General features: G+C 35.8%; 4 protein-coding genes and 2 long non-coding RNA genes across 7 annotated transcripts; 4 read left to right on the plus strand and 2 right to left on the minus strand.

Moving 5' to 3' along the window:
• The first annotated feature begins 5,481 nt into the window (after positions 1–5,481).
• LOC141599330 (uncharacterized) lies at positions 5,482–7,207 on the plus strand. Its single transcript, XR_012523803.1, has 3 exons — positions 5,482–5,695; positions 6,206–6,297; positions 6,915–7,207. It is a non-coding gene; the product is annotated as an uncharacterized LOC141599330 (long non-coding RNA).
• Positions 7,208–7,430: 223 nt separating this feature from the next.
• On the plus strand, positions 7,431–8,885 carry LOC141599329 (uncharacterized). 2 transcript variants are annotated; one of them, XR_012523802.1, is made up of 5 exons: positions 7,431–7,603; positions 7,725–7,837; positions 8,136–8,197; positions 8,304–8,402; positions 8,606–8,885. It is a non-coding gene; the product is annotated as an uncharacterized LOC141599329 (long non-coding RNA). The 2 variants fall into 2 exon arrangements; XR_012523801.1 differs by having other exon boundaries at positions 7,431–7,837; positions 8,606–8,879.
• Positions 8,886–31,206: 22,321 nt separating this feature from the next.
• LOC141599324 (linoleate 13S-lipoxygenase 2-1, chloroplastic-like) lies at positions 31,207–36,850 on the plus strand. Its single transcript, XM_074419308.1, has 9 exons — positions 31,207–31,867; positions 32,637–32,905; positions 33,091–33,331; positions 33,872–34,189; positions 34,274–34,359; positions 34,670–34,780; positions 34,883–35,184; positions 35,467–35,733; positions 35,858–36,850. Exons 1-9 carry the CDS (start codon positions 31,465–31,467, stop codon positions 36,615–36,617), a joined length of 2,757 nt encoding a protein of 918 aa, XP_074275409.1. The 5' UTR covers positions 31,207–31,464; the 3' UTR covers positions 36,618–36,850.
• Positions 36,851–43,240: 6,390 nt separating this feature from the next.
• On the minus strand, positions 43,241–47,617 carry LOC141599331 (protein RER1A-like). The gene is made up of 4 exons (XM_074419314.1): positions 47,539–47,617; positions 46,797–47,198; positions 43,730–43,910; positions 43,241–43,583 (listed from the first exon to the last, which is right to left on the minus strand). Exons 2-4 carry the CDS (start codon positions 47,153–47,155, stop codon positions 43,530–43,532), a joined length of 594 nt encoding a protein of 197 aa, XP_074275415.1. The 5' UTR covers positions 47,156–47,198; positions 47,539–47,617; the 3' UTR covers positions 43,241–43,529.
• A 4,889-nt stretch (positions 47,618–52,506) lies between these two features.
• Positions 52,507–56,092, plus strand: LOC141599332 (uncharacterized). The gene is made up of 4 exons (XM_074419315.1): positions 52,507–52,727; positions 53,526–54,761; positions 54,872–54,897; positions 54,993–56,092. The coding sequence occupies exons 2-4, from the start codon at positions 53,615–53,617 to the stop codon at positions 55,686–55,688; spliced, it is 1,869 nt and encodes a 622-aa protein (XP_074275416.1). The 5' UTR covers positions 52,507–52,727; positions 53,526–53,614; the 3' UTR covers positions 55,689–56,092.
• A 1,008-nt stretch (positions 56,093–57,100) lies between these two features.
• Positions 57,101–59,338, minus strand: LOC141599333 (small ribosomal subunit protein eS25). Its single transcript, XM_074419316.1, has 4 exons — positions 59,151–59,338; positions 58,928–59,002; positions 58,676–58,810; positions 57,101–57,502 (listed from the first exon to the last, which is right to left on the minus strand). The coding sequence occupies exons 1-4, from the start codon at positions 59,151–59,153 to the stop codon at positions 57,368–57,370; spliced, it is 348 nt and encodes a 115-aa protein (XP_074275417.1). The 5' UTR covers positions 59,154–59,338; the 3' UTR covers positions 57,101–57,367.
• Between the last annotated feature and the right edge of the window lie 12,751 nt (positions 59,339–72,089).

The following is a 72,089-nucleotide window of genomic DNA, read 5'->3' on the forward strand; positions in this document are numbered from 1 at the left end:
ATACAAAAGTCAGGACTAATACCTTTGAGATCATCAATGTTATACCCAATTGCCTTTTTATGAGTTCTCAAAACAGTCAACAAAGCAGATAGTTGACCTTCAGTTAGACTAGCATTGATGATCACTGGGTTCATTTCACATTCATCAAGAAATTCATATTTGAGATGAGAGGGAAGAGGTTTTAATTCAGGTTTCTTTACCTCTGTTACCTTAGGTGTGACACCCAAATGTATACCTTCGATGTGGGCATTCCTCTCGGTTAGAAGCCTCTCAATCGATGAACACGGACTCCATGAACTCGTCTCGATCAGTGGATCCGTGACAAGGGCAATCTCCAGAGGATCCCTGTCCAAACACATAGGAAGACACTCATCAATAGTAAAATCAACAACATCTATACTATGACAAGTTTCTTCTATCATGGGGTTTTTCAATGCTTTTTCCAAGTTAAAAACAATCATATCATCCCCACACTAAGGTCAATCTCCTTGCCTAACATCTATAACCGCCCCGCAGATATGTAAGAACGGTCTGCCCAAGATGATAGGGATTTGGTTGTCTTCAGCCATGTCCATGACAACAAAATCAACGGGGATGAAAAACTTCCCAATTCGAACGGTAACGTCCTCTAACACCCCCAATAGGTGTTTAACAGTTCTATCGGCCATCTGCAGTGTCATATTAGTAACTGTCAACGGACCCATATTTAATTTCTTACAAATAGAATATGGCATGACGCTGACACTAGCTCCTAAATCACACAGAGCTTTACTAATAGAAAGATGACCAATTTGACAAGGGATAGAAAAACTTCCTGGATCCTTTAATTTCGGTGGTGAGTTAATTGGCAACATGGCACTGCACTTCTGAGTTTAAGCAATAGTTTCCACCGCGTCAAAGGATCTCTTCCTTGTCAAAATCTCCTTCATGAATTTTGCATAAGCCGGCACTTGAGTAATTAATTCAGTAAAAGGGACACTTACCTGTAGATTCTTCACGACCTCCATAAACTTACCGAACTGCTTATCCAGCTTGGATTTTTGTTGTCGATGAGGAAAAGGTAGTGAAATAGTTATGGGCTCGGCTTGCTTATCCTTAGAAACAACTTTTGAAACACCGTCAGCTGTCGATTTTGGATCCTCGATCGAGCCAGAGGTGACTCGATCGAGCTGGCTGGATCCTCGATCGAGTCGCCTCTGACTCGATCGAGGAACCTTTACAGGTTCAGCTTCTTCGTCTTTTTTACTTTTATCGTCAGCTCGTGTTTCAACTTCGTCAGGTTCTTTCTCATCATCACTAAGCTCCAAATTACCCAATCCTTTGGGATGCATATAAGGGACCTCATCAATAATAATGGGCACGTCTTTCTCAAGGCTTTGTAGGTCGGGATTCACATAATAAGTACCACTCCTCAGTTGAATAACATTAGCTTGCTCATGAGCTTGTTTACCTTGAGGAGGAAGACCTATGGCCTGTTTTGATGGGTTTTGGAGTGCCATATGAGCCACTTGATTATCTAGCATCTTGTTATGGGCAATCGGCTCAGAAATTTAAGCCGTCTGCTTCTGCTGCATCGACAAAGTTTGTTGCAAAAGATTGCGCAACTCTGCCATTATTTGGAGCTTGTTGAGGAATTTGTTGAGGAGTTTGCTGAGGAGGTTGTTGATATTGGTTGTTAAACTGCTGGCCTCCTTAATTTTGCCTTTGATATCCCCCTTGTTGTTGATTACCTCGATTGTTTGGAGGGATATAAGTATTATTTTGCGGTTGTGACTACTGCGGGTTTTGCACATTCTAACTAGACCATTGAAGGAACGGATGTTCCTTCGTTCTTTCATTGTAAAAGTTGGAGAAAGGTGTACCTTGTGCACCTTGTCTGTAAGCCTGAAAGGCATTAACCTGCTCCAATGTGCTCATACAATCAGTTGCACCGTGACCATCCAAACCGCATCTAGCACAAGACTCCTCTACTTGCTGACTCATAGCATGAACTCTCTCTTTACTACCCAATGATTGGGTAGTCTTTATCTCATCAATCTGGGCAGAAATAGTCTCCAGCTGTGCCGCCAGAGCACTATCAACTCCAGTACCTCGCGTGCTTCCCCTAGGATTTCCATACCTGGCGGTATGGGTAGCAATCTGATCAATCAACTTCCATGCGTCACCATCATTGGTGTTATCTTGAAACCTCCCATTAGCAGATGAATCCAAAAGGGCACGATGATCGTCAAATAACCCGTTATAAAACTGGTTGCAAAGGAACCACTTTGGGAAACCATGATGGGGAACTGATCGAACTAAACGCTTGAAGTGAGTCCAAGCTTCATTCAAATCTTCAGTAGCTCCTTGCTTGAAACTAGTAATTTGATTCCTCAAAGCATTAGTCTTCTGAGGTGGGAAGTACCTCTTGTAGAAAGCAAGAGCCAAGGAATTCGTCAGAACTCCTTCGGTGTCCATATCCATATCTCTCAACCACTCGCAGACTCCATCTTTCGGGGAGAAAGGAAAGAGCACCGCTTAACTCGATCTTGTGTCACTCCAGCTGTTAATGGAATAGAATAGCAGTAAGTGACAAATTTCTCCATATGCGTCGCAGGATCCTCAGCAGCTGTCCCTCCAAACATATTGCGTTCCACCAAATTGATATAAGATGGCCGAATCTCGAACGTTCCATTGGTAGTAGTGGGTAGCTTAAATCCTTGTGGGATGGAGTCTAAGGTCGACTCAGAGTGACTCGCTAAAGTAGGCATGATGGGGGCTTTGGGAATTTCAGTGATAACTGGAATTTCAGGAATAGGAATTTCGTCCTCTTCCTCTTCGTAGGACCGATCGGCTGTCTCAGTTGAGCTCGCCATTTCGACGTCAAGTATACTGAAGTCTTCTACTTGACCCACTTCTTGATTAAATTTCCGTCTGTAGCGAAAAGTCTTCTCAGGTTCAGGATCAAAAAGAATAATCTCGGACCTATTAGACCTGGGCATAAACGGAACTAACAAGAAAGTGTGAGAACGGTCTCAAGGAACTGGGTTCCCTGAGACAAAAAAAGACAAAATGAACACAAACAGACTAAACAATTATTGCCTCCCCGGCAACGGCGCCAAATTTGATAAGGCTAAAGTCGTATCACCAAATCAAAGTAAATCTATCTCAGGACTAACAAGAATAGCTAGTAGTAAGACAGGTATCGAATCCACAGGGAGGCGGTAAAAGCTAAGTCTAAGAGTATTTAAGCTGTCTAAAGTAACCAATTTCGGGGGGTTTGTTTTGTGTTGATTCTAACAAACTAATTGCAAGTAATTAAATGAAGGTTTTAACGATATTATTAAAAGTCTAGGATATACGGTTCACTAGGTCAATCAGTCGGGGATTATCAATCAATTGCTAAATCTATCAAGTTGTTTAAGGTCATAAGATCGGTCGACTCAATTATGCCCTTTAGATCGATTCTAACATGCGGTCGCTATGATTAGATACTCTCTATTTGATTATCACAGCCTATATCAATTCTAACCCGGTCGTCGATAGGATCAATTCGCTACACTAATTAATAACTCAGGCCTCAAGTTGATTAACTAGAAGAATTACAATAATCAAACAACAACTTTAATGATATCAGTATCAACTAATTGATTTACCCTTTTAATTAACCTAGATCCCCTTCATCCTAGATGATGGGATTAGCTACTCATAATTATAATAACAACAACAATGATGATTAAAGATGAACACATGATTAAAAGTATAAAACAAGAATTAATGAACATAAAACAATCAACGATTAATTGATGAGGAAAGATTAGTACCATACAAGGGAAAGATTAGGGTTCTAAGAGAGTTTTCCAGCAGTATCCAAGCAAAATATAACGTCGTCTAACAATAAAACACGAGTTTCTAATTTATAACAAAAGATAATCGTTTTAGGAAATTCCGGAAATTAGTCTGCCAGAGAGGATCCTCGATCGAGCCAGAGGTGACTCGATCGAGGACAGCTGCTCGATCGAGTCAGAGGTGACTCGATCGAGGAACCATCTTCACACACTATTTCTCCTCATCTTTCTCTTCTAGCCTTCGTGCTTCCTCGTTTCTCGTGCCATGCTTCGTGTATTCTTTCCGTGCCGTCTCCGCCATGCTAATCTTAGCTTGATCACACTCATATTGAGTCATTTTTGCATCAAAACACAAAATAGCGGCAGTATCGACAATTCATTGAAATAAAGCATATAAATGATAAAATAGGCACGAAACGGTATGTAAAGTGGTATAAAGGGGCTATAAAAGTATATATGAAAGTGGTACATCACCTCACTCTCAGCCTTTCTTTTCTCACTCACTCTCTCCCGAGCCATCTCCACCAACCTCTCAGCTCTCCCAGCCCTCTCATTAGCTTCCTTAACATCGGTAAGGACTCCCACGGGTAACTTATCCATAATCTTGGGTGTCAACCCTCTCTCAAACCTCAGCACCAGGTTCTCCTCACTCAAACCCATATCCTCAGCATACCTAGACTTCTCATTAAACTGCTTGTAGTACTCAAAGAATCGACATATCAGATGTCATCTTAAACCCATCAAACTCCTCCCTCAGCTTACTCCTCACATGCTCCGGTACAAACTCTTTCCTCATAGCCCTCCGAAACTCTTACCAAGGTATAGCAGGTAAGCCCTGGTTCGCATACATCTCCCTAGCACCCACCTTCACCGTATCCCACCACTTGCCATCTGCTTCCCTCAGGTAGAACGTAGCTTGTTCTACTCTCATCTCATCAGGACAGTGAACCAGCACTACTACAGAATTCATCAAGGACATCAGTGGATGGACATCGGATTTTTGAAAAAACAGATGTAATAAGTTTGCACATCGGATTTTTATAAAAGTCTGATGTAATTATATTATATGGACATCGGTTGTTATTTTCAACCCATGTCCATTATAATGGACATCGGATTAAATTACAACCCATGTCCATATAATCCTCAATTTGGGCGCAAAATGAAAACAATTCCCCCGCCCCAAATTATTTTCACTAGCATACTGAGTCAATCTATTATACTTACTCCATATCATTCTTTTTTTTAGACAAACTCAAACCCAAACCCTTAGCTTACTCATCCCTTTCTTCTCTATCTCATCGTTCATCCCTTAGCTTCTTCACTTCAAAACCCGATCAAAAACCCAAAATCCTAGCTGCTGCTGCTGCTTCATCGTTCATCCCTTCTTCTCTCATCACCGGCGACATCATCCACTAGTAGAAAAACAATTATTTGCGGTTCATCATTTGAGGCGTTTTTTCCAAATAGCAGCAAATAGAGTTCACTATTTTATATTTTTCTATATAAATACAAATTCATTTGAGGCGTTTTTTAGAAAAAACGCCGCAGATAAGACATATGAGGCGTTTTTCCTAGTAGATGCCGCAGATAAGAGCTTTTTTTAAAAAAAAAAAAAAAATAAATAAATAAATAAAGGAGATTAACAATACCCAGTTACCCACCAACTCCATCAATCCTCATTATTCACTTACCCTACCCTATACTCAGTATATCGCTCCTCGTATCCCAAAAACCACAGCAACTCGCCCACCACTCTCCGCTCCACCGCCACCATTGCCAAGACGAACATGCACTATCCGACTTCATCGCATCGAATCGCCCACCACTCTCGGCTCCACCTCCACTTGGTTCCTCCTTGATAATTGGTACAGCTCATCCCTAATTTATTTTGAATTAGTTAAAATTTATGGGTAATCTGACTATTTGGTGTTGTATGATGCTATTGTTGTTATTTAAATCGATAAATATAACATTATAATTGTTGTGTTTAATGTATTAGAACTAAATTGATTAGATTTTAAGATTAGGGTTGGTCCAAATTAGGGATTCTTTTTATTCAATTTCAGTGTGAGGTCTTGTGATTTTCAATTTTCAATTTTCAATTTCAATTCGCTACTGCTTATTCTTTAATTTTGGAATCAAACCTGTAGTTTTTGCTTCGAAGGCTGCTAAACGTGACATGGTTATTTTGTATGCTGCGATATTTGAACTTGTTTAAATGTAGATGAAAATAAATTTGCGGGATGCAGTGACTACTCAGTATCAAGAGCGTCGTTTTAGGGCTGTTGGACCTTGTTTCATTTGCTTAGTAGCTAGTGGTTCGCGTTGTAAGAATTGGATTATTTGGAATAACATTTGTATAATTTTAATGATAGGTTTGTGTTATTTTGGTAAGTGGCAGCCAAGTAGTCGAGATAAACTATGCGAAAGCCGACACTCAGCCCTAGATTTGATTCTTTTGAGAAAGGTATTCTTTTTCTGATGCTACTTATTTATTTTGATACGGTGTTATGTTGTTAACTTTACGAATTTTGTTGTCATACGTTGTATTATGTTGGTAGCTTTATCTTTGTGTGGGTAGTTGTTGATAAGAGATATTTGAAATAAATTACTTGGGCAATAATGGAGGTTGGGAAGCTAATGCTATAAGATATGTCAAATGTGGTATAAGAGCTGTAAGTATTCTTGGTTTGCAATGAGCTCGGTCTGGTTGTGATTGAAAAAGGGGTAAAAAAAAGAGGAGTTGGAGATTGGTGAGGAAGTGATAAAAATGTCATATTTCATGAGCTTTAGTTTTTTGTTTGTTTGTATACTTTACCCTTTGTTGCCTTCACTTTCTAGTTCCAGTTAGTAGCAAGTGGTATTTTGTTATATACATTCCATGAAAACATTAACTTTCATTGAAACACTAAGTTATCTCTTCTATCTTGTCCATCCATATAGTTATAAGTAATTGTGCATTCTGTTGACTTTATAAAATTCCAGTATATCCCTTTTCCTCTTAATGATAACGACTGGTATGTTGCGAAGTTCACTTGAACTGTTCTGACTAATGTCTTCATTTTGATTCTATTTTCTCTTTAGTTGATTGAGGCAGCCAGGTCTTACTAATTATGGTATTATATTCAGTGGCTGTTTTTCCTCCAATATCAAGGTAATGGTTAACATTTCACCAGCATTTTCGTCGTTAGTTTGATTAATTAAGTAAAGTTTTTCTTTACATGTGCGCATTTGAAACCACATTATTTAATGTTTGTATTTCAAATATTATCTTGAAACATTAAAGTTTCACGTTGTTTGCAAGATCTGGACAGCCTGTCGTTCCAGTGAGACGAGTTCCTGGTGAAGGAATTTGTTCGAGAACTATGCTGTCATAGTGCTTCCTATGTGAATTCAGTAGGGTACTATGACAGTATTTTCTAATATATCGTTGATTTATGATACAAACTTTCACGATGGTCTATAGATACATCATCATTAGTGTTAATTGATTGTAAATGAAAATCTGACACTACTATATTTTTTACTTTTTTCTTTTTGTGACGACTTATAATCTTTGACAGATTTTTTTTCTTATTATAAGATTCAGTGGAGTTTGGTTATTTTGCATCTAGCCTGCATCAGTCCCACCTTACCCTGGATGGTGAAGTTGTTCACGAGCTATGTTCCCGTTTTATTGCAAGTTATATTCCTTCAATTTCCAATACTTGGAACCTTATTCCCAAATGGAATATAGGAATCCTCTAACCTGGACTAGAGAATCCATGAACATGGTTGTCCTGTAACTTTCAAACTCTTCTATTTCTTTCAGTGGATCATTTATCGATTACTGTGCACTGTAGTATGGTGTGATGTCTGTCTATTTCTTGATTTTCTTCCATTATTCTATTGCAGAGTTGATTCTTTTGACTCAGGCACTGTACAACTTTAGTTTCGGATATAGACAGGCCGGAAAATTGAGAAGATGCTTATCTCCGGACATTGTTTGAGAGCATAGCATGGATAAGGTATATTCTATTACATCTCCTTCAGTTAGCGTGGAATATGGTGCGAAAGTTAAATGACTTGTAACGTCCTTGTTCTTTTTCTAGATTTAAGAAGTCCCAGCTTTTTATGACGCAATGTTTGTTTCCAAACACTGCCTTATTTAGTTGTGGAGCTGTAGTTTTGCTAAAAATCCCCTCCTATCTAGCCTTGCTCACTCGCAATAACTACAATTTCTTGTTATATGTCTAATAATCTTTGTGGCAAAGAGTCTATAGTGCATATTGAAATGGATGCTTTACGTCGGGTACCATTCTGCAGTATACGGCTACAATGGTGGGGAAAGAATGCGTTCTCAAGCACCGCAATGGCTGCAACATAATGTAAGTTGTTGCTTATTATGACGACAAATTCAATGTCTGATCATCAATCACTTTTAATTGACAAAGTCATGTTATTGGTTTAATTCTTGTCGAGTTGTTGTTTTAGTGTGCTCGTCAACAAGGTGTTGTAGAATGCGGGTACTACGTCATGAGGTACATGCTGGAAATCGTCACGCGTTCTAATCCAACAAAAGCTATCAATGAGGTCAGTTTCGACATTATAGCAAAACTCGGTATTTTTTCAAGTAATTATCCTACTTTGACGCCGCCTATACACGCATTGTGGGCGAACCTACGCCAATTCAATGAGCTAGTTGTTGCACCCTCTTCCCTTAATTATTAGCTTATATGAAGCTGCCCTTGTGAGGCCATGTCCGATCGCCCCATTGTCATTAATATGCATTACAGGTTTTTCAAGACACCACGCCATATTCACAAGAAGAATTAGATGAGGTTCGGGGCTTGTGGGCGAACTATTTTCTCAATATCTAGCCGTAGATAGCTAGCTAGCGTAGTAATGTATTAGGTAGTTGCATTTTGAAAAACTGATTACATGATCTGCAAGACCATATGTTATGTTGGCTGGGATTTGTTATGCCCTTTGTTGTTGTTCGTTAATTGTTGAATTCGGATGACGGAGACGGTTGCGTTGTATGTTGATTGTGATCGGTTTTTATTAATTGAAATCGATCATTTTGGTTGAATGGCAGTTGGCATGTTTTGTATTAATGTTTTGGCATTCAAATTGGTATAATGCAATATGAATTGGCCTGCTCTTTTCAAATTTAAAAAAAAAAAAACAATATAAAGGACAGCGGATTTATAAAAGTTCGATGTAATTCTAGCTTCAAAGGACATGGGCTTTCTATAACAATCTGATGTACATTACACATATGGACATCGGATTAATGTTAAAATCTGATGTTCATTACTCATATGGAGATCGGATATATTTAAAAATCCGATGTGCATATATTAATGGACATCGGTTTAAAGTCCCATGTCCATTACACCCCATATGGACGGGACTGAACTCTACATCGGCCTATAATCCGATGTCCATGTGTCTAGAAGTCCGATGTCCTTCATGATTTCTGTAGTAGTGCAGGTCTAGTATGTTCTCCATCTCACGATGCCAGTTGTCAAGAAGGTTTGGTTCCCCAGTTCCCGTGTACTCTTTTGGGTTGAACCTCGCTATGTAGAGACTGATCTTAGAGTTATCAACCTCCTTTTCCTTTCCCACTTTCTTTAAGGCCTCAGTAAGAGCATCTTGATGCTCCAACATCTTAACGACATCATCTATGTTCATGGTCTCAGCTCTCGCATAATAAGCGTTTCTTTTGGGCGGCATCTTGAAACTATATAAGAAAGGGTAGACATAAACATACATACTAAAACCTCAAAACACGAAAGCGTACTGCCCAGAACACACACGATCGAGTGCCTAAACCTACTCGATCGAGTAAGAGGCTACTCGAACGAGTGCCCACCATACTCGATCGAGTGCCTCGACATCAGACCCCAAACAGACCTTCTGATCTCTAACATACTCGATCGAGTAGCCAGGCTACTCGATCGAGTGACTCCCTACTCGATCGAGTGCCCGAGGTACTCGATCGAGTGCCCAAAAACACGATTCTGGTTGCAAAAACGTCAAATACCCACTCGATCGAGTCAGACCCACTCGATCGATTCATGCTAACTAGAATATGCTACCCGCATGCTATATCATATCGCAACATATTCTATGCAACTTTATAAACTCAACATTATACTATAGTTAAGCATGCGATTCTACCAAGCTTTTCATACTATCAACAAAGCAATTATATCATGTTCTCAAACGCCACATAGTAAACATCCAACATGCTTTATGTTTAAACAACAGTTCTATATACTTCATCAACCTTTAATTCACAAACTCAACCTCCTACTCCAAACATCCAACAATTACAACATACTTCATCACATCCATACACAAGCTAACAAACAATACATACGACCTTGACATACACCCCCATGTGACCGATTCAAAATTGTAGGGCGATTTCGCAACTTTAGGACGTCTCCCAAGCCTTTGCATTAGCTCCTACAACCTTTACCCCGGGTTCATTTTAATTGACTCCCTATATTCATTGGATTCATTGGTTACAGGTTTCAGGATCGTCGCTCTGATAACATTTTGTAACTCCCCCATACTCCAAGTGTCTTACTAGGACCACCCAGGTATAAGGATGTTACCATCTCGGTTACCCAAGGCAATGATAATCAAATAAACAATAATGAAACAACATTTAAATATAAATACTTTAGCGAAAGGTTAAAATCTCAAAACCAAAACCAAAAGTACGAATACATGTTTCAAACCAACTGTCTAATCAGCTAACTGAAATGTTTATTAAACTACTAGCTACAGCGGAAGACTTCTATCATCAGACCGTGGCACATCCCAGCTCTCCCAGTAACTCGACTCATACCTGCTCAATAAATGCTCACCATCCCCGAATGGATCACCACAGTTTTTAAAACATTAACCGGGGTCAGTACTAATCACACAATTTATATAATCAACAGTACAGTAAACAACACAGCTCAAAAATCACACACAATCAGCCACACCAATCAATCTCCGTCACCGACTATCCACTGGACCAGCCCTGCCAGTGGGGGACCGCAGCCGTACCCACCAAATCCCCGCTCATCATACCGAGCGATAACCCTGTCCCATTAATGTGCACATCCCCTTCCGTGGCGGGTTCCACGAAGGGCGAAACTAGGGCGTGAAGCCACTCCCGCAAGTGACTCCACTCAGCCGAGAACGCATCTCGAGAACCAGAGACAAGCAATCACAACCATCAACAACAACCGTCATAAAACCAATACGATAATAATCAGCAATTACACAACACCAACAAAGCATTATGAGACTAATACTGAGTAGGGAAACTCTACCTGGAAAGCACAACACAATCAGACGATCTCACAGCTGATATCAAAACGCTTCCTCTACGAATTCTCCTCCTAACATACAAACATATAATCACTACCAATCATACACAACAACAAAACCCCCAAATCCCAATACTAGGGTTTAACCAACTTTAATAAAATGCTATAAAAACGGTATATAGGTCTTACCCTCGACGCAAGGATCACAACGGTATAAAGAAAGGTAGAATCCGACCTTCCAAGCTCCGGGATTTGCCAACAATGCGATTAAAGCGAATGACGTAGTTTGATTTCTCTTCTCACAGTGATTAGGTTTTAAAAAGTGTTTAAAGAACAATGACGGAAGTAATGTATACTCTAATCGCATTATTAACAAAACCCGAGAAATCATCCCCCGTAAACCGGCTACTCGATCGAGTAGCCAAGGTACTCGATCGAGTGCCCCCTTACTCGATCGAGTATCCACGTTACTCGATCGAGTATCCAACAGGTCATAAACTATTTTAAACTGCAACTCACCCTTACTCGACAGAGTAAGGCCTACTCGATAGAGTACCCAGAGACTCATAAATACGTAGTATTACATGCACGATCTGTTTAATTCTCTCTATTTCATTTTATATTTTTTCTCTTCATGTATCTTTGTTGTTTTTTGTTCACACTTGTTGTAGACTTGTAGCACATGTTTTTTTTTTTTACTTTAATTTGTTTTGATCTGATCGCGAATTTTGCATATGAAGACTTTAGAAGTGTCACATGGGGTATTTTATATTATTCTTATAGCAGTAGGTCTCATGAGAGATCGTCTCCCACTAATTTAGTGGGAGACATAATAAGGGGGGGAGGAAATTCAGTGGGTCCCTCACCCCATCATGTGAACGGTCTCTCAATAACGCTATTGAGAGACCGTCTCTCCGGACTTTTTGTGTTCTTATAGTACAATATTTTAATTTTCTTACGCTATTATAATATATATTTATGTATGTTATATGAAAAATTATGTTAAAACATTAATTTTTAAGTTCTCCTTATATATCCAATTTATTAAAAATAGGGAGGTATATAACAAAAGAGGGGATAACATTTACAAACAATGTAAAATATAGAGTGATGTAATATAATATTTATTTGTCGTATCACAGATTTTGACAATAAAACCAAAAAAATTTAATTTATGTTTTTTTTTGGTGGAATGTAAGTAATATATTAAGCTCAAGAATCAACAAATACAATATACATCATCATCCTTCTATGACAAATCATTTAGCTTTTGGTTTTTTAATTTGGGAATTTTTTGATTTGTTTTTCCTTGCCATTTGCAATTCAAAACCCTAATTTCCTAGAGAGAAGTCAGAGCTTTCTCTCTTTATTCCCCGTGTGATCGGGATTTTAATTTATGTTTGATGTATAATCTACTTTGAAATTAAAACCCAAATTTCATTGTTTATTATAATATAATTTTTATTTAATGCTACAAATATAATCAATCTTTTCTTTTTCTTTTTCTTTTTTAAATAATAAATGGTGATGATGTGGATTATTAGGCTAGATATAATGATGTGTCAATTAGATAAGAGTCCGTTTTTGAAATAATGCTCAAAAATAAAAGAATTGTCGTTTTGGGTCGGTTTTGAAAACAATTATCGAAATGGTGTCCACGTAGGCTCGGTTTTGACGAGCCTGTATGAGGCTTAAACACGCCATACGTATTGGCGTGTTTACTTCAAAGAACACGCCATATGTAATGGCGTGTTTAGGCAGTCCAAAAAAACTAACCAAAGTCAGTAGCTGAAAAATATTAGCAAAGCAAACACGCCATTACGTATGGCGTGTCTTAAGAACAAAACACGCCATTACGTATGACGTGTTTAAGCAGTTTTATTTTCCAGCCCAAGTCCAGTGGCTGTATTTTTGGAAAGAAAGAGAACCCGCCATTACGTATGGCGTGTCTTATAGAAGAAACACGCCAATACGTATGGCGTGTTTGCTGAGATTCTTTTTTTTTTTAACAACTTTCTTTTTCCCGTCACTTTCTACCACAAAACACACACCATTCACCATCTCCGCCTCTCAAACTCCCCAAGTGCGATACAACAAACCTCACTCCCCTTCTTATTTCTTCACCTCATACTCATCTCCGGCGAATCTTCGGCGTATCTCCGGCATTATATTGGGTTTTTGCTATTCAAATTATACATTCTACCTAATTAGCAAGGTAATTTAATTCTTTTAACTTATTTAATTTCATCTTTTGAATGTAGATTTTGCTTATTTTGTCTTCATTGTTGGTAATTATGTTGTTTTGTGCCTAGATCTACAACTTATATGTGTTAATTTAAGGTTGTTTAAAAAAAGCCCCAAATTTTCGAAACCCTAATTAGGTAGGATGAACGATTTCTGATTTTTAATTGTTGTTTAGGTATGTATTTTAGGGAAATTAGGTTATTGGTAGTTGATTTATACTAAATTTGTTCAATTTTTTTTTATAGAATGGAAATTTGTGATTTTCCTCTTATTTGTTATTGGGATGGAGAAGTGTTGGAGCAAAATGGATGTGTAACCTATAGAGGAGGGAATCAATGTTTTATTCTAGCTAGTACAAAGATGACATATCTTGAATTAGTTGAAGAGATTTATAAGGGAATCGGTGTTCAAAGTTTGGGTACTCAATTGAAGGTAATGATGAAATTTCCGAGTGCCGGGTGTTTCAAATTGTTCCCCTTAATAATGAGGGAGCCTTTAAAGCGTTATGGGCAAGTATTCGTCATTCACATGCTCCTTCAATGGACATATTTGTAGAAGTTTCTACTAGTCAAATTGTCATTCCTACACCAAGTATTAGGCTAGATGATGTTGCTCAATTTGCCTTCCATGTCTTCAATGCCTTCCATGTCTTCAATGTCACCCGTCAATGAAGAAGGTACCCCGGAGCCTAAGAAAGGGTTTTGGAATCGCCTTCGAGGAAAAAGCAAGAAGAAGACTTGAGGACTTGATGTAATAGTTAGAAGATTAATGGTTTGTTTGACATTTTAGATGGTTAATTTGTTTGACATTTTAGTTGTAAAACTTAGAATTTAATCCCCTTGTGCGAAGCTTATGTGTTGTGTAAACTCGGTTTTTATTTATAATAGGCAATGGTTTGTGTTGTCCTTTGCATTGTTGAGCATTGTTGAGCATTGTTGAGTTTGGTTTTCTGTTTTGGCAAAGGAAAGATACGAGAACGAAGGGAATTTGTGCAGCAATGAAAAAAAAAAAAAAAAACTGGCTAAACACGCCATACGCTATGGCGTGTTTCAAGAGGAAGACACGCCATTACGTATGGCGTGTTTAGTTTTTGGCATTTTGATCAGTCACTGGAAAGGGGTTGGAAAATATAGCTGCTTAAACACGCCATACGTAATGGCGTGTTTTGTTCTTAAGACACGCCATACGTAATGGCGTGTTTCCTTTGCTAATATTTTTCAGCTACTGACTTTGGTTAGTTTTTTGGACTGCCTAAACACGCCATTACATATGGCGTGTTCTTTGAAGTAAACACGCCAATACGTATGGCGTGTTTAAGCCTCATACAGGCTCGTCAAAACCGAGCCTACGTGGACACCATTTCGATAATTGTTTTCAAAACCGACCCAAAACGACAATTCTTTTATTTTTGAGCATTATTTCAAAAACGGACTCATTAGATAAGTGTTTAATTTGTGTTTTAATTATTAGATATAGATAACATATACAGTAGTCAATAATTCAATATGTATGTACTATAACCGACCTACCACCTATGCATAACACTGTGATAATAGTATTATCACACTACATGTTTTTCAATGTCACACCACTTTGAATTTTACAGGAATGTACCTTGCACTACAATAGTAATCCTGCAGGGTACAATCATACCAGCCCTAAATCACCAATGCACCGGATTTCATCAAAACTTTGCAGTTAAGCGTATTTGAACGAGAGTAGTATTAGAATGTGTGATCTCCTGAGAAGGCCTCGTATTGCACCCCTTTGAAAAAACAAAAAAAAAATATAGGAATTCTGGAGAGTGTTACGTAATATTGAATTTAGTACAATAATTGTGCCTTGCTTGGCCACTTCTAAGAAAGACCTTAAATAAAACGAGTAAAATTTAAAACTTCCATCCGAAATGTACACCACATGCATGCATGATGCATATACTCTCTCCGTCTCGGTCAATTGTTGTCCTTTGATTTTGGCACAAAAACCAAGGAAATAGGAGGGGGCCAATTACTAAATGGCAAGCAAATTTTTCATCAAATTTATTGTTAAAATAGAAATGACAACAATTAACTGAGACACCCTAAAATAGAAAAGGACAACAAATAATCGGGACAGAGGAAGTACTAATTACTAACCTACAAAACTCACCAAGAGACGGAAAATGATCGTTGTTATATATGAGCTTATTTATATTCTTTATATATGGAGTAGAATGGCCTTACCCCAAAATCTAAATCTTGTGGGTCAAAAGCCTCATATCGTAATTCAACTAGGATTTGTATTTTGTATAATTGTATTCGTCTAAGAAATTAAAGCAGAAAAAGAATTGAATGCATTTTTAATAGGCTAAGAAATTAAAGCGGAAAAAGAATTGAATGCATTTTTCACAAAAACTCCGGACGGACGGTTTCTCAATAGCGTTATTGAGAGACCTCTCACATGACAGGGTAAGGGATCCACTTAATTTCTTTTTTTCCTATTATGTCTCCCACTAAATTAGTGAAAGACGGTCTCTCATTAAATCTACCGTGCATTTTTAATAGGCTAAGAAGTAACGGAAAATAAAAACAAGTTAGTACGGAGTAGAATGGCCGACTATCCCTACATAGGGGGTGAGGAAGGCCACCCCGTCTGAATCATACCGTATTATCAATTATCATAATAAACTCAAAATGCATATAACGTGGAATAGTAGGAATTGTTGGTCTCGTGCTCTCCTTTCAAACTTAGGTATCCGTTGTAATAAGTAAAATGATTTAAGCATTACTCTATTTAAATAAATGAGATAAAATTTTGTTAATCATAAATATTACTTCATACTTCCTATGTCCTGATCATTTGTTTACCTTTTCTATTTTTGGATGTCTCGGGCAATTATATACCTTTCTATCTTGCGAATGATTTTGATAAATAATTTGATCTTTCGAATTTGGTCCACTTATCATCAAATAATTGGTACTTCCTTCTTTCCTTGCTATTTGTGCCAAAACCAAAATAAATATGGCTGAAATAAAGAGAATATTTTGTTATCTTTACTAGTCTTAAACCCGTGTAATTTGCACGGGTATGCTATTTTAAATGTTGTTTTTTTATTGGGCTCAAATGAGCGCAATTATATCGTAGGACGTAGGTGAGAATTGAGCCTCCAACTTTATTGTTGGAGTAAGAAAACTGTTACCACTTGAGCTAACTCTTATTCTCCTATTTTAGATGTTGTCAGTGACAAATATTAATACAAAAAATGATTAAAATATTATATAATTTTATCAAGTCATAATTACGATTTTAACTTTAAATTATAAATTCATTAACAATAAAGATATTCATTATCATTATAGGCATAATAAAGATATAGTGATTTTAACTACACATTTTGCTTGCAAATTATATTCCTCCATACTTATCAAATGAAAATATGAAAAATAAAATAAAATACTATCACATTGTTATAATTTACAATATATATTTGTTAAATTTCTTTAGGCCAACCTTATTTAGTCTATCACACATACGCGTTTATCGCTATATTAAATAACATATTATCAATTATCATACCTGTCAAACTATTGAACTCGTGCAAAATTAGACGAGTACTATGTTATAATCAAACTTGTGCAAAGGAGTTTTATTAAAATTTCTGATTTACAATGAGCCTGTGAAGATATAATCTCGTCTAGACCTATTAAGGTGCTGTTTGGCCTAACTCTAAAAGTGTTTTTGCAATTGAAAAAGTAGAAACTAGGCCAAACACTATAAATTAGGGAGGATTAAAAGTGTTTTTAAAAAGCCAAAAGTTGATAACTAACACCTAAAAGTAGAAGTAGGAAATTGTTACTTCTACTTCTACTTTTCATTCTAGTGCCTAAAAAGCTCAAAAAAGTAGTTACGCCAAACATAAATATTTATTAAAAAAAACGTTTTTACAAAAGTTTGGCCAACCAACCTGTGACACCCCCATACTCCAAGTGTCTTACCAGGACCACTCAGGTATAGGAACGTCACCATCTCGGTTACTCGAGGCAATGATAACCAAATGACAATGAAGAAACATAGATTAAATAACAATATAGTTTAAAGTGATTACATGTTCAAAACCAAAATCGCAAAAAATCGAAATACAAGGTTCTCGACGGTCTCATCGATAAAATGTCAAAACTATAAAACATCGTCGACACGGCGGAAGACTTCTAATCGCCACGTGATGACTCATCCCGGCTATCCCATACGCGTCATATCATACCGCTCAATAATCGCTCACCATCCCCGAATAGATCACCACGGTTTTTAAAAAAGATTAAACGGAGTCGATTACTAATTACACAATCAAAGCCACACGAAACAATCATACAAACGGCTCACACACAATCCCGGTCTCCATCTCCAATCACCTCATAATCGACTACACACTAAAGTGTATAGCCCCGCGCAGTACCCATCGCAACAAGATACTCCTCGCCGCCAGTGGGGGACCGCAGCCGTTCCCACCTAAGCCCCGCTCATCTCCATTGAGCGATAAACCCATGTTCATTAATGTGAACATCCCTTCTGTGGCGGGTTCCACAGAAGGCGGATTAAGGGCGTGAAGTCACTTCCGCAAGTGACTCCACTCAGCCAGGGACGCACCCCGAAGAACACAGACAACCAAACAGTAACCACAATACAAAATCAACAACCGTCTGAATCAATCAACAATAAGAAATCACAACCGTCTGAATCAATCAACAATCACTAACTACAGCACAATCACCACACACATCATGTAACTAATACTGAGTAGGAAAACCCTACCTGGAAAGCAATCACAGACTCAGACGATCTAAGCAGCTACTCAGAATCTCTCCTCAACAAAGCCTCCTCAAATACATACATACATACAAATATTACCTTAATCATACAATCATAAAACCCCAAAATCCTCAAATTAGTGTTTAACCAAAATCAATGAAACAATATAAAAATCATACTAGGAGCTTACCCACAATACGACGGTCTCAACGGCGTAAAGAACTTAACGATCCGATGACTCTACCCATTAGGATTTGCCAACAACGCGACGAGAGACAACTACGTAACTTCTTTTTCTTTTGAAAGGTTTAGAAAGGTGAAAAGTGATTAAATAAAATGACGGAAGCCTTTTATATTAATCTCACGTTATTAGCAAAACCCGTCAAAACAAACCCATAAAACACACTTACTCGATCGAGTAAGGCACTTACTCGATCGAGTGCCCCCTACTCGATCGAGGACCCAACTTACTCGATCGAGTACCCTACAGGCAGACTACTGTTTTGCGTCAAAAACTACTTACTCGACAGAGTAAGCCCCACTCGATAGAGTACCCATAGACTTATAAAACCGTAGTATTACAGTCTTCCCTCCCTAAAAATAACTTCGTCCCCGAAGTTCAACCCATACACAAAAACAAACATACTAACCCAATCAAAACACAACAACGCAACTAAGAACTTAAAACAAAACCCCAACCTATAAAACATGAACTCTTAACACCAACTCCGCCAACTATGTTTACCTCCACAACATGACTCACGATAACGTATCCACCACATTATAGCCTCTCTCGACACTAAATCCATACACTACCAACTACTATCCACAAATGCCGGTAGCTCCGTTTCACTAACATATTATCCAATAGAGAATCCAATATCAAGATAGTCGTAGACATCAAACGGAATGTTACATTCTACCACCCTTAAAAGGAACTTCGTCCTCGAAGTTTACTCACACTCATAACCTCATCATCCAACTGTCAACACTATCAAAATATTCTCACACTCCTAAACATCACACTACTACAAGCACGGCCATGATCTTTAATAAAATCAATCACAACAAATATTCATCCTTTATGCTACACCACACTCTATTATACTACAACATGCACAACCATGAAACTCTCTTGTATCGGATCCTACTCCTCTTAAGATAAATGTTACGTCCTCCTAAGTCATTATATTAGATCTTTAGCTATATCTTCTAATTATCCTCATCACCATGACATGTCAAAGATAACCACCTATAATCTAAACACTTACTATTACTATATCCAAGGCCCTCTTACTTAAACATTTCTCATACCTCTACTCATTCTGCACTCCATCTAACCTATACCACAAAATCCTTAGCATAACTACACCCCAACTCTTCCACATTACCACAACACGGCATACCTCTCTAAATGAAATACCTATCGCCAAAAACATAACGCACGGTCCACACTTGCTACACACACTCACACCAGATCCTCAATTTCTTTTTCTTTTATTACTGCAAAACTCATTCATCACTTAACATGATACTAATTTCCAACACCGTATACTCACTGTCTCAACAAAAGATTATGAACCACCTGCAGCTTTCAGATCAGTACAACACATGTTCCACTGTTCACTTGCCATTACTATATCTACCAACGCCTCATCTTAAAACAAGATCAAAATTACTATAACAACCTTTCACAACTGTGTCCTATCAACAGAATATCACTACACCATGACAACAATGAAAACATACACAATTCTCTTTTATATTATACTCTACCCTCATTTCCAAACTTAAACTGGTAAGAAACATCAATAAACAAAACAACTGTTTATCTGTACAAACTGAAACTCACGGGAAGTAACATCAAACAAAACAACAATCTATGTATAACTGGTATGTACTTTCGAAACTCGAATCATAATCATCCCGCCTACTCCACCACAACCGGTGACGGCATCACAACACCGCCACCAACAGCCGCACCGCAGTGCGAAAATACCCGCATCACAACACGAAGTACCATGTCCGGATCATCACCCGAGGCACAACAACCACATTGATAAACATCACAACCACATACAATTCCCATAAACACTGACTCGGTATAACTTCTCGGACAAGAAACTTACTCAAATCCACTCTACTAAATCACAACGCAAGATATTATATGAATAAACAGATAAGCACCTCATGAACATCATCCCTACCATTTCACGGAATACACATGTATTATAAATACACATACAATTATAACTAATCATGCCAGATCAATCAAATTATTACCTTTTTTTTTAATATCATTCAATTAGGTTACCGTACTCAACATATAGAACATTCAGATAACAACTTTATAATTATCACGCCATACCACTTCTTGTGAGGTCAGAACCTTACACAAACATTTATACATATCATAGACCCATAATCACATCCAACTAGTCAATCCTGATCACGTAAGTTACCACCTGATAAAGGTTATCTCTCGCTTGAGCTTAACTCGTATGCCCCCTCATAACACATTCTTCCATTCACATAACCAGCACCTTCTGTCATACATAACCATACAACTAACACTCACTACCAGAAACCGCCTCCTAAGACTACGTCTTATACTTCCTCACTACCATACATATCAATCCGATCTCTACAAAATCAACCTCTTTAGATTAACCATCTTTCCTATTTATCATCACCCTTAACCACTAGTGACAACACCTCCACACTACCACCGTTCGTACATCAAACCTCTTACACTCATCTTTAAACATCACGGTTTATTTCCTATCTTTGGTTATCATCCCAAATAACGAACATCAAATATATCAACAAAAATCACCTAAACACTATTTCCAATTCCATCCTTAATTGTATCGTCACCCGACTCACCACCAAGATCTCATATCGTGCAAATTCTTTACCCAACTTTTTACTTTCCTTAATTCCTCGAAACTCATGATTATCAAGTCGTCCTGGAACTCCTATGTAACCGTTAACTCAAATCCTCATGATAGTATCATACATCTCGACGATTCCTTACTTTTATATCACATAACCTCGGTGAACATTTTCCTAGTTTTACTCCCCTCATTCTTTTCTTTTACACCCGACAAAAATCAATTAAACATTCAACTCCTTATTACTTCTGCCTAACTCTTTAGTGTCCCGGTTACCTTTTCATTGCTCCAAAACTCCCATCTCATTATTTCATATCAGTATCATCTAACTCTTTCTTACCACGGATCTCCTCTTATCATGCTATCACTCACACTCGTCACCAATTAGTCCAGACCATCTCATGCTATCACTCACACTGATCACCAATTTATTTTTATTTTTATTTTATTTTTATTTTTTTTTAGAATCCCAAAACTCATTTCATACCGTTACTTGCCCACGGAAATCACACATTAGTTTCACCTCTTGATAATACAAATTCCCAAACTCACTCACTATCTGCAAATCCTCGCCGTGACATGTCTCTATTAAGTTCACTATATACCGCTCTTCTCAATCCCTCTAAAACAACACAATTCCTAACCAACGCAATTCCTAACCATCTCCCTCCATAATTCTTTACACATCTCAAGTTGCTACTATCCACATCCTTTCTTTCAATCTTCTCATTCTCACGTTCCTTAAACTCACATCATCCCTTGCCCACATTCACTTACATTTTCGTTACTCAACACACAATCATACCACTCTTTATCATCTCACAAAACATGCTCCATGCCTCAATAAGCCTTAACAATCTTCCTTTTCTTTTCCACTATCTATCACAACCACATGTAACTCATGTCTTCCCCACCAAACTCATACGCACCACATGTGCCATATTTTACATCATAAGATTGGGTAACTTACGCATCATGACCAACATATACGTAAAACAATTCATAAAGAAGCTAAAGAACACCTTTGAATTAAACATAATAGGCAACGAAGTCAAAAGGTAAGCATATGACCCAAAACAGGGGTCACTAGATCGAGTACAGGCCACTCGATTGAGTGAATAGCCTACTCGATCGTGTAGGTGAAGGTCAGAGACACGTATAACAAATTACCAGGGCTACTCGATCGAGTAACAAGTGGTGCACTTGATCGAGTGAGGGCCACTCGATCGAGTACCCTACGCATTTCTCACCAATGTCCAGTTTTCGTAAAACGGCCATATCCACTCGTTTCTTGGTCGTTTTGGGCGTGTGACCTATCGTTTGAATCGTAACAGAACAAGCTATCAGCTCCAATTGGAATCACATCAAAATCATATATACATATCAAGTTATAACAGTTTAAAGACAACCTCTCTATAATCGAAAAACTCAATTACTTGATTTTTACTTCCAAACAACTTAAACAACAACAAGGTACACAAAACAACTCAATACTCATAAAGCCACTATCCCTAACCACATTTTAATATCTTCAAAAGCCAAGCAACAAATAGCTCAATGCACATATATCATTCAACTTACTAATCACATTACCCGCATGTTTTTGTTATATAACTTTACGTAAACAAAATCACAAATATATGACATCAAATCCCCTATTCACATGTTACTAGCATAACAACATTATAAAATAACTTTCATCATATAACATGCTTAATCATAAATCATATTATCATGCAACAACTATTCATCTTTTTCCACCAATTATTCATGCTCTTACTCAAACTTTCAGCTATTAACTCGTACAACACTACCAACAACATATATATATATACATAACTCTATGTATAACTCAAACCAAACAAATTTTCTTTCCGTATTTCTATAATGCCATATCGTAAAACAACTATCATGCTTTCAACCAAAAATGTATAAAATCACCTCATCATCATCTTTCTCTACACATTCCCCATTCTCCACATACATACATCCACCGATTTATACCACACTTTGCTACAAAGATACACAATTCACAAGATAAACACATAGCGATCCCGACTCATATCCCATGGTGACCGGTTCAAAATTATAGGGCGAGTTCGCGACTTTAGGACGTCTCTCAAGTCTTTGCATTAGCTCCTACAACTCCTACCCTGGGTTCATTTTATTTTGACTCCCTATGTTCATTAGGTTCATTGGTTACAGGTTTCAGAATCGTCGCTCTGATACCACTTTGTGACACCCTCATACTCCAAGTGCCTTACCAGGACCACTCAGGTATAGGAACGTCACCATCTCGGTTACCCAAGGCAATGATAACCAAATGACAAGAACGAAACATAATTTAAATAACAATATAGTTTAAAGTAATTACATGTTCAAAACCAAAACTGTTAAACTGAAATACAAGGTTCTCAGACGGTATACTGATAAAACTTTCAAAACTATAAAACATCGTCTGACACAGCGGAACACTTTTATCTGCCACGTGATGACTCATCCCAGCTATCTCATACGCGTCATATCATACCTGCTCAATAACTGCTCACCATCCCCGAATAGATCACCACAGTTTTTAAAACAGCCAAACGGGGTCAGTACTAATTACACAATCAAAGCCACACTGAAACAATCATACAAACAACTCACACACAATCCCAGTCTCCATATCCAATCACCTCATAACTGACTACACACTAAAGTGTGTAGCCCTGCAGAGTACCCATCGCAACAGGTACTCCTCGCCGCCAGTGGGGGACCGCAACCGTTCCCACCTAAGCCCCGCTCATCTCCATTGAGCGATAAACCCATGTTCATTAATGTGCACATCCCTTCTGTGGCGGGTTCCACAGAAGGCGGATCCAGGGCGTGAAGTCACTCCCGCAAGTGACTCCACTCAGCCAGGGACGCACCCCGAAGAACACAGACAACCAAACAGTAACCACAATACAAAATCAACAACCATCTGAATCAATCAACAATATGAAATCACAACCGTCTGAATCAATCAACAATCACTAACTACAGCACAATCACCACACACATCATGTAACTAATACTGAGTAGGAAAACCCTACCTGAAAAGCAATCACAGACTCAGACGATCTAAGCAGCTACTCAGAATCTCTCCTCAACAAAGCCTCCTCCTATACATACATACATACAAATACTACCTTAATCATACAATCATAAAACCTCCAAATCCCCAAATTAGGATTTAACCAAAATCAATGAAACAATATAAAAATCATACTAGGAGCTTACCCACAATACGACGGTCTCAACGGCGTAAAGGACTTAACGATCCGACGACTTTTGGCATTAAGATTTGCCAACAACGCGACGAGAGAAAACTACGTAACTTCTTTTTCTTTTGAAAGGTTTAGAAAGGTGAAAAGTGATTAAAGAAAATGACGGAAGCCTTTTATATTAATCTCGCGTTATTAGCAAAACCCGTCAAAACAAATCCGTAAAACACACTTACTTGATCGAGTAAGGCACTTACTCGATCGAGTGCCCCATACTCGATCGAGTACCCAACTTACTCGATCGAGTACCCTACAGGCAGACTACTGTTTTGCGTCAAAAACTACTTACTCGACAGAGTAAGCCCCACTCGATAGAGTACCCATAGACTCATAAAACCGTAGTATTACACAACCGAAATTTTTCCGAAAAATAACTTGTGAATAAACTCATTTTAAAAAGAAAAAGTTATTTTACATAATCAAGGTCAAACAGCACCTAAGAATTGACTTGACCCGTTTATCATAGGCCAAGACAGATAAATCATGACTCGCGACCTGATTAACCCGTTAATTTAGGGTCAAAATTTGAAGCCGCTGCAATTGATCTGATAGGTCAAAGATAAGTTTATTTATAGAAAGAAAATTAATTAATAATTCAATTAACAAAGTGTTGAATTAAATTCTATAAGTCATATATTTTCGTAAACGTATTAGTATATGTATATCTAAAAAGCAAAATAGAGTAGAAAAAACAATAATATCTTTCTCTCTCTTCCTCTCTTCTCTCTAAAAACCTAGCTTCCAATCAATTAAATCTGGGGCTTTCATCGACTATTGACCAATGGTAAGCCCCCCAAATAGCTTTATTTATCAATTCTTAGTATGAAACTTTATGAAATAATCAATAAAACTCCCTCGGCCCTTTTGTTGAGATCCGTTTATCCGTCTCTATTTTCGGAGTTCTTTCAATCCTTTTTTTCTAGGGTTTAGTTCTATTGAAAATATAAATAAGAGCGTCTTGGTCGTTCCTCATATGGTGAAGATGCGGAAGATCAGGTTCAATAGATCGTTATACGGTATTAAATATATTGTCGATTTGTTGGTTGCACTCAATTTGGTCAAATAAAATCGTCTCTCGTCAAGGTCAAGATTTTATGATCCTCTTGTGAAAAGCTGTTTGCGGCGATATGATAGAGGATGTGATTTGGAGCAATTCAAGTTTACATATCTTTTTTTGAACGAGATTTTATTTTATTTTGTCTAGTCAAGTTGTATCCGGTCAAATTTGACAAATATTGTAAATGTCACATGACTATTTATTAATAAATTGATCATTTCTTTCAAAAAAAAAAAGCAACATAGAGTACATATATACTAATAATTTCGCGATTGATATTGTGAAGTATTTGTGGCCTTAGTCTATGTCTTGTAGGTTTTGAGTCCGTCACACTCGATCATTTGTTACTTTTTTCATTTTTGGATGTCTGAGTCAATTATATACATACCTTTTTATCTTCGGAATGATTTTGATTAATAGTAATTTAATCCTCCAAGTTTGGTCCACTTATAATAAAATAATTTGCACTTCCTTTTTTTCCTTGATATTTGTGTCAAAGGTAAAGATAAAAAAATGACTGAAACGAAGAAAATATTTTATTAAATTATCTTCACCTATAAAATTCAGTAATGTTGTGAAATATAGAGTAGAGAGAATTATGGAGAGAAGGTAGAGAGAAAGTAAGGGAGACAAAACTGTATTCTTATTCCATTATAAGGGGTATATATACACATACAATGGGTAGAGTTTCCATAAGATGATATATTCTATAATCTTATAAAATATGGACATCCATATTATAATAATATTCATAACACTCCCCCTTGGATGTCCATCATTGAAAAACCTGCCTCGTTAAAAACTTACTAGAAAAACCCCATGGGAAAAACGCCAGAAAGGAAAAGAGTACATAATAATCTTCAAACACGCATAATAATAGTTGCCTCGTTAAAACCTTTCCATGGAAAACCCAGTGGGACAAAACCATGGATAAGGAAAAAGAGTACAGCGCGTGTCTACTCCCCCTGATGATTACATAACTTGATATAACTTGAAATGATCCATGCTTTGATGTAACTTCACCATCGTTGAATTAAACTATAATTCATCGTAATTGATAAACTTGACATCTTCAATTAATAGAAATCCTTGTTAACTTCAATATCATATTTCTTCGGATATCATAATCTAGATATGGTCATTTCAGAATAAATCTTGGATTTTCATTTCAAATCTTATAGTCACACCTGTAACTTCCTCTTAAATAGATGACATAATATTATATGTCTAAAATAATTGTCATCTCCATAAATCATAATGATCATGTTCATAGCGTAATAATGCGCTTATAGTACTACCTCATTAAAAACCTTGCTAGGAAAAACCCGTTGGGACAAAAAAAAACCTAGTCGAAGGGAAAAAGAGTGTAGCCATCATTCCTTAATACTTGTCTTAAGGAGAATTAATCGATAATTATTGAATAAATCATCCAATACATTTGAGCAATTTTCTTTGCTAAACCATATATGTATGGATTGACATTTTTCATTGTAGATTTTAACTACATTATTCTAATCGTTATGATACTTCTGGACCATAAACTAATTTCACATATTTAGCAAAAATCTCATTCAAATCTAAAATTCCAATACACTCAACTTCAAGTTGAGACAATAACTTTTCAAATAAACTCTATAGGAGTTTTGATGTTCTCATTTTGAAACTAATCACGATATCTTTCAATCGTTTTGTAGAGGTTTATATATTTCATCAAGAGTTTTCAGTAACTCAATTGATCAACCATTAACAATTGATGATCATTTATAAGAGGCTCCTATAGGGAGTTATCCTCAAAGGAGTATATCATAGTATATTTCTCCTTTCCAACTTATAGATTCAAAATTATATTATGAAACATGTGCATGCATATGATATTAAACTAAATTCTAAATAACATATCCTAACAAATATGCAATAATACTAATAATGTATATATTAAAACTAAGATGCAATGATGAACTTACCCTCTATATGCACATGATGATGACTCAAAATGCAAACTGATCAGTTTTCTTTCCAATATTCATTATTTGGATTGACTTCAGGTCAATAATTGGACTTCTAGTCCATGAGCTCATTTATAATCATTGATTATATGTCGACAATCAAAATGGACTTATATAAGATCCCTATCATCGAGTCCACAAAATATCGCGCGCAAATGTATGTAGGTTCCATAAATATATCGATATAATTTCATCATCACTTGATGATATCAGTACTGTTTAATGATATCTGAATCTGAATATGTATGTGGTAACATTATATTCATTTAAGCCATCTATTATCCTTCAGATATCGTGTCACTTCAGGGACACTTCAAATATAGCAATTATATATCATACCAACTGCTTGAACTTGCTATTTCACATTCATTGGAACCGTCAATTCATCTTGACTTTTATTATACTACACTTCATGTGTACTTATATTATTTTCTGGTAAAACATTTTCTTATATCAAATTCAAAAACCTCTACTCAATGAATTTAATGTATAACATTTCTCTGAACTTCTGGTTCAGTATGAGATCATATTTGTTTTTACCAGCTTTTAACTCACATTTCTCCTCCTAAGGTGGTAAAAACTATAATCAATTTATAGTCCAAAATTTATCATAACCACCTTGGACATAGATTTCTCATATCATCTATGAAAGTTTATATGGGCATCTTTGTACAATAACAAAATATTTCTGGAAGAAATGTGTAATTCAGTTGGATTTTTTTAATGTGCTGATTCACAATGCCCAGTTTAGGAGATCAACGATTTTATATAAAAATCTGAATGTGATTTTTAGTCACGGGAACTACTCTAGAAAAAAACATTATGTGACTGCAAGTCACACAATATAGTGTCAATCCATACACGAACATTTAAGTTCTTTATTCAATATCGAGTAGTTTAGATCTCCAACATCATATATACTTAATCGCAGTGTTGTGTCTTGCCTTTAATAAAATTTATACACGAGAGAGTTTCAGCACTTATCTTTTCTTAAAGATAAAAAGGTTTATCAAAACCGGTATAGTAAGAACCTGGATGGCTTTAATTTGTCACATCTGAATCATTTCATGTCAACTTTATTAGTTCGCCAAAAATACACGGCAATCTTTAATCAGAATTGAATGTATCTCAATAATTTCACTTATCACATGCCATTGTTTAGTTGACAATATTAATCATGCTAATCTTATAGCAATACTTGTATCAGTAAATCTAAAATTTTATATCCGGCCAGATAAATGATGTGACATTTGACCTCTGGCACAATAAGTGTCTCATATATGTAAGCAAGACTTGTCAATATTCCAATAGGGAATATATTACTCTTTGAGTATTTTTATATGATGAACAATTATAATCGTCAACATATACAATGATGACATACACATGCTTATCAGAACACACATTTCAATGTGCTATATAGCATGATAGTACATGTAAGTTGATCACAATTCAACTTACGAATCAAATCCCTTTAAAGATTAGAGATGATTCAACAACTTTCAAATTAGTTGTATTTTTCGTCCATTTACTTCACAATATATTATATGTTGGTCACATTATCACTCTTATTTCAAATGTGAAGTAATGTTCACTTCTGGTGGGAATACCAGTGTTTTAAAATAAACACATAACTCATGAAAATATCCATATCCTCATACTTAACCACTGCTTGTGGTATACTTTCATGCTTTTATTAGATGAGTAAAGCAATGTCACATTATTCTCGGGGAATAATGGCCTATAATCAAATTTATTGTGTAATGTGTCTATAGGACTACATTACTTGTATGAAAGATAAAAAAAATCCATCCTCAAAACATGATATCTCATTTGCTCTATGGAATAATTTGAATCGGTTTGATATGATTTTGAATTTTCCAAAAGTGTGGCATAATTTGCAGACATTCGTGTATAAACATCGAGTTCATTCTTAATATTGATACTCAAAGTAATACTCACTATAAGAAAAATGAGAATTTATAAACACTGTAAACTTCAAGTCACAGTTTCGATATCTGGAAACATTGTGAACTTCAGGTCATAATTCGGTATATGTAAACACTATGAACTTTGGTCATAGTATGAATATCAAATTTCAACTCGTATATCCACTTTTTCTTTTCTCATATCAAACTCTTGCATATGTGAGTCTCTTATTATTCTCACTTTTCATGAGATATTCACTTTCATGAGATATTTTCATTTCTTTCAATGAACAAATTTGGCTCAATAAGGCCACATGATTAAGCTCAATTAAGGCTTCTTTACTTGGCTCAATAAGGCCACATCAGTAGACTCAATTAAGGCCGCAACATTAGGCTTATCATAACGCCATATTCTCGATCTCTGCTACAAACAGAGTCTTTATGAGATGTCACATTCACTTCAAAGAATGGATCAAATTTATATCTCATTATACTGTTCAACTTCTGGCGAACAAGAATCAATTCGCAAATAAATTTGCCTTTCATAAATACCACTTTAAATTGAACAGCGGTTCATATACTTGTAGACGTGGACTTCTGGCCACTTATACTTATACAATATGAATATATTGTACTGATGAGACGGTGTTAAATTATACACACCTTTAAAACTTTGAACTTCAGGCCAAAGTTATAATATGAACATATCTCTCATCTTTGTAAAATAAATCTTTTAGAATTTTAAATCCAAATTTATATGATGTGTCCTTTTTCAAAACTTGTTTATCACATATATGAAATTTAAGTTTCAATAACAAGTGCATTCTATAAGATTATTTATTTGATATAAATATCGTATAATACATCCAAGCAAATTGAGTACCCTTCATTGTTTATGTAGTAATCAGAATATCATTAAATTACGTACTCGACTGATTAAAATTGAATAAATACAAATATTCAAAAGTATGTCTAGTAGCTCAACCAATACCATATTCCCACATACAATTTGATCTTGTTACTTACAGTGCATACATGTTTATTTAGTGAAGAAAAGCATAGGCAAACAAACCGACAGCACACAAAAACAATACAAAAAGAAATCATCAAAGACAACATGCATCAACTTTGTTTTAGGTTTTAACATACTCCATTAAATTATTCGTTTCATTCTACGTAACTCAATATAAATCAAATTTAATATCAAATTTAATTATGAGTGAAACCTGTTTACTTAGTTAGAGTCACAGAAGAACGAGAAGTATTAGGAAACAATGATGCTTAGTATATATTAGTTTCTGGTATACGGAAGTTACGTAATTATACACATGACCCACACATTTTTTTTTTAAGTTCATAAAATAGAGATTATTAGCCGATGTAATAAGCAATTAATTGATACTAACCTCCCAGCAAACTTGTATAAGGTGATTCGATTATCATCCTCACAAATAAAGCATAATAATAACTTGTATAATACTGAATGAACCGATTTTTATTTTCTACGCAATATAAAAACGTACCTTTATTAGCCGAATAGAAGAATAAGATTTGATATGAACCTCCTGATTATCAGATCTTAATAATAGATGAATAAACTAAGATTATTAATTCCTTTTAGCTCAAACGGTTAAAACTCGTGTTGATAACGTGTTGTGAAATATAGAGTAGAGAGAAGGTAGAGAGAAAGTAAGGGGGACAAAACTGTATTCTTATTCCATTATAAGGGGTATATATATACACATACAATGGGTAGAGTTTTCATAAGATGATATATTCTATAATCCTATAAAATATGGACATTCATATTATAATAATATTCATAACAAGTAATACTTAATCTGCTTTAACTATAAAACGAAAATCTCCATCTTAAACCAAAAACATTTCCTCGATTATCACGTTTCAGCATGAATAGTAAATTCTCCTACTAGTCCACAAAACAAATGAAAATTCCTAAAATAGCCCCAAATCATCACCTATATAAGACGAGGTTATTCACATATCTTCTTATATCATCACTCTATCATCCATTCTTAATAAAATATATAACCCTACTAATTAATAATTCATATATTTAACTAAAAATTAAAAATATGATAAACTCAGGCAGCTACAGCATAAACAAAGATTACTACTCGTTTTTTGGTGCAGGACACAAGCTGCCCTTGGTAATAAACGGGGGCCGTCACCGGAATAATGTTACGCCACCAAGTAGTAGTAGTAGTAGTTCATTAATTTGCAGGAAATCGCTGCATGTTTCTGCTAGGTCACAAAAACATTCACAAAAAAACGTTAGGGTAAGCAAAACCGCGGCAAGTAATATTATTGAGGAAGCTGAGAAAGATGGTGTAATTAGTTTAAAGGCAATCGTAAGTGTGAAACCTACTATTGGAGGTACTTTCTCCAATATTGGTCTTACACGTGGCCTTGACGATATTGCGGATTTACTTGGTAAATCCTTGTTATTAGGCCTCGTCAGCGCTCAACTTGACCCAAGTAAGACCGTCTTAATTTTAAACTTCTTATAACCCTCTTTTATTTTCCCGTCTATTTAAATTAGGTGTGAGAGTTATCTTAAGTTAAGACAGTATAGGCAAAACTTCAGTTTCTCGCTATACTCATCACTATACCGTGCATATTTACTAGCTAGCTAATATATTTTCAATGATTTTTTGTTATTAACCGTAAAATGCACCGTGTCTAATATATATATATATATATATATATATATATATATATAGATAGATAGATTTAGGATTCGGTGAGAACGAACATTCAGTGAGAACGGTTAGAACGACCTTATTAATAAACATTTAAAAGAAAAAACCACGCACACACTTGTGCTGTAAATCTGTAATACACAGAAGTCTCTCTGATCAATACTACTCAACATGACATTAACCATCAGTCCAACTCCGGCAGTCCCCACCGACACCAACTTCATCGCCGTCGTCCACCGTCGCCACCTAAAGAATCCCATTGCGCCGACGCCAGCCACCGACCAACTATTCCGTGTTCAATATTTATATATATAATGTAGAAAAAATGTCTAATTTGATGTGATTTTTGGCAGTTGGGATATAACACTTCAGATCAAAATCTATAAACTTTAGAGAGTATTAATAAGAATTCATATTTTCTAAAATAAAGTATTTTTTTAACAAATAAAAGGGAATACTTTATTTATGTTGAATTGTTAGTTGATAATAAGTTATGTATGGACACCAACTAACTTGATTACATGTGTGTACAAAACAATGAGAAGAGGTGGAAACGGAAAAAGCGACAATAAAAGCATACGCACATCGGACGAGCAACAATGAGGGCGTGGTGAACTATGAGGCGGAATTTAAGGTGCCGGCATACTTTGGAGAGGTGGGCGCGGTGGTTGTCGAAAATGAACATCACAAAGAGATGTACGTCACCCAGATACTCATCCATGGCTTCATTCTCGGCCCTCTACGTTTTACTTGTAATTCATGGGTCCACCCCAAATCCGACTCCCCTCTTCCAAGGATCTTCTTCACCAATAAGGTTCTCTTTCTTACTTTTCACAAATTCTTATTTACAACGGTTGCAAATGAGAATATATAATTTACAATAATAGTGTAAAACCATCCAAACCAACACTTTTTTTAATTTTACTCCTTCGTTGTAAATTACATCCGTACGAAATTTCTAACGTTGCTTACACATGTGATCCATGTACGATGTAACAGTCATACTTACCATCACAAACTCCAAGCGGATTGAAAAGAATGCGGGACAAAGAATTGAAGAATATGAGAGGAGATGGGAAAGGAGAACGCAAGTCCTTTGAGAGAGTCTATGACTATGACACTTACAATGACCTTGGTAACCCGGACAAAAAAAATGCTGACTTGGCTAGACCCGTTTTGGGTGGTTCCGACCTTCCTTATCCTAGACGTTGTAGAACCGGTCGTCCTCCTTCAACCAAAGGTACATATAATGATATACTTCCTCCATTTAAAGTTGGCCAACAGCATGGGCCAGGCCAGCCTGGCCCCGACCTACTCGACCCGCCCCTTTCCCTTGGCCTGGCCCGGGTTCCATATTCCCAGCCCGGCCCGCTATGGCCCGTCTATTTTAGAAAAGGTTTAAAAAATAGGTTAAGCCCGTGCAGCCCAGCCCGCCCCGGCCTATGCCCGGGTCAAGCATGTCCCAGCCCGGCCAAACCTTCCACTCCCCCCTGGCCTGGCCCGGGTCTGACTAGGAGAGTCCGGCCCGCCCCCTGGCTAGCCCAACCCGAGTACAGGTCTACCTCCATTCCATTTTTATTGTCGTAGTTTGACTAAGAGTAATATTTAAGAAAAATTGTTGAAATACCATAATTGCCAACTTAAATACAAAATATAAGCAAAATGGGAAATGAGGAGTTACTTAATTGGGGGTATAATGGCTAGTACTAATTTTACTTACTATATTTATAAATACGGCAATTAATTTGGAATATGGAAATCACAATATCAATTGTCACAGATCCTCGATCAGAAAAAAGAAGTGGTTCGGTGTATGTACCTAGAGACGAACAATTTTCGGATGTTAAGGGGGCAACATTTTCAGTCAAGACAGTTTACTCCGCCTTACATGCTGTTGTACCATCTCTGGAGAGTGCCATTGTTGATCCTGAACTTGGTTTTCCACATTTTACGGCCGTTGATTCGCTTTATAATCAAGGAGTGAACGTACCTGCCCTCAAAAAGCATGACCTCACTTCTATTTTGCCTAGACTTGTCAAAGGCATTCATGACATTGAAGAACACATTCTTCTTTTCGAGCCTCCTGCTATCTTTGATCGTAAGATTCTTTCCTTACAAGAATTTTAACACAAAATAATGGTAATGCTAATTTGCTCACTTGTTTCAATTCGGTAATTTTCAGGGAATAGATTTTCTTGGTTTAGTGACGATGAGTTTTCTCGTCAAACACTTGCTGGTCTAAATCCGTATAGCATCAAGTTAGTCACGGTATGATACTATGATATGTAGAACTTTGCACACTAGAATGCGAAATAGTGTTCGTTTCAAATTAATTACACTCAAGGGGTCCACGTCAACATTTTCATTTTTTAGATTTTTTTGCAAAAACCGCTATCAGGTAATAAGAATAATAATTATAATAGTTGGGCATCAACTATCGCCTTAAGGTTTTGGTTGAGTTGGTTCATCTATCACTAACCACTCTTAATTCAAGCCCAGCGTGAGATGGTTCATCCATCATCAGGGACAGCAACTTTCTAAAACATATACAACCTATTGAGGAAAACTAGTTTTGCAGGAATGGCCCCCGAAGAGTAAATTGGATGTCGACATTTACGGCCCCCAGGAATCGGCTATTACAACAGAGTTGGTAGAGAAGACCATCTTAGGCTACATGACTGTGGATGAGGTTAAATCAATCATATATGGAGTACAATTAACACTAATTCCTCATATTATTTGATTTGATTTAATAATTCTGAGCCAAATTTGCATTTTCATTTCGGCGCAGGCATTGAAGGAAAACAGGTTGTTTATGCTGGACTACCATGATGCATTTTTACCTTATGTAAACAAAGTGAGGGAGCTCAAAGGCTTAACTTTGTATGGGTCGCGCACCTTATTCATCCTTACCAGGAATCAAACTCTACGACCTGTAGTCATCGAACTAACTCGACCACCAAGCAACGGAAAACCACAATGGAAGCAAACTTTTACTCCCACTTGGGACGCCACGTCATGCTGGCTTTGGAGGTTTGCTAAGGCTCATGTCCTTGCCCATGATGCCGGATACCATCAACTCATCTCTCACTGGTACTACTAGTCATCTTAAACTCCGAATATATGTTTTCTCGCAAGTTCTTGTTTCACACGGCCGGCCAATTTTGTCTGAAACAAATAAGACAGGGTTTTGTGACCATTTTATGGTTAAATGTAACCACAATGGTCCAGCTATTGGTCACATTTGGCTGTAAAATAGTCTCAAAACCCCACCTAATTGTTTCAAACCAAAATGGTCTGTCTGAAAGGAGACCAACTCGTGTTTCTACATCAATTGGTAATTAAAGTTGCTTTTGATCATATGCATTATTGCAGGCTAAGGACACATTGCTGCACAGAACCATACATAATTGCAACAAATAGACAATTGAGTGCAATGCATCCAATCTATAGACTATTGCATCCTCATTTTCGGTACACCATGGAAATCAATGCGCTTGCTCGACAAGCTTTGATTAATGCAGGTGGTATCATTGAGAGCTCCTTTTCATTTGGGAAGTATGCACTTGAGCTGAGTTCTGTGATCTATGATTCCGAGTGGAGATTTGACCATCAAGCTTTGCCAGCTGATCTCATTAGTAGGTAAACTGTTGACCTGTTTTGCCAGGTCTAAGTGTGTATTTTTTTTTTGTAAAAAAAAATATTTTTCTGACTCGGTCATTGTAACAAGAGAGACTAACTTAACAATCTTATTTGATGTGAGTAGAGGAATGGCAGTTGAAGATCCAAGAGCTCCGCATGGACTAAAGTTACACATAGAGGACTATCCATTCGCGAATGATGGGTTAGTGCTATGGGACATCCTTAAGCAATGGGTGACAGATTATGTCAATCACTACTACCCTAAATCAAGCCTAGTCGAATCCGACAATGAGCTCCAAGCATGGTGGACGGAGATAAGAACAGTAGGTCACGGCGACAAGAAGGACGAACCATGGTGGCCTAATCTCAAAACCACACAAGACCTTATTCATATCATTACCACCATGATTTGGGTGACTTCAGGGCATCATGCTGCAGTAAACTTCGGACAATACAGTTATGGAGGGTATTTCCCTAATAGACCAACCTTAACTAGGACGAATATGCCTACAGAAGACCCGACTGAAGAAGAATGGAAATTGTTCTCCAAGAAGCCAGAGGCAGCACTCCTTAAATGCTTCCCTTCTCAAATACAAGCAACACGGGTTATGACGATATTGGACGTACTTTCTACTCATTCACCAGATGAGGAGTATATAGGGGACAACATGGATCCAGCATTTGAAGAAGAAGCCGGAATTAAGGCGGCTTTTGAGAAATTTAGTGGGAGATTGAAGGAGTTAGAAGGGATTATTGATGAGAGGAACAATAATGAGAAGTTGAAGAACAGGAATGGAGCTGGTGTTGTGCCTTATGAGTTGTTGAAGCCGGTGTCGCCACCTGGCGTCACTTGTATGGGAGTTCCTAACAGCATCTCCATATGATCAAACAATTGGTCTCTCTTAAGACGGCCATATATAGTACATACCTACAAGTTTGGTGTTTTCTATGCGTATTATTGCCCAACACGTCCATGATTATTTAAACACTGTATTTTTTTTGGTCGTTCTTGTTGTTGTATGGCCAAGGAGACATGAATGACCCTGAAGAACTATTGAAGGCTATAAAACAAGTGGACATGGTTATCTCCACTATAGGCACTGCTATTATTATTGAACATCAACTCAAAATTATTGACGCTATTAATGTTTACAAAGGACATTGTCAATTGTCGCCATTAACTCGAGTGTCATCTGTCAAACGATATCAGTTTCGACCATTAATTTTCTCAAACTCAAAACACTTACAATTGCATTATTTGAGGATTTATTTCCGCTACTCTTCCTATCTCTAAAATATAATTAAAACGCTACCCTAAAATGACAAATAAACGCCACCTAGACAAAGCCACGTAGGATCCAAAAAGCCACCTAGATTAAAATTTAATATAACGTGGCATATTTAAATGTAATGTTGCATATTTTTAATGTGACATGGCGAATTAATGTGACATGGTTTATCAATTTATTATTACATGACATTAATTTAATTCACTTATATCTATAATATGAAAGGATATTATCATTGTTCTTAAATTAATTTTGTATATTAAATATATTGTCTTCCAAAATTTATATAACCCTTACAAATTTACATCAAATTTCATAATTTATAATTAATATTGACATTTTAATTGAAATTTTTGTAATAAAACATGTTAATAAATTTCATAATCTATAATTAAATTTGAAATTTAAATTGAAATTTTTGTAATAAAATAAAACATGTTAAAGAATTAATTAAACATCTTCATATTACTAAACACTCACCATTATTAACATTTTCCTATTTAATTCATTGTTTTTAAAATTTTTGTAATAAAACCTGTTAATAAATTAATTAACCCTCTTCATATTACTGAACACCCACTATTATTCATTTTTCTATTTTTTTTTAATTAAACATGGTAATAAATTGACTAAAACTCTTCATAATACTTAACAACACCAAATTAATTAAAAGTTTTTCCTATTTAATTAATTTTTGTAATATAATATGTTAACAATTTTATTTAAACTCCTTATATTACTCAACACCCATAATTTTCATTAATATTTTGTCCTATTAAATTCATCTCTTGATGTCCTCGACAATCAATTATCTAATTTAATAATACCACAAAACAGGGGTGGCCCGTGGGTTGTGCGTTTCAGTTCTTGGCACCGGGGCCTAAGGGAGTGAAGGGCCTCATATTTTAGATTTTTGAGATTATAAATGTCCAATGAAAGTAGAGTGGTGTAGTGGTATTTGTAATGTTAGAACACCCCACCCTGATGGTTGCTGGTTTGAATCATAAGACTTGTGCTTTTATGTGTAAAATACGTGATTTTTTTTTAGCTTGGCTTAACAATTATCATTCGCTAAAATCTCATAATCGAGCAGACGGATTTGATAAAAATTACTTTCACTAATAGCACACTAATTTAATACTCTAGTATTGACTCCACTTTAATTATTAAAAACGTTTAGATTTACGCCTTTATTATAATTACTTTTCTTAAATGAACGTTATAATAAGGAAATATATAACAAATATTTAGTTTTAAAAAGTTTAAAATAATCCAAACGATAAAAATGACACTATGTAATAATATATTAAATTTACAAACAAAAAATTACTAACATACTGTATTATTTAGGGCCTCTAACTAAAGTTTAGAACAGGGCCACCAAATATCATGGGCCGCCCCTGCCACAAAATAAATTAAAAATTAAATTAAAATATAGGAATTTATGGTTGTGTAATGACTATAAAACCTACAATACCTATCATCGTTTCTATTCACTTTATTTATTTAAAATATGTCCATTTGTCATGAGTTTCTAAGTTGTAGATTGTATTTTATGGTTTAATTTATTTATTTGATTATATTGAGTATTACTGTCGAGTATTATTGTTGAGTATTGTTGTTGTTGTTGTTGTTGTTGTTGTTGTTGTTGTTTTTGATGTGTCCAATAAAGTATATTTTAATTTGTTATGTTGTTGGTTTTATGAATCGTTTGCTTTATATTTGAATTCATGTTTTTCAGTTGGTTTAATTTAAGTGACTTACATGTGACAATGTTTTGATTCGTTTGGCAAGATGTTGCCAGGTTGATGTTTTATCTTTTGGTCAATGTATTTTTTATATAACTTTAAAGCACCATGAAACGTATGTGAATGCAGATAAGGTAAATCATCACGTGGGTAATCTGAAGAGGGAAGAAATACAAAAGGCACGAAACTGAGGTAAAGTTAAAGGTAAAAAATAAATGTAAGGTAGAAACTGATAAGTAATGGATGATTATTGATCTCAAAATAGAAGTCTTATAATATTTCTTTTAATTTGTTATTAAACGTATATTGTGGTGTAATTTTACTATTATACTTTCCTGATCAACCTATTTGAATTTGTATTTTTGTATTCACGAGTATAATCATCTCTAACATATATTTTTCTTTTTCATTTTATATGAACTATTATCAAGTCATGTAATAAAAGGAAGCGAAAGTGAACTTTTTTGGGTAACTATTAAATAGTATGATTTCTAAATTCTACTTCGTATCGTATGTTTTTAAGTTTATGTGTTTTTTTTTGTCAAAACTGGAATAAAACATAAAACTTACTCTCATAATTTCCTTTAAAAAAAACTACTCTCATAATTAATGGTAAATAAATAAGTACAAATAATTAAATGAAAAATCTTTAAAATTTCACAATTTACTTTTTGAAATATCATGACCATAATTAATCATTTTAATTATTTCATTTCCTCTTCCAATTTAAGTTTTCTCCAGCTCCCACCTTTTGATTGTTTTTCTATAAAATTTACTTTGCTTTTTTAAGTGGTTTAAGCTTTTTTGACCATTATAAGATGATTGATGATCTCAAAATGGAGATCTTATAATAATTCTTTAAATTTGTTATTAAGCGTATATTGTTGTGTAATTTCAATATTATGTTTTCCCGATCAACCTATTTGAATTTGTATTTTTGTATTTATGAGTATAATTATCTCTAGCATATTTTTTTTTTTTTCATTTCATTTGAACTTTTATCAAGGCATGTATTAAAAGAAAGCGTACTAAAAGGATGGAAAAGTGAACCTTCAGATAAATATTGAATAGTATGGTTTCTAAATTCTAATTCGTATATTTTTAAGTTTATGTGTATTTTTTCTTTTCAAAACTAGAATAGATTATTTTATAGTCTTTAATACTATTTTTATTTTTATATAGGATCTTGGACATAAGTACAACAAGAGATGGATTAAATTCTTGAAATAGTAATAAGGAACTTACAAAATTTTATGAACCTTTTGGAATTCGAATTTAGAGAAAATAGTTTTTTAGATTATTGAGCAATTGAAATAAAAATTTAATTCCTAATACATGGAGTAAATACCGACCATACCATTGAATCATATCTAATATTTTTCTATCTATATAATAAATATTTTTCGGATGTAAATAATATTTGAAACAGGCACGTGATGATAAGACTTCAAAGATATTTCTATGGGAGGGTTGATGGAGAGATCTGAAAATAATTTGGAGATGACTATATTGAGGTATTGAATTTACAACCTTATAAGGCGTCATTGAAGATTTTTCCATACAGAATTTATTATATACGGATGGTTTGAACTTTTAATATTTAAAAAACTCACTTTATTATATTGCGTAGTAAAACACACGTATATATAATGAGTCATCTTTGTCATTGCTCTGTTGTCAAGTTTCTCAAAATTAGTAGCTACCACATTGTCACTTGCAGAATTTGAATTAAAAAAATAAACCAAAGTTGTCAACGAAATAAGTTACTAACTAACTAATTTCTATGTATTTCAAGATTGTATATTTTTAAATAGATCAACAAGTAATTGCTCGAATAAATATTAACAATACGATAAAAATATCAAAACTAAAACAGATAAACCCGTGAATTTCATGGGTCACAAACCTAGTTAGAAATAGAAAGGGGAGAATAGCATAACAGTAATCGTATTATTATTGATTCGTTCGTTCGTGTTTTCACAATTACAATCGTACCCTATTTATAGTACTCGTAAGATCTCCTAATATAGAAAACCATAATAATATCTTATTTTATTCTGATTACGGTATATTGCGATATGATACCGTAATCTCCTCTAACACGTCCCACAGTGTTATGACCGTTATTGGATTGTATCAACAGATTCAACACCGATACACAGTTAAACCGCCACATGTATAATAGATTGCACAATCCTTCATCATCAAATCACAATAAAACTTCTCTCTCTAAAGCCCCATCTCACTTCTATCTACAAAAAACACAAAAACCCTAACTCCTTTGTGCCGCCGCCTCCACTTCTACCGATCGCCGGTGTTGGGTCCTTCCCATGGCCCTTCACCGGCGATCCTTCACATCTCCCCTCTTTTGATTCATCATTTTGATCTCATTTTTCTTGGTTCGTCGGCTTCTTGGCGGTACTCGTTTTCAAATCCGTCGGCTTTTGGGCTCTTTGGTGGTCGTCGCTGCTTCCATGGGGCTCATGTCCCTTCGAATCCTTGTCCTGTCACCGATCTTTTTGCATGTTGCCCAGGGGTGATCCCCCCATCTCCCCCACCCCTGGTTTGTCAAGTGTCTTTCCGGCCATTTGCCGGTTGTTTATGGTTCTTCGTTTTCTGGTTTTTTTAACTGGATTTACGTTGTCGGTCGTTTGTGGTTGTTCGTTCTTGGTTTGGGCCGTTGTTGTTGGACTGGTATTTGTTATGTTACGGGTCGGTTAGGGATCGACTGGTGATCCCTCCATTTCCCCCACCTATCGGTCCTTAATCTTTGTTGTTTTTGTCATAGCTCATCGAGTCAGTTTGGGACTGATTGGTGATCCCCCATTTCCCCCACTTTTCGGTCTTTTGTCCTGTGTCTCGTATGTGGTTGTGGTGGTTTGTTTATGCATGCTTGTCGGTGGTCCTGGGAGGATTCGTTTGGTGAAATGGGTGGCCTTTGCTTGGATTTTGGTGCGACTTTCTGTTTTGATGTCTGTGGAGTCCGTCTCTTTTTTTGGTTGGTGTGAGGTCTTAATGGATGGGTCTTCCTTTGTCAGATGTGACTGGTAGGGGATGAATCGGGTTGTTGGTTGTGTTGTTGGTCATGTTGGACGCGGTGGTTGTTGCTTCTAGTTAATGTTGGTCTTCGTTTCACTTTTAATGATGTTGTGGTTTTTTCCTTTCTTTATGTTAATAAAACCTCCCTTGGGTTATGGGTGTCCTGTCCCTTAATCTTTGGGGTGGCTTGTAGTGTCGTGTCTCTAAACCATATTAGGGTTATTGCTATTCCGCATCTGACTATGGGCATGGGTGCTCCGTCCCCGTGGCTTAGTGTTCGTGGTGGTCATCGCATGTCAGATTACCTGGTCTGTTGGTCCTATGATCAAAGAGTACGATTTCTAAGGTGTAGGAGGTTTTTCTCCATCGGTGGCGGACTTCACCGTCTTGCTTACCACTTTGTCTTTCTACGCTCTTTTCGCAAGAGTGTAAGTATACCTCGTTATTGTCACTCTGCGGCTCGTATGTATCGATGGAATTCGGTGGTCTTCCGTGTGTATGAAGCTTGTTCCATGGCCAGCGGTTTGTTATCATGCATTCACCATCACGCCCTTAAGGCTCTTGTCCGTCTTGTGGCAGCTGTAATTTTTACTTATGTGTTTCTTATCGTTAGGAATGACTTGGTAGCACTAGAGATGATAGTCAGTTTTCTGGTGCTACTTAGTCGAATAGCTTACTTTATAACATTCGAAATAATGTAAGTTATTCATCGCTTGTTGTCAAAAAAAAAACAAATCACAATAAAAACTCACTTTTATACTGTGTTTTACAAGTCGTAAATCGTGTATGACATTATCGTTCAGAGGTTCTTGCCATCGGAGTTTGGGAACAATGTGGACCGTATGATCTACGGACTATGGTGTGGAACCAGCAAAAATAGATTGGGCTAAGACGGCTGAGATCCGTAGGGCAGTGGAAGCCAAAAGGATACTTTATAATGTCGCCTGCAATTTCTTTGCTTGTTACTTTCTACCTAGTCTGTCTCAGCCCGGTGGTATATCTCCTCCTCGGGACAAAGTCGTCATTTTAGGTGACGGAACTCCTAAAGGTAGTATTAACTCATCATAAGACGGTTTTATACGAGAATTTGTATACAATATTCTTAAGAATGTAGGAGTAAATCATTTTCTCGCATGAGTCAAACCTGATTATTCGGTTTTCTCAAAATACACGGCAATTTATACTGAGAGACATTGGCACTTGCACAATAAGAGCGATCCAAGAACTCTGAACAAGTCCTCGAGAACATCCAAGGTAGCTCTCAAGGCCTCGATTGATGATGATGTTAGTTCATTTCTTAAATTTGTTGTTTTGCGATTACTTCTGCACGAGGACCAAATTTTCATTTGCATTTAGTATGAACTTCACATATGTTCGACCCTCCTTAAAAATAATATTCGTAATTATCATAGCTGATTGCACCAATAACGACCATAAGCTGCCTTGAGCTAAATTAGTAGGATTTACCAGCGAAAAATTACGCTGCGAAAACGTCAATCTAAAGCTTCAATACATCACAAACTGGATACAATACTCGATAGCATAGAATGAACCAACAATACTGCAGTTTAAGGAGTATATTTCTAAGAATTGTAGACAAAAGATATATATTTGGTGGTGGTGATCTTCACAATGATGCCATTCACTCGAGTCCTAATCTAAAAACCGGGTCAAGGTCTGGTCCTTTTTGCTTCTCCAATTTCGGGAATTAAGAATAAATTCAATCAGCACGAGAGCCGCTTGTGCTAGCAGCATGCTTCTTACCCCCGTATTTCTGAAAGAGCAAATACATGATTTCAGCATTAGATGAAGAAAATGCCGCCACAAACAAGATTCAGACATTTAGTGCATTATTATCAGGGATCTGGAAGTTAAAAGTAATAAAATGATACGAAGAAAGGGTAGCAGGATGGAACCCACCTGTTTTCCGAGGCTGAAAGGAATGTATCTGTACTTGATCATGTGTGCAACTTGGCGCTTCATTGTGAGAGTAAATAGCACGATCCAGTAAACCAGCAATATTGGCCAAAATACAGGAACATCGAACACAGAAAAGAACGTCATCAAGAACGCTATGCTAAATGCCTTAGTGATGGAGTGCCTGTAAGGAATAAACAAGACAGGATCGTTAAGCCAAAAGCACCATCTTTATAAACGAGCACACCTCAAACATAACCAAGCCTTTTCCCAAACGATTTAAAGTCGATTACATAAAGCATCATATAAGACCCATACTGAGATGGTATAAAACAAAACAAAAATGAACACAATACCATCTTTTACCTACTATCAATTAGGCATATTTTGATACATAGTAACAATGTTTGCTTTTTTTTTCTTTTTAATTATGTATGCGTTTATTTTTTTTAATTATGTATGCGGTTTTTTAATTATGTTTGCGGTTTTTTTTTGTCAATGAAATCGTCTTTTCAATTTTTAAATTTTAACATTGTTATTTAATAATTTTTTCCAGTAGTGTACCCATTAAATTAATATTTAACATATTGAACTACTTTTATTTTATGAAAAATACAAAAATAACTTGTGTATATTTAGTTAGTAAATAATAATTGAAAAAGTAAGAGAGATGTTTTAGTGGGGTAGAGAATGTGGAAATGATTGGAAATGATGAAAGTGAAAAATAATTGGATTAATTGACCGAGGTCGTGACCTTCTGCTTGGGAGGGTGAGAATGGGTCAAGTTAATAAGAGGTGATTAAGAGTAAAAATTCTGATTGACCCGATTAAGTCGATCTTTTGCTTGGGGATGGTCTTAGACCAGACAAGGGCTGGGCCTAACATGAATTTTGTGATCCATGAACAAACAAGAAGGGGATTCGGTACGGGTAAGCTAGCTGGGCCTTTGTGCTTTTATAAAAATGTATTGTTTGTACCCGCTTTTTTTTTTCTGGGCCTTGGGTTGCCCCGCCCACGATAGTTTTAAATAAGAGGGAAGGGAGGGGAGGCGGAAATGGAGCCCTTTTCTCACCAAATGTTCCCTCCAACAAAAATTAGTGACCAAATATGGGAAATGTTCCCTATGCTCTCGCTTCATATCTCTCCATGCAAACAGAGGAATAGACCTATAAACACAAGTACAAGGAGACTATGCAAAATTTGGATCATCGTGCCTGGAAACCGTTCCAACTTCCAAGATTCAAAAATAAACTGGAACTTCGACTAAGTGACTTGGAAGACATCAGACCAGTTCTTCATAATAGAATACTCACATAGGCCATTCAATCCCCAACTCTACTCCCCTGAAAAAAATTGTTTCCCTCCAGAACCATCCATAGTCCATACATCACATGTTAATCCTTGCCAAAATTATACTTGGTACAATAAATATCTGTGATCGAGGATACTCTTAGGTTTGCAATGGAGCCTATTTGTAATGTTAAAAGTTAAAACAAGAGTAAAGTTGGGTACATCCGATCCCTCTTTACCCTCTATTTGCAGGAGCCACGAGGCATTGGGTAATGTACATTATTACTCTCTTAAGATTAGCAAGTTTCTGGAATCTAATACAGGCAAAGGAGCAACTTTTAGACAGTACACAGTCCGTCAACCATCATATTAGATAGTTCCTCTCACCTGCAACTTCAATAATCCATCGAGCAAAGTATCAATCCATTCTATACATATTGATCCACAAACATCAGTCAAGTGGTCAATACTAAAATATACCTCAGTAGACATTCCCAAGTTTTGCAGCCCCCTGCATTTACCGAATCGGTTTCCAATAATCTAGCAAAGAATTACTCACTCTTCCTGAAGGTCTCGCGAATTGGAGAATAGTCAATGGACAAAGGTGAATCTCATTCAAACCATCCTAGCATTCTTCCTAACGTAATCACATCTCTTGTCACTTAAGTTATTATTCACTCAGCTATTCAAATCCTATGATTGCAAATCCATCAATTTAGACACGGGGGGTCACCAAAAGGCCGTCCAGGATACACTCCTCTACATCACAATTATAACATCTACGTATCTAACAAATGAAGACTGCTTCGCTCAAATTGATCAACAATAAATGAACTACAGACATCATGGTCTTGGTGTGTTCTGCTTGCAAAAGTCAAGCAAGCTAAAACTAAAAGCACGTGAAATCACCATCCCTAAACCCCGCATCTTTGAAAGTAAACTTGACAGAAAATCATGCTTCAAAAATATCAATATAACATAAATTAAAGTTATGGGGTGATCAAATGGTTAAATGGAAACAATCAGGTATCAAATGCTAGACACGCCACAAGTTGGACTAGAACCCCATCGAGAGCATGTTACAACTTAGTCACCCAACTGTTACAGAAACTCAAAACACAGACTTTGAGATCAATAGAGGAGATAATCTATCTTAGGTATCTTTAAATTCGCCTCTTCTACAACAAACATTTGTGCAACCTCATTGAAACCACTCTTGTATTCTTCCAAATATTATACGTAATTCAACAGCAACAATCTAACATACATCACAAACAATATCAGTAAAAAGGTCACAAGAACCCATACCAATCAAAGCTATGGTGATCGAGCACCATCAAAAGCAATGGAGCGGAGCGAGGGGACCGGGGCCAGTCGGGACTCGGGAGTACTACCCCCTAAGCAATAATAAGTACTCGGTACTATAATTTAATAACCTTATTACAAATTCGTCAAACACCCCCACACCAAGCCCACCTACACTGCTACACACGTGACCCACTCATCCATCCATCCACGCACACACAAAGTCACAAACGCACCTGCGCACGCAACAGAGAAACAACCAAGGCGCGCACGCAACAGAGAAACAACCAAGGCTCCCCCCCCCCCCCCCCCCCCACCCACCCCCACACAAAATATACATCACCAACAATATCAATCAAACAGTCACAAGAACCCATTATAACAAATGCTATAGATGCAGAGAACAACCAAAACCCATATAGATAAAACAAATCAAATCAACCAAAAGAAGTAAGCAAGAGGTTAGCCATACTACCAGAACTTAAACTCAGGAAGACGGCGAATAAACGGCTTGAATTCATCAGAACCTTTGGTAGGCAAAAGAGGGCCATCAGAAGGCTCAAGCTCAGGATCAACCAAAGGAGACAAGAAACCAATGAGTAGATTCAAAAGATAGATCCCAAGTGCATAAACAATGATGTAAAACCCCTGAACATAGTAAACCCTAATTGCAAAAATCAATGCAAGAATTAGGGTTCCTACCCATCTAGGAACTGCATGTGGGGTTGTCTTGTCCAAATAATACTGATAAATTCTCCAAAATTCATGAAGTTTTTTACTCAATTGAGAATCATCTCCGCCATCGCCGCCTCTTCCTCCTCCTAACCCCTCCATTATTATACACAAACCCTAGATTTTTTAATCAGCTCTACAAGATCTGCCCACAACACAAAACCAAGATAAAATCACCAAAAATTATCAGAAATTCAATAAAGCTGGAATCTTGCAATGTGGGTTTTTTAATTAAGGTGATAATCTATCAAAAATTACACAATTTTGGTAAAGTGAGTTTTTCAATTGATGATTGATTTTTGTCAATTTATAAGAAAATTCTATGACCTGGGTCTTTTTTCCCAGGAAATAAAGATGAAATCTTGTAAAAAAATTTGAAAGGTGTGAAAGATAACAGTAATTAAATAAATAATTAATTAAATGCATTAAAATTAAAATATGCGAGGTGGAAAATAAATTAAATATTAAATAGTTTAGGGGAATACCTTTTCAAGTAGAGCTCGAAGAGTCGAAAGTGGTGATATTTGGAAGGTCCCCGATTCTTATTTCAGACCAAGGGTATCCGTCTTATTAATAAGACGGATACCATATTCTCTCACAAAATACCCATTTAGGGTGAGTGGAGAAGCACATGGAGGGTCCCACCTTTGTCCCCTCTACCCATTTCCTCTCACACAACTACCCGTCTTAAAATCCGACCCGTTTTAAGCAAGACTTACTCTTGGAAGGTAGGGAAGAGGTGAATGAGATGTACTCCTTGTGTGTGTGAAATTTGACTCTAAATTAGTTTTTTTTTTTAAAAATTAGCTCATTCTTCTTAAATAAATTTAGGGGGTGCTGATTTTCGCAGTACACATTTTACTCATCGTAGTACAGACAATATACCCCTCTCATTTCTTCTCCCATTTTCCCTCTCTAATCTCTCTCTAATCTTTTTTCTCTAATTTCAAACATCTATTCCTCTCTAATTCATGAGAAATTTAAATTATATGATAATCTTGTACTACTGTGATAAATTAGTTTGATAAAACTCAAATAAATATGTATTACATTCCATAAATTAACATTACAAACACTATGTAATGTATTACATTGAGTTAAAAAAATAGAGAAATCATATTCACAGCCATGAAATATTCAAAGCCATTACTACACCGTACAATACATTGAATAAAAACAAATTCAACCATGTACCGAAAAACAATATTGCTAAGTACTACTATGGGCCACCGTTAAAAACCCAACTATACGACTGCCTCGCTGAGTCGCTGACCAACTAAACCATCGTCGGCCAACCGAACTAACACCAGTTACACCGCCATTGCCGTCAAAATGCCCCTCCCTCCCTCACGCACCAATCACCCTACCACTGCTCTATTACGATCGTACCGCCGTAAGCCAAATAACATTACCACCGTACCATTGCTTCAACGGCGACTCTCACTCGCCGGCAGACCACCGTCGAGAGTTGCTGGCGGACCATCGTCGAACCCCGCCTGGTTTTAAAACACCACCACCAACAAACCTACAACTCTACAAGGCCAAACTAATTAGTCTTAATTAAACTCTAATTAAAAACAAATAAAATTCTAAAAAGTGTTAATTTAATTATTAAATTTGAGATTAACGAATTAAGTACCTGATCTTCATTCGAATAATCGTTCATAATTGAATAATTTTAAGGAGATTGAAAAGGGTTAAGGTTTAACAATAGGGGAGGTAGAGAGAATTAGGTTTGATGATTTTTAGTCAAAGGGTAGAAAATGGAAAGTTTGGTGTAAAATGTACTATAATGAGTAAAAATCGTACTGCGAAAATAAATTACGTAAATTTATTCAAGGATTTTTTTCATTTAGCGAACAAGGTTGTTGACTTCATGTTTTCTATTGAACATTTATATCCAACTCATTTCGATATGATTTGATAGTCAATAGCTTCAACTTACCTCATTCACTCGAAATGATGAAATAGGTTGATGTTACCATAGAGGATCAACTTAGTTTTCTTACCTAATAAACAAAAATTATGTTTATTTTTTTTATATATTACTCCGAACTTTTTAATTATTGGAAAAGTTTTTAGAGAGAGAATTTCACGATAAATTGATATCGAGATTATTTTATAATTTAAAGTAAAAATGATACCATAAATAATATAGATATTAATTATATAATGGGTCTGTTATAAAAAAAAATAGGTACGAAATTAAAGAATCATTTTTGGATCACGGTCAAAAATAAAAGAGTGGCAAAAAACATACATAGGTATATAAGGATGGTCTCTCAATAATACAATGAAAAAATGTATCTCCCAAATTTTGTATTTTTAGTGTCGCCCCTTAACTTCATTAGTAATACTAACAAGTGACCATTAGAGCATCTCCAACGGTCAGCTACAATATATTGTAACTTGGTTTGTCACATCAATTTTTAAAGCTGTCCGGCTTTTCGGCAATGTACTGCTTCAATGGCAAACTACAACATATTGTAGCTTGTATGGGTCATAGAGCTACCATGCTTGTAAGCTACATCTCAATTTTTCATCTCCAATGGTAAGCTACGTGCTTATTATTTTGCAAAAAATGTAAGCAGGTCCTTATAGAGAATCATTGGAAATGCTCTTATAAGTGAACACTTCGCTAATATGCTCTATTAACAACAGAAGACGATATGTAAAATGAAAGATGGACTAAGAGCATTCGCAAAGGTGAGGCTCCCCATATTTTATCTTTCCTTTTCTTATTCGTCCACCTTATTTTCCACTAACTTTTCCATTTACCCTCCACATTTAATAACTACATCTATGCAATAATGAGGCTTCCCAATTCACACACAAAAATTTGGTAACCTTCCCAAAAGTAACACAAATTGCCTTATTTTTCTTTTGGGGACCTTCCCTAAAAACAGTGGAGCTCCAAATGTTGGGGAATGGGGAGGTTGGTGCAACCAGGGGCGGATCCAGGATTTAGAATTAGGTTGGGCTAGCTAGGTTAACATCCGCGGTTATTAGACTTAAACCGGCAAACCGTATAATCGGAGTCGCACATAGTGTATATAGCATAAGTAGGCAAAGCTATGTTTTTGGGGAGAATTACAATATACAGAAGAAATATTATCTTGTAAAAATATATGATTAAATATTGCATATTTTATACTTGTTTACAAATTATTTTCAAAGTTCCGCTAAATTTAACAACCATCATGAAAAAAACGAAGACGTCCTATTATCTCCGTCTTTTTAAAATATGATATTTTTGTATTCTCGAATAGGCGGGTGTGTACAAATTTTTTTAAAATTAATTTTAACAACGATCAAATTATTATGTGCACCGTATTAACAATTTATCATAAACATTATTAAGATTTTCGCACCAAAAAAAAAAACAAAAAAGAAATAAAAAGCATTATTAAGATTGATGATGAAATGTCAACAACTTGTGGGATATTATGAGGAAAACAAAATGCTTGCTATGGGGTTTGAACCCCGCTGTCAAAATAGTAGCAAATTCTTGACGTTAGTACTTAAGCCAATTGAGATACATTAAATCAGTGAATATTTAGTAACAGAAGTTAATTTTATTCTTAGGAACTGGTTGGGCTCAAGCCCACATAGCCTTCTACCTAGATCCGCCCCTGGGTGCAACAATGAGAAACCCCATATGAGGAAAGAGACTGTATATAGGGAGTTTAATTTCCACTTTTACGGATACTCCTTAAGTGGTTATATCGATAAGGGATGGGGTAAGCCTAATGATGAGTACATCGTCGTTGCTGGCTATCAATGGTTAGGAAATTCTAGACATAGAGTGGACTGGTATTCTTGTGGGTGGAATAAAATTGGACTGCCTAAACATCAGTTCATAGGCATTTGAATAGTTGGCTAATGTAATTGATGAGAGTACTTGGAAATCTATTGTTTGATTTTATATTTGATCTCATTGAATTTGTAAGGGCATTTGTATGATCACAAATTCTCATTGAAGACATGACATATTCGTCACAAGCTTGTGACGGATACCATTTTACCTCACAAAGTACCCACTTTTTCTCTCTCTGCAACACTATTCATGTGGTCCCCTTTTTCCACTAACCCATTTTATTACCATTTTATCTCACAAAATATCCGCCGCAAATGGTAACCCGTCACAAGGGAGACCAATTGTTGTATGATTTGTAATGGCTCAGTTGATTATTAATGTCCCTATCGATCGTTTAGCATCCATCACCCTTTGATCGGAGCATACTAATACTCCTTTCATTCAACTCTACATTATAAGTTTCTCTTTTATACACTATTCACAAGTAGGGATGTCAATGGATCGGGTTCGGGTCGGGTGAAGCCTCATCCGTCATCCATCCGTCTTTTTAAAATCTCATTCAACCCGTCCGTCATCCGTGAAACATATCATCCGTCATCCATCCATCCATCATCCATGGATGAAATGGGTGGATCGGGTGATAAACGGGTGTTGTGCATTTATAATTTCAAGTTTAAAAAAATGATGATTTTTTTCTCTACAAAAATAAAGTTACATAATTAATTTAGTTTAACTTTCTAGTGGGTAGGCTTACAAAATATTTATATTGAGAGTAGAAAAATATGAAAATTTAAATATTTTATATCTTAATAATGTGTTATATGTAAAAAAAATTAAATAAAAAATAATAAAATCGGGTGATGGATGGATGGCGGGTGGATGGCGGGTGGAATTTCTTCATCCAACCCATTCGTCATCCACATCCGTTTCATCCGTCATCCATCCACCATCCATTTAAATCGGGTTTTCATCCATCTTTTAGGATCGGGTGGATCGGGTTTTGATGGATGCGGGTGAAATTGACATCCCTATTCACAAGTGAACAGTTAATGTTGATTTTCTCTCGATATATAAGTAAAAATATATTCCTGTGAGATCTTATTTGATTCGTCTTTAGGAGCACATTAAGAATATCTAACTTTTATAATTTTTGCAAATACGTACCTAAAGATATTTACCGCGTAAAACACGCGTTGACAAATATGAAAAAACAAACTTGTAGTGTGGAGTTGAATGAAGGAGTATGTCATTATATAATCCGTTTTAAGATGAAAATGGGTCAAATATACTTCCATTTAGATATACAGAACAAACTTTTTGTTAATTCTTATACATTCTCTTATTCTCTCATCTTCCATATTTGACATGTTTTAGCTTAAAAGAATAAAAGGAATATTACAGTCTTAAACAATAATTTGTAATATTAATAAAGTCTCATAATATAGGATAGTTTGACATACAATAGAACTACAATTTTGGTGTATCTTTTTTTAAAAAAAAAAAGATAAAAAAAAACTTGTAAATAACAACAAATAAATAAAAATCAAGAATAAGAAAATCAATATTGGATTGGCATTTCTTTGTCAAGCAAGTGAGCAAGTTGTATAAAAATAAATTCACTTTGATTTCCTACCATACAAATATAGAAGATGCACATAAAAATATTAAGTCTCATGAGGCCCTCCTTAAAGCAACGTCGTCCACATATTCATGCACCATGTAATACGATTCAATATATAGCTACTCTTCTCTTGTATTATTATATAGAATGAAGCATTATTTCTACATCCTTAATTTCAACCATTTATATTATTCTTCCTCAAACCAGTTTGAGTTCTCAGTTTCCTATTTTGGAAAGTAAGTTTATCTACTATTGCTATTTTAGTGTACTTATTTTATCCTTAGTTTGCTTAATTTTCCTTTGAAGTTTTAGTTGTTCTTGGTGATTTACTTATGTGGGTTTTTAGTTTATGGTATAAAGAGCAATATTATCCAATGAAAATAAAGGTTTTGAAATGAATTGATCATGATTTATCTATGTTTTTTGAATTTAGGTCATTTATGCTTTTAAGAATTGATCCGTAACATTTATTTGTTTACCTTTAATTAAAATAACTCTCACATTGAATAAACAGATAAACAAATGATTGAGATAATCTTAGGGAGTAGTTTCCGAAATAGTTCAATAATTACTGATGACACCTTTACTAATCAGAAGTACTCGATTGGCAAGTCTTGCTAGTGTAGATCAAGGTCAATTTGCAAACTCGTGGTTGGGAATTACCATGAGTTTGGGGGTTGTTTCAGGATATGTCAAGATATCGACATATCAGGTCTATTGCGACTATTTTTTGTTAAAAAAGGCGGAGTAAATTAAATTCTGCTTAATCAATATGTTAATTCTCCAATTCCAAATTAACAAATATGCGCAACAACGTTTTATTGTCGGCGTGTCAGAATTGGTCATGAGTACCACCAGTCGATGACTTTAAGAGCTTAGCTGGTAAAAGATTTCAACTACGAATTGAACAACCCGTCTTTAACTTTTAATTTCACTGATTAAAGGCATCTACTTTTTTGTAGTTGATGCAACATCAATTCAAATTGATGAATTTAAATCTATTTCCAATTAAGAATCTTGAATTTGAATTTCAGACTGACTTTCATTTCAAGGAAGCACCTTCATCCCAAGGTCCTATCCTATCCTACGTAAAGGAGAACAGAAACAGAATACATTCAACATTATGTCCTACAATGCTTCAAAACCTTATCTAGATGAGGAAGCCACATCAAAGAAATCCTCACAAGCTTGTCAACCTAGCTGGATGGCTCATTGGACTCGAAAAAATTCCGAGGTAGCGCCGAGAGTTAATGAACCCTCTTCTTTGTTTAAAAACAAAGGTAAAGTTGTTGATCTTGATGGTACAAGTGATTTTTCACTAACCACACTTAATATGGCAAATGGGTTTTCAAAGTATGGCAAAGGAGTGATGGGTGATTCCAAGAAATTAGGGCACTTCAAATGTGAAATTAGTGAGATTAATCAAGAAGTTGGGGATAAAAATTTGTCTTTAGCATTAGCATTAGGTAGAGGTGAAACTTCAAATGAGACACAATTTGTGTCAAATAAAGGCTTGTTTTTGTCCAAACCCTCTAAAAACCATGAGAATTTGGCATTGTTTCCTCCACCACCTCGTCGATCCGAAAATGAAGATACTAAAAGGCCTTTAGTTGTTTTTGAGAGACATTTTTCTAATGATAATTTCACTTGTCTTACTAAAGAGAGTTGTAAGTATCAAAAGTACTCTTCTTTCTTGGTTCATGAGACGGGTATGAAAAACGACGGTATTAGCAATGAGTTGAAACATACCGAAGGACTTGATCCACAGCAGAGTCGGTTTGGGAAGAAGAATTTCACGGCGCTATTTGGTGAAAAACATTCAAATGGTATTCCCAACTATACTGGTTTGTCCGACATTGATACTGCTCGCAATGTCGAGACTATGAGGATTTGTACTGTAGTTGACTCTATCGAGAATTCACCGAGTGGTAACCATAAGATTCGTCAGAGAGCCCATCATGTTTTAGTCACCAAAGAGACTTGTGCTAATTTCCCTTCTCACTGTGAAGAGAAAACATTTGGACCTTTTAATGCTTCTCATCGAGTTCATAACTCTCGTCCTAGCGGAGTCAAGATTCAACCTCTGTGGACCTCTACTGATAGTGAAGATCAGGAAAATACCGGAAATTCTTCAGTTTTCAAAGCCGGCTCTAAAAATGACGTTTCTGTGGAAGCGAATTCAATGCCAGAACATACATGCCGAAATGAAGTTTCTATGGAAGCGAATTCAATGAAAGAAATTGAAGCTCAAAGTCGAGATAATGTATCAGGTGCGCGCGCTTAAAACCCCTTTATTGTGATTCTGATTCTGAGGTTATATTGCTTGTGGACTTCTGAGTTCTGACTGTGAACTTATATATTCTTGTTTGTTTGTTTTCAGGTAGGACATCTTCCCTGTTACACAAGGTATTCGCTCGACTTCTATTCTTTTTGTTATGGGTTCCAAATCTGCAGTGAAGTGCTTTCTTGGAATTCTCGCTCAGCGTTTCTTTACGTTGCAGGATAACACGATGGATGAAAATAACTCACCAGAAAAAAGTAGCAGCAAAAGGTTACTTCTGGAAATTCCAGACATAAATGAAGATATCCGAGGAATTCAACCTGCAGTAAGCTCAACTGATGAAGATGAACCCAGTACTTCTAGAGTTCATAGTCTAAATGCCAAACATCTCTTCTCGAACAAAAAACGAGGCTTAAACCAAACCCGTAGTGAAACCGAAGATCCTTCTGTAAGCATGGATCCAAGTAACAGATGGATTAAACGTCTGAAGTTAAGTTCAGCTGATACTACCGGTGTTGCTACCAAAAGTTCAAATGGGGAGAGTTCATCCCCTCAAAAATTCAACATGTTTTTCAATAGAATTATGAAATGCAACAACGAAAGCTCGGATCTGAATTTAAACAAGAATCACGGGAAGGATCACAAGGAATCTACAGTGAGTGGTTGCTCTTGGATTAAGAGATGGTGTCAAAATAGCAGTAGTGCTCCGGGGCCTCAGCCTCGGCCTAGGACTGGGTCTGAGCCTGTAGTGATTTGTGAGCCTCATAGCTTGACTTTCGGGCAAGATGAGGCTGCAAAGAAGCAGTTTCCGAGTATTGGTGCCTTAGCATTAATGGGGAAGGCCATGAACGGGTATCAAACGTGCGAGTTCAGCAAAAAAGGGTCAGTTGTGGTTTGGAATACCAGGGAGTTCTGAAAATGCCATATTACCATCTACTACAGGATTTACCTAGCAACCCTCATTCGATCGGGGCAAATCGCTCTTCAGGGTATTTTCAGTTTAATCTTTTCAGCTTGTTCGTACTTCAGGTCAAAGTATCGCTTGTGCGAGTACAGCGACAAGAGGGTCAGGTAGTTTGGATATATGACTTTTGAAATGCCAACAAATTTACAAGGTTGGCTTAAAGAGGTGCTAAAACATTAAAAAAATTCTGTAATTAGAGTCTGCAGGAGTTGGTTAACCACTTTGATCAGTCTAAATCATCACCCCCTTTGACAATATAAGTTTTTCCTAATTCAGATATGTAATTTGTGACACATTTCTTTCCTGCAAGTACAGTCAGATTTCAGAATAATAATCTAGTGTATTATGAGCTTCAATTGTGGCATCATATGCTTTTCATAGCAAACAAGCTAAAGATTACAAATCAAGAAAACCCTCCCTCCATAAATGAAGCAGCTGGACTACCGGTTTCTTTAGCGAAAGAGATGAAAAGATAGATCAGCACCATTTTATCGAGAGAAAGGTGTGGCCGTGTTGCTTACCAGTCCCTAAAAGGGCTGAACAGACCTTCGTATGGTCCCAGGTAATCCTACGGGACTGTCTCTACAATTCAAGCCTCTTGACATTTCTTGGACTTTCCTTTGTAATTGATACAAACTCTGAAAACTTTCCGAGGTCATTTGTCATGTCCAAATATGATACTCGAACCTCAAATGACCATACGTTAAATCGTTAAGGGTCAATCAAATGTAGTTTTGGTTTTATGTTAGCACGCGGGTAAACTCTAGGCAGTGGGTGCACATTAGAAACAGTGTTTGCGTTTGTCTTTATATCCAACAGCAAAAGCAATGCATCACTGACATCTTGATATCCGACAACAAAAGCAATGTAGTATCACATTCGTTAAACTGCAGTGATGCTGATAAAAGAATACAGTAGTCCCCAATTCCAAAGGTGACGGACAATTAGGCTGTCAACCTCATCCCAGATATACATACAGCCATTTCCCACCAGAACACACTTCTTGCAGCTCTAGACTTTTTAAAGAAGCTTTCCTAGGGGCATATTTCATACACAGATGATTTTTCGCCCAAGATTTACCTCGGAAATTGGTAGGACATAAAGCCGTCAAGGCTATGGAATGAGAATATCGGCCATGTAATAACTCTTCTCAACTAATCAAGATACATATATAAATTTTGGTCACTAATTATCTACCAGGACAGCATATACCTACCATTGCCCAAGGCATTCAGCAGGGCATCGCTTCCAAAGTTCCCATCACATTCAAAACATTCATCCGGCCATTTACTGTTTCATCTTCATAACTAGTGTTATATGGAATATTGGATGAAAACGCCACAATAACTAACTGCACAACAGACTAGTCTGGCAAAGAAAATGTACTCGATATTTTGCAATAAATTTAGTTTTTAAGAATCTTAAATCAGAACACTAACGTTACTGGTAGTAGAGAGAGAACAACTTTGATCTAGAAATAAGCAAGAAAACTGCTCATTTCAATGCTAGTAAATATAATGACAGAAGAAAGCATAAAAAGACTTAATAGGTTGTATCATGTCTCGAAACAAAAACCTGCATCTCAACAAAAACAGGCTCAACTAATTGTATCCGCAAGCACAAGAGTACTCCTAAGCAGCTGCCGTAGCAATTTTGTCATTGGTAGCTCTAGTGTATATCTGCAAGCTGGAATGATGTGCCACCATCTTGATGATTCCTCTTGTTAAGAGTTCACTGATTGCCCTCCTCGCAAGTGATCCATTAATCTGATTAAGACGAGGAAAACAACATCACTACCATGTACAACGCTTGGCACAACCTCTACTGTATATTCACTTTTTTACACTTTGGTTAGGCACATTATTTTAGTATCACAGACAATTCAACTGAATACATGGATGGAAAAAGATACACACTTGCTAATACTCAATTGTGCAAGAAACTAACTGGAACAAACGACAAACAGAAAGCGTAAAGAATCGTGTGAAATACAGCGAGTAAATCACAAGAATTTATTAGCACAAGACTGATACAAGACAACAATCATTCTAACATCTAACAACAAAAAACCTGACTAACCTATATAAAAATTAATTTCAGATACAACATTTTCAAGTACATTGCACAATTGCTCATATCTACCTTAGAAAGTTACGATTTACGAGGAAGAAATACTGCGGCGGCAATAAACCAAATGTTGACAATGAACCAATATTCATGGGCAAATTTCACAATAGCGCAACCTTAGTAATAAATCAATTCCATGAACACATCCAACCCCAATTTCATGAATACTAGACAACAAAGTAAACCAACTACGGATCATCAACATCACACCCAAATCATCCACTTGCCCAATCCTATTATGGCCATTTTCAACAACTTTTCAGACATGTCAATCCAAATAGAATTCACCATTATCCCGGAATCCAAATAGAAACTAACAGCAATTTCATTAAGTGCTCTATAACAGGGTAACCGACCTACAGCTCATCAATTTAATATTCAAAACATCCACTGGCTTAATCCTATTGCGACCATTATCAACAACATTTCAGACTATTCAAGTTCTCAATCCAAATAGAATCCACTAAATAACACGTATTTCGTATCAGAGACCACCCAAAATCTTTGCATCAATAATTTTATTGCTTTATTCACCAGACCAAGTTGAAACATGTGACGTATCACTTGCCAACAATCACATTAATCATCACCAAATAAATAAAGGCGATACTCAATAGCAACAGTTAACACTCTGATCGTAAACCAACTAAGCCAAAACAAAGACCAAAGGCCGATTTTCAAACTACATTAATATGGAAACATACAAATATCTCATAGTTATAAAATCACACACAACATAAAACCCAACCCAAAACATCGAGATAAATAAATACGCGAAAACGAAAAATTGAAGGGAAAAAATAGAAACATACACGAAATCGCTCCGAAAGAGTGGCAGCAGTAATAACCTTCTGCTTACCAGCTTCAGACAGAAGCTTATCGAACGTAGCGTTATCGAACAAAACCAAGTTGTTCACCTTCTCCTTTTGCTTTCCCTTGCTCCACTTCTGCAATTATCAACAGAAACAAACTAACATTTTTACAACAATTATTAAATTAGGGTTTCTAGGGTTTCACTAAAATTAGGGTTTCTAGGGTTCGAAAATGGATAAAAAGAAGATGACCTTCTTCTTTTGCTTTCCGCCACCAGATTTCGCGGGCTTTGATGACGGAGGTGGGGCCTTCTCCTTCTTCGGCGCCTATATAATTTATCATTAACAACAAATTAATTAAAATTAACAAAATTAAGCGCTAATTTGAAACAAAATCGCAAGAAATTAGATCAAATGATGAACGGAGATTAAGCACAAATTAAAAATGAAAAAGGGGAGAGATTGAAGTAAATACCATAGTTGAAGTATGGAGATTGCAGAGAACTGGAGAGAAATTGCAAGTATGTGTGTAGTGTAGCTGCGGAAAAAGCCCTCTTTTGATTGCTAGGGTTTACAGCGGGATTATATACGAATCATCTTTCATTTTAGGGTGTTTGATATTGGGCTGGGTTTTTCTTACTTAGTTCTGGAATATATGTGCTGGGCTCAATATGGTTTTTTTACTCCCTTTTATTCAACTTCAAACACAACATTTTCCTTTTACACGTATGTCAATATATGATATGTAACTAAATATCGTTAGACTTTCAGTCAACCGACAACCGATAGAGCGTCATATTTCTTAATATTTTTTCTCGTATTTTCATTTTGTTAGATGTGTATGGAGTATAAATTTAATTAGGTTTTTTTTCATAAGGAATGATGAATCCAATAATCGTGTGATTTTCGATCTTTTCTCATGTCATTAGTTATAGTTATTTGAATGGTAGTGTTTCATTTGTTTATAAACTTTCTTTTGATTTTAGCATATGGTGGAAGATGGCTTTACGGATGTTATGTTTATTACCGTAAGAAGTTATCACCACGTCAATATATGAAACCTTAAAATAACCCAAATGTTATGAAATATTATTATTATTATATGGATGTCCATATCTTATAGGATTTATAGAATATATTAGTGAAAATTGTTAATAACCACCTAGTATTTATCGTATTTTACAAACTACCACCATGTATTTCATTTATTACAAAATACCACCTACATTATAGTGTATATATCCGAACCCACACCATATTTCACCACGATCATGTTTTAATTAATTTCCGACTCGATTACTAACTAAAATAACACATTATCTTGACTAACCCTTTAATAATACCATAAGCAAATAAAAATCTCATCAAAAGTGAAACCACTCATTTACCTTACCCAACATATAGATGGATTAAATATCAGAACCCCCAAATTAAGAGCATCTCAATCATTATCGTCAATTGCTAATAACTGCTGCTACACCATGTGACAAATCAAGCTATGAAGGTTGTGGTGCCTAAAGCTGACATTAGATTCTGTGTAAGGCATATTTGGGCCAACTTCAAACTTCAATTCCCTGGTCAAGCATATAAAGAGAGCTTTTGGAGGGCTGCCTGGGCTACAACACAGGCTGAGTTCAAGGCGGAGCTTGAGGAAATCAAAGGCTTGTCAGAGGCTGCTTTCAGGTATATAAATGGTATTCCACCTAAACATTGGAGTAGACATGCCTTCTCAGCAAAGTACAAGTCAAGCATGATTACTAACAACTTATGCGAGAGTTTTAATGCTGTCCTAAAAGATGTTAGAGATAAACCAATTCTCACTCATATGGAGTGGATAAGAAGGTATGTAATGAAGAGAAACTTTGAAAAAAGAGAAGGCGTTGATAAATATGTGAAGAAGTTTATGCCTTACATTGACAAGTGCTTTAAAAGACTCATCGGTGAAGCAAGATATTGTAAAGTTAGTCCTTCTAAGTCCATACACTTTGAGGTGGACTATAAAGGTGCAAGAAATGTTGTGAACCTGATTGAGAAAACATGTGATTGTTTTCATTGGCAATTAAGTGGAATACCTTGCACTCATGCTATGGCATGTATACTTGACCAACGTCATAAACCTTAAAACTATGTTGATGAAGCATACTCCAAAGACAAGTACGTGTTGGCTTATACGCCAGCTATCAGTCCTATGCCTGGAGTACAACAGTGGGATAAGACTGAGCATGAACAACCACTACCTCCAGCATTTAGGAAAATGCCAGGAAGACCTTCAAAAAGGAAGCGTAGAAAGGAGCCCGACGAGGGTATGGGTCAAGTGAAGAGGGGTAAGAAGTCAAAGAAGTGCTCTAGGTGTGGTATACTTGGGCATAATGTGAAAAGCTGCAAAAATCCTCAGGTTGATCCGACTCCAAGAAAAAAGGGTGGAAGGCCTCCAATTGACTCATCTTGGGTAAAAGCTTCGAAGAAAAAGGCTGAACAAAGAATGGCTAAGAGGGTACATGATCAAACCATCCTAAGTCAAATTGGAAGTAGTCAACCTTCTTTGGAGGAGACGTCTCAAACTAACTTAAGCTAATTCAAGTAGCCATCCTATTGTAATACTGACTAGGCTAGTATTTTGAGTATGTAGGTAGTAGATTGTAAACAGTTGAAAACTTGTGTTTGGTGACCACTTTTGAAAAGCCGTTTCGGTTAGGTGATAGTTTCGGTTAGGTGATAGTATGTAAACAATTGGGCACAATTTTTTGAATGCCTTTTATGAAGTCCTGATTTGATGCACTTCCATTCCATTGCAAATACTGGATTGACAACACAAACAAATTACACCATTGATTGATAACAATGCATTCATTGATAAATAGATTACACCATTGTTTGGTAACATTTCAGTCATTGATACAACATATATATGAGTACATTACTTCATCCAAAATAGAGAACTAATATAATACACCTACAACTACAAATAAGCTAGGTAACATACACTATTATTGTCGATACATACACAAAAAACCGCATACAATGGCACAAGCCGCACAACAAACCATGATAACCCCCTTCACTTGTTCACATTTCTTTGTCAAATTCATTTTCTTGACCAATTGCTTATTTTTCACTTTCAAGCTAAGATTTTCAGCTTCGAGTCCATGAAATCATGAGCCTAGCAGAAAAGCCACACTTGCACTTGTCAAATTATATTTCCAGGCAAATAATCATCTTTTCCCCTGCATATCACCAAATTCAATTAAATAAAAAATTGAACTATGCATTCTGCTCAAATTATCAGTACCAAATAATGCAAATTACATTAAAAATACTAACTTTCAAAATTAATCAAACCCTCGAAACATTAGAGATGGAGAAATTGGTGTAAACCTGTTGATTTTGGAACTAATTTTTGACAACAACAAATCCTAAAAACCCAGAAGCTTTACAAACAAATAAGTTTGTGATAATAAGCCCTAAATTAACCCAGAAAAAGAAGCCTAAATTCGACCATCTTACCAAAAAAATTAAAACAAATGAAATCAAATAACTTACTTTTTTATGTGAGAATGAGGGATGACTGGGAAACACCGCTATCGTGGGAAGAAGATGAAGATATGAGGGAGGGAGATGATGAAGTTTGATGAAGATATAAGCAGATAAGGAACGAAGGAGGATAGTGATGAAGGATGTTCTAATTTAGTATTTTGATTTTTAATCAGAATAGCTGGGTATAATTTGTAAGAGTTTTAATTGTTTTATGGGCATGAATTAGAGGGTTAATCAATTTAATGTGTTAGTTTAGTTAGTAATCGAGTCGGAAATTAATTAAAACATGATCGGGATGAAATAGGGCGTGGGTTCGGATATATACACTCTAATGTAGGTGGTATTTTGTAATAAATGAAATACAAGGTGGTAGTTTGTAAAATACGCTAAATACTAGGTGGTTATTAACAATTTTCACAATATATTATCTTATGGAAACTCTACTATTGTATGTGTATATATACCCCTCATAATGGAATAAGAAGATAGTTTTGTCTCTCTTATATTCTCTGTAACTTCACCCTACAATTCTCTTCTCTCTTTATTTCACAACATGTTATCAGTACGAGTCTCTAACTTATCGTATATTTTATTCACCGAAAAGGTAAGACCTTCGTAAGACCTTCTGTGTTTAATTTTATTCTCATAGACACGGCGGTATTTTTAGTCCAAAAAAACAAAATAACCTAATTCCTGTATTTGCCGCAATTTGTCATGCTCAATAGTCTACATGTATTCATTATGTTATTTTATCCGTAATCATTATGCTCAATAGTCTACATGCAAATTTGTCATGCTGTTTTTACACGTAATTTGTCATGCTCTTTTATATTCGCGCAGTATGTATGATATTCCGACCTGTAATATGTATGTGTACAAGTAATAAAGTGCATACCTAACATGTATATTTTACTTACGTGTGACTTGTTAAACATTAATATAAGCACTCAAGATTAATTATGTTTCAAATCACGTATCAAGAAGTAATAAAAAATGGATTGATGTTTGTGTGCCCTAACTCCAGGGAATTTTAGTAAAGTGGATTGATGCTAGAAATTTTAATTAGGTATTGTTAATACTTAATATTATGGTATGCAACATTGTTTTATATAATTAATTATGTCGTATTTTACGAACTTTAATTTGTGGTTAACAATTTTGAAAAAGGACATATCAAATAATTTTGGTTTTGAAATTCCAAAAGATTTATTTTACAAAGATGAAAGATATGTCCATATTCTGACTTTGGCCTGAAGTTCAAAGTTTTCAAGGTGTGTAATAATTTAACACCGCATCATGAGTACAATATATTCATATTGTATAAGTGTAAGTGGCCAGAAATCCACATGGAAATGCAAGTGGCTAGAAGTCCGGGTCTATGAGTAGATGAACCGTTGTTGAGTTTAAAGCGGTCTTTATGAAAGGCAAATTTATTTGCGACTTAATTTTTGTTCACCTGAAATTGAACAGTATAATGAAATATAAAATTTGATCCATTCCTGGGAGTGAATCTGAAATTGAACAATATAATGACATATGATCCATTCCTAGAAGTGAATGTGACCTCTCATAAAAACTATGCCGATGAAAGAGATCGAGAACATACATTATGATAAGCCTAATGTTGCGGCCTAAATTGAGCCTAATGATATGGCATTTGATGAGCGAGGTAAAGAAGCCTTAATTGAGCTTAATGATGTGGTCTTATTGAGCCAAAATTCTTTCATTGAAAGAAATGACAATATTTCGTAAAAGAAAATATTTCATGAAAAGTATTATAAAACTCATATATGCTAAAAGTTCTATATAAGTAAAAAGAAAAAAAAATATAATAAACGAATTCTTTTCATTCTACCATAAACATGTCACGTATGTTCGGGTAATTTTGTTTTGTGCTAGTGCAACCCAATTGCTCGTAAAGATAAATCAGGTATTTTATTACTAGGCTTCCTAATATGCTTATAATAGTTAATTATTAAGATGGTATTACATCCTTCGTTAACGAAAAGAATGCAGGGTAAGAATATTTGTTTCTTAATATTTTGGTGCTCATAAACAAGACGTTAAACTCACTCAAGTTGAAAAGAAGTAGATAAAATTAAAGACGAGATTGCTTGTATGTTAGTATATGAAGTTGTCTCTATTTGCATGGTTTGTGTCGCACATTAATGTCGTATTATTATTATTATCATCTTATTACTACTGTTGATTTTACCTTATGTTTCATTATTGTATATCTATTCACCTATTACCTATATTGGACTAGAAGTTCCATAAATAGAAGTTGTATACCAGAAGTATACAAAGATTGACATAGAACGTCTGAGAGACAATATCAATTTCAATAGAGTAATATAGTCATGTTTCCTCAAAGAACATTGATGAGTCTTGCCTACATATATGATATACATGTTGTGTCTTATGTCACACCATTTATCTGGCAGATAGATTATAAAAGATTGCCATAAATTGTTGGTAACTAAGAAACTTGACATGAAATAATCCAGATGAGATAATTAAGGTCATCCGGGTTCTTATTATTCCCGTTTTGAAAAACTCGAAGTTTATCCTAAGGAAAACATAAGTGCTGAAAACTCTCTCGTGTAAATTTATTAAAGGCAAGACATTACACAGAGACTGAGTATATATATTTGATATTGGAGATCACAGTTTGATTATTATATGGAATCGTTATTCTCCAAAATTGGGCATTGTGATTCAGCACATTAAAAATCCAACTGCATTATATAAAAATTGCCCATATAAAATCCCATCGGTGATATGAGAAATTAAGTCCTAAGGTGGTTATGGTTTTTACCACTTTAGGGGGGGAATGATAAGGAAAAGTTGGTAAAAACAAACAGGTATATTATCCCCAACTGAACCAGATGTTCAGTAGTTTGTTTTCAATATGAAATACATCAAGTAGAGGGTCATGGAATTAGAAATGATGGTATTCATTTGGTTATGAAGATTATTATGATACCACTTTGTCACCTTATCAAAATGTGATATGTTCATACATCGAAATCTATGATTTAATTATAGACAGTTTAGCTCTATATGTGGTATAGCGAGCTATACATTAGTCATAGAAAATATATGTAATGAAAATTATATTCTTGCCAACTTGAACAATAAAGCACACGTGAAATATAGTGTGAGAGTCATATCGGTTCACATATTTCAAGTAATAAAAAAATGGCATGTTTGGGCAGTTGGTACTCCTATATATGGAGTAAAGAAATTTGAATGTCCCGGAAGTGACATAAATATCTGAATGATAATAGATGGCCTATATAGAAAAGGAATGGTACCAAATATATTCAGATATCATTGATCAGTACTGACAATATCACGAGATATAGAAATTATAGCGATATATTTAAGAAACCGATATCCATTTGCGCGCGGAAATTAATGGACTAGAAATGGGGATCTTATAAGTAAGTCCAATTTTGATTGTCGTTATATAATCTATGATTATAAATGAGCTCATGGACTAAATGTCCAACTATTGACCTGAAGTCAATTGAAGTTATGAATATTGGAAAATGAAACTGTACAGTTTGCATTATCGAGTCATCATCTTGTGCATTTAGAGATCAAGTTCATCATTTGCATGTTAATTAGTTTTATTTTATATAAATTATTGCATTGTTATATAACTGTTGTTTAGAATTAGTTTTATATCATACGTATGAACATGTTTTATGTATTGTTTTAAATGGATAAATGCTTAAAAAAGGAGAAATATTATCTTACGAGATACTCCAACGAGGATAACACTCTATAAGAGCCTCTTGAGTTTTGCGAACTCATGATTATATATGAACCTCTACGACACGATTGAAATGTTATCGTGATTATTTTCAAAATGAAATATTTAAATTCATGTAAAGTTTACTTGAAGGAAATTATTATTGTTTCAACCTGAAGTTTGAGCATATGAGAATAATGATTTAAATGAGTTTCATGCTAAACATGTGAAATTAGTTTATGGTCCAGAAGTACCATAACGATTGGAAAATAATGTAGTCAAAGTCTACAATGAGAATGTCAATTCATACATATGTGGTTTAGCAAAGAAAAGCGCTCAAAAGTATTGGAAGATTTATTCAATAACTATCGGATTGATTCTCCTTAAGATAAGGAATTAAGGAATGATGGCTACACTCTTTTTTCCCTTCGAGTAAGTTTTTTGTCCCAATGGGTTTTTCCTAGCATGGTTTTTAACGAGGTAGCACAATAAGCGCATTAATACGCTGTGATTATTAAGACGAGTTATTCTTAACATATAATGTTATGTCATCTATCAAAAAGTTTCCTATCACTATTGTGGAAATATTATTTAAAATGATGATTCAAGAGTCATCACAAATGACTACACCCAGATTGTGAGAATTAAAGAAATATAAATATTGAAATTATCAAGGATTTGAAAATATCAAGTTTATCAACTACGATGGATTTTATTCAACGATCGAGAAGTTACGTCAAAGCACGGTTCATTTCAAGATTTATCAAGTTATGTAATCATCAGGGGAAGTTGACACGCGCTGTACTCTTTTTCCTTATCCATGGTTTTGTCTCACTGGGTTTTCCATGGAAAGGTTTTAACGAGGCAGCTATTATCACATGTGTTTGAAAATTACTGTACTGTTTTCCTTTCTAGCATTTTTCCATAGGGTTTTTCTAGTAAGGTTTTTAACGAGGCATTTTTTTCAGTAATGGACATCCAAGGGAGAGTGTTATGAAATATTATTATTATTATATGGATGTCCATATCTTATAGGATTTATAGAATATATTATTTTATGGAAATTCTACCATTGTATGTGTATATATACCTCTCATAATGGAATAAGAAGATAGTTTTGTCTCTCTTATATTCTCTCTAACTTCTCCCTACAATTCTCTTCTCTCTTTATTTCACAACACCAAATGGTTTTAGCGACCAATACCGTATTTGAGTAATCAAACAGTGTAATATGTCTTTGATATGAGAAGATTATAATTACTTGAAGAGTCATAGGAGAGAGCACCTAAGAGGGAGAGGGGGTGAATTATGTGTCTATTTAAAATTTAAGCTTAATGAAATCTTCTTTTAAAACTCTTAAACACTTTAAACAATGCTTAGATGAAAGGAGAAGTCGATACTTAGAACTATAGAGTTAGAAGTAATCAACAACGATTCAGCAAGCAGAAGTTACAGTGTACTCAACAGTTGATTCTGTATATAAAAACGTGAGTAAAGTGTGCAGCGGAAATAAAATGAAATAAACACGACAAACGATGTTTTTAAAAACTGGTTTGGTCACTACTCCGCAACCTACGTCCAGCGCTATTTTATTAAACGTCTCAGAAGTAAACTCATACAAACTAAGACCACCCCGAATAATAAAACAACTCCCCAACCTACTCCGCTTGCTAATGCTTAAAAACTACTCCGCTTCCAAGACTTTTGCTTTGGGCTACTCCGCCGAAAGACTCCTTGCTTAAAGCTACTCCGCAATAAGACTTTTGTTTTGGGCTATTCCGCCGAAAGACTCCGTGCTTAAAGCTACTCCGCAATAAGACTTTTGCTTTGGACTACTCCGTCGAAAGACTTCATGCTCAAAAGCTACTCCGCTTCGAAGACTTCATGCTTAAATATAACTCTATCCTAAGACTTTTATTTGGTTCTACCCGGTTGTTACAAGACTCCACTTATCTCAATGTTGTTCACTCAATTTGAATGGAGGAGATAAAGTTTAAGTACAAAACACGGGATCCTTGAACACGAGAAAACGACTAGGTGCAATACAATAAATCAATAAAAGACTCAAAAGATAAATAAACAAACTTGCAAAATGATTCAAAGATTTTGAAATGAAAAACGGTTTTACAAAGTTAATTTACTCGATTGAAAGCTTAAGTCCTTTTCAGTTTAAAACTCGTTATTGCACACTTGTAAAAATGAATTAAGCAAGCTATTTATAATGTCCAAGTAGTATACTTAACACATTAAAATATCTTACACTCATAAGCACAAGTGATTAAAATAATGTAAGTAGTTTGCTTGGGCAACATGCACAAGTTAACCGAATTCTTCTCCAAGAAACCGAATATTCTTCCTCAAGAAATCGGTGCCTAAGATTGCAAGAAATCAGATTGTGCACACACACAAATATAGGCTAGGTTTTTATCAAGAAAAAAGTATAAATGGTTGTGTTTATGAGAACCATAAACATTTCCATAAATGTAAAAAGCAAACAACCCATTTATAAAAAGTGTCTTATTGTGCAAGCAAACTCCTTAGCAAGACATTGAAAGCTTTATTTTCTTCAAAAGACTTCAAAACATTTCCAGAAATCATTTGTGATACTTGAAAGCATTTTAACAAAGATTCAAATAATTTCGAAATATTTCTTTCAAAGACGAGCCTTAATTAACAGTTTACTGAACTGTTGTTTTTGCACGTAATCGTAAATTCGAGTTAAAGATCTCCTTACAACACATGATTTTAGCACTAATGACAATCTTCATCTTTGATCTTCATGATGACATTCTTTATAACCTTGAATTGACAATTGGAGCTCATGCTCCATGGTTAAAACTTAAGAGGCACACAATTATATAACAATGAGATTAATTTGTCTTAAGGCATCATCAACATTTAACTTAATCAAATTGGGTCTCTTCATTGCTATATATAGTTTTTAATGCTCTCAATCTTAATTTGGAAATGTAAATTTAATGCACTATTTGACTAATGAGGTGTCTCCCAGCTTTCTGCTTATTTTGCCGTGTATTACTACATCATTAAATTCTATCGTCAATGTTCTGAAACTGATCCAGGGAATTGGGAATTGAATATATATCGTGTGCTCACTACCGCCACTTAATACTTTTGTTGTCTATAGTTTTTCGACTTATCTTTATTTATGAATAGCAACTTTTTAGTCTTTTGTTTACATATAGTTTTTCTACTATATTTATTCATGAATAACAATTTTCGGTGTTAGATTTTTGTTGACGGAGAACATAAATCAACCTTGTATGGTACGTTCAAATGTCCGTTGACATTTGTCTTTTATGATTTATCTCCTTATTTTTTTTAACCCCTACAAAATGAAGGTTATATAGTTAGTTCATTGTATCAGGAATTTTAAGGTTTCTATTTGTCGTTTAATTATTTAGAATTAAAGTGTTGAACGGTTTGTATTTCTTTTGGTTCCTGTAGGTCATGAACTTGCTTAATATATTTTATATTATATGTTGGTTTTTAGGTGTCTCATTCATTTGGAGGTACAAGTCTCAGCATAACGACTCTCTTAATTGAAAAATAAGAGGCGATATTAGAGACCAGTTGACCAACGTTGACCGACCTTGGAAGCAGTAATAGTCCTTAGAAGTGCGTACCAAAGTTATCCTGTGTTTTGAGTTAGGGGTGGTAGTCGATAGAGTAGAGGCTACTCGATCGAGTAGCTTGGATACTCGATCGAGTAGGGGCCACTCGATCGAGTAGGGGCCACTCGATCGAGTAGGTGGGCCACTCGATCGAGTAGCGTCTTTTCAGCGAGGGTTTATAATCGTGTTTTGTTAGATCCGGAAATCATTTCCGCCTCTTTCTCCTAAACCTAAATATCGCCCTTTCCTCTTCCCTTCACCATATGTCCTCCATGGTGTAGATACCTCATTTCTGCACCTCTCGCAAACCACCCGGTGATGATTGGGCCGCATGTTTGCTACGCGGAACGATTTGTGACAATTCATAAGTCTATCATCAAGTGATTGCTCAAATACTAATGTCTACCTCTTAGTTGTCATCTACGTGCTGATACGGTCGTTTTGACAGTAATTAGAGTACATTTGGAGTCCGGGCCTAAAACCGTCTTCATTTTCTGATAACCGTTAAATCCCGAGTCAGAATGTTCTGGAATGTTCCGGATATTTCTATTCCATATTTTATAAATATTTCACAATATTTGTTCTTTGGTAAACAATTTCCCGTAATATTCACATAAAATATTAAGGAAAACCGAATTATTCCGTCCTACCATAACTCAAACACGGAAATCTTTCTTCCGCAGGAGGAAACCACTTGGGAATAGACGCAGCAGGTGCTGCGCCTCTTCCAAGAGACGCAGTGACTGCTGCGCCTCTTCCCAGGTCCTTTTCAGCGTATTTTTCGTATCTTTTTTCATATCTTTCCGAGATTCACTTCCACAGACTCTCCGAAACCCTAATTCCTTCACGTGATTAGTATAAATAGGAGCCTTCGCTCCTCATATTTCTCACGCGAGTGTCCGTCCTTCTCTTCTCCCTTTGCATTCTAGACTTTTGTTCTTACTTTTTGGCGTCTATGTGCTTGAACATTCGACCACGTAAGCTCGGATCCTTCTGAGTACCAGCCTCGTTTGCATGACCGACCAATTTGACCAACTCCACAATCAATCAGCATAATTAATCTAATCGTTTTCCTCTTACGAGGGCACTTTCATATCTGCATTATAGTTCGAGTCGAGCATCGCTAATCGATATCTTAGTCCTTCTCGTTTCGTCAAACATGTAAGTCTGAGGGTGTAAATCTCTCTTTTATTTATTGTTATTTACTTTTTGTATCATCAATGTAAGGTTTACGTCGAAAATACCTCTTAAAACCGATTTATAAAACCGTGCTTTAAAACCTTTTTTTTACGGATTTCCAGAAGACAGAGACTGTCGAGAAAGGACGCAGCAACTGCTGTGCCTCTTCGAAGGAGCGCAGTTCCTGCTGCGTCTCTTCGTGAGGCTGCCGCAGTTCCTGCTTCCTTTCTTCTTCCTTCGTCTTCTGTGATTCGTTCGTGTTTATTTGTTTTCGTTTATTTTCTTTAATTCTTCGATACAATCGTCTAATAATTTCATGTATATTAATTTATCATTCATTCACATGTTTATCCATCATAAATCCGACTTAAATCCCTTATAATCCAATATTTGCGGGTTTTCGTCATTAAATTCAAATCCGGGTTGTAGGAATTCGATTTGTTCATATTGAGTTTCTGGAATTCGCTCTTTGATATATTTCCATCTGTCTTTTGTCATGTTCGTCATTAATTTGTCATTAATTCGTCATGTTTAACCTATTTTGTTCACTTATGTCACTAATCAATCATTCTTTCATGTAATTAATTCGTTTGATTCCGTCTCATCCATGTTTTGTTGCTTTTATGACCATTAATCACATGTAATTAACCTGATAATCACTTCCATCCGAGTAAATACCGACAATTGTCTTGTACAAATTTCCGGAACATTCCAGAACATTCTGACTCGGGATTTAACGGTTATCAGAAAATGAAGACGATTTTAGGCCCGGACTCCAAATGTACTCTAATTACTGTCAAAACGACCGTATCAGCACGTAGATGACAACTAAGAGGTAGACATTAGTATTTGAGCAATCACTTGATGATAGACTTATGAATTGTCACAAATCGTTCCGCGTAGCAAACATGCGGCCCAATCATCACCGGGTGGTTTGCGAGAGGTGCAGAAATGAGGTATCTACACCATGGAGGACATATGGTGAAGGGAAGAGGAAAGGGCGATATTTAGGTTTAGGAGAAAGAGGAGAAAGAGGAAATATCCGGAACATTCCAGAACATTCTGACTCGGGATTTAACGGTTATCAGAAAATGAAGACGGTTTTAGGCCTGGACTCCAAATGTACTCTAATTACTGTCAAAACGACCGTATCAGCACGTAGATGACAACTAAGAGGTAGACATTAGTATTTGAGCAATCACTTGACGATAGACTTACGAATTGTCACAAATCGTTCCGCGTAGCAAACATGCGGCCCAATCATCACCGGGTGGTTTGCGATAGGTGCAGAAATGAGGTATCTATAGAG

The sequence above is a fragment of the Silene latifolia genome, chromosome 9, assembly GCF_048544455.1.
Source record: "Silene latifolia isolate original U9 population chromosome 9, ASM4854445v1, whole genome shotgun sequence".
NCBI lineage: Eukaryota > Viridiplantae > Streptophyta > Magnoliopsida > Caryophyllales > Caryophyllaceae > Silene > Silene latifolia.

Excerpts from the sequence above, each read along its gene's own strand:
- LOC141599331 (XM_074419314.1), bottom strand. The coding sequence starts at position 47,155 with ATGGAGGGGTTAGGAGGAGGAAGAGGCGGCGATGGCGGAGATGATTCT. Across the intron at positions 43,911-46,796 it reads CTTCCTGAGTTTAAGTTCTG|GCACTCCATCACTAAGGCAT; the intron begins GTAGTATGGCTA and ends TATTCCTTACAG. Across the intron at positions 43,584-43,729 it reads CTTTCAGCCTCGGAAAACAG|AAATACGGGGGTAAGAAGCA; the intron begins GTGGGTTCCATC and ends TTGCTCTTTCAG.
- LOC141599324 (XM_074419308.1), top strand. The coding sequence starts at position 31,465 with ATGATAAACTCAGGCAGCTACAGCATAAACAAAGATTACTACTCGTTT. Across the intron at positions 33,332-33,871 it reads TCGTCCTCCTTCAACCAAAG|ATCCTCGATCAGAAAAAAGA; the intron begins GTACATATAATG and ends CAATTGTCACAG. Across the intron at positions 35,185-35,466 it reads CATCAACTCATCTCTCACTG|GCTAAGGACACATTGCTGCA; the intron begins GTACTACTAGTC and ends GCATTATTGCAG.
- LOC141599333 (XM_074419316.1), bottom strand. Across the intron at positions 58,811-58,927 it reads GCGGAAAGCAAAAGAAGAAG|AAGTGGAGCAAGGGAAAGCA; the intron begins GTCATCTTCTTT and ends TGATAATTGCAG. Across the intron at positions 57,503-58,675 it reads CTCTTTCGGAGCGATTTCGT|ATTAATGGATCACTTGCGAG; the intron begins GTATGTTTCTAT and ends CGTCTTAATCAG.
- LOC141599332 (XM_074419315.1), top strand. The coding sequence starts at position 53,615 with ATGTCCTACAATGCTTCAAAACCTTATCTAGATGAGGAAGCCACATCA. Across the intron at positions 54,762-54,871 it reads AAGTCGAGATAATGTATCAG|GTAGGACATCTTCCCTGTTA; the intron begins GTGCGCGCGCTT and ends GTTTGTTTTCAG. Across the intron at positions 54,898-54,992 it reads CATCTTCCCTGTTACACAAG|GATAACACGATGGATGAAAA; the intron begins GTATTCGCTCGA and ends TTTACGTTGCAG.